The sequence below is a fragment of the Rhyacophila brunnea genome, unplaced genomic scaffold, assembly GCF_057557595.1.
Source record: "Rhyacophila brunnea isolate RB1 unplaced genomic scaffold, BYU_Rbru_1.0 scaffold_14, whole genome shotgun sequence".
NCBI classification, from domain to species: domain Eukaryota; kingdom Metazoa; phylum Arthropoda; class Insecta; order Trichoptera; family Rhyacophilidae; genus Rhyacophila; species Rhyacophila brunnea.
In genome coordinates, this window is record NW_028232796.1 from 20,728,020 (window position 1) to 20,788,967 (window position 60,948).

General features: G+C 34.8%; 3 protein-coding genes across 4 annotated transcripts; 1 reads left to right on the forward strand and 2 right to left on the reverse strand.

Moving 5' to 3' along the window:
* Positions 1–3,720: 3,720 nt before the first annotated feature.
* LOC147075699 (organic cation transporter protein-like) lies at positions 3,721–23,288 on the reverse strand. The gene is made up of 7 exons (XM_085942365.1): positions 23,282–23,288; positions 12,855–13,090; positions 11,712–11,891; positions 9,530–9,760; positions 7,921–8,303; positions 6,316–6,592; positions 3,721–3,990 (listed from the first exon to the last, which is right to left on the reverse strand). The coding sequence occupies exons 1-7, from the start codon at positions 23,286–23,288 to the stop codon at positions 3,721–3,723; spliced, it is 1,584 nt and encodes a 527-aa protein (XP_085798491.1).
* Positions 23,289–39,096: 15,808 nt separating this feature from the next.
* Positions 39,097–43,922, forward strand: LOC147075700 (uncharacterized). Its single transcript, XM_085942366.1, has 4 exons — positions 39,097–40,450; positions 40,567–41,533; positions 41,622–41,722; positions 43,842–43,922. Exons 1-4 carry the CDS (start codon positions 39,698–39,700, stop codon positions 43,920–43,922), a joined length of 1,902 nt encoding a protein of 633 aa, XP_085798492.1. The 5' UTR covers positions 39,097–39,697.
* A 3,803-nt stretch (positions 43,923–47,725) lies between these two features.
* On the reverse strand, positions 47,726–59,788 carry LOC147075701 (uncharacterized). Of its 2 annotated transcripts, none has more exons than XM_085942012.1 (6): positions 59,713–59,788; positions 59,523–59,586; positions 59,280–59,438; positions 51,886–52,040; positions 51,010–51,198; positions 47,726–50,722 (listed from the first exon to the last, which is right to left on the reverse strand). In XM_085942012.1, the coding sequence occupies exons 2-6, from the start codon at positions 59,560–59,562 to the stop codon at positions 49,784–49,786; spliced, it is 1,482 nt and encodes a 493-aa protein (XP_085798138.1). In that variant the 5' UTR covers positions 59,563–59,586; positions 59,713–59,788; the 3' UTR covers positions 47,726–49,783. The 2 variants fall into 2 exon arrangements, with proteins under 2 accessions (XP_085798138.1, XP_085798137.1); XM_085942011.1 differs by having other exon boundaries at positions 59,523–59,589.
* Between the last annotated feature and the right edge of the window lie 1,160 nt (positions 59,789–60,948).

Consider the following 60,948-nt stretch of genomic DNA (forward strand, 5'->3'; position numbering starts at 1 on the left):
GGTAGGTTAAGTAAAATTTTACTAAAATATTATTTTTAAGTGGCATTCTTATAAAATTAAATAAGTGGATATTTTATAATTGTCATATTTTTATATTTACTTAACATAGTTCACAACTAGGTGTTTCCAAGTAATAATGTCGGTTGTGGAAGATATGACTATTTTAACCTACATTTTAATAAGATCTCTGTCCGATGTGGGACATCCGACGTTTTTAATTGGACAAAACTTTATGCCTAATGTCATAAGTGGTACAACCGACTATTTTCACTGTACATCAACAATTCTGTTTTGTGTTAAGTGGTAGAACCGACAGTTTTAATGGGACTGGTGTTTTAAAATTATTGTAGTACCGACAATGTTCCTTGATTAAATTATTTTTTTATTAAAATGTTTAAGCTAGCTTCTGAGGGTTACGGGTAATATATATAAAATGGCTAATTTACATATTATTCTTCATTATTTTGTTTAGTATATCATTAAGAATGACTATTTTTATTTTTCAGCTAGTGAAAAATGTTTGAAGAATCCATGCCAAAATGCCAACTGAAGTGCTATGATTTTTTTTCTGAAGAGCAACGCTTACACATTTTTCACAAATTTTGGTCTCTAGACGTAAAATATACCGAGAAAATTCTGAAGCGTCGACAAAAAACTGAAGTCACCAAGCATGATCGTTGAAATACATTTGTTTATTATGTGCCTATTGAGGATAAGAAAAAGAAATATTTTGTAAGACTATGTTTCTGAATACTATTTCATCTGGAAAACGTACTATTATAAGCACTGCTTGGAAGAAATATGATGGAGATAATAATATTGAGCCTGATCAACGTGGAAAATACGACCATAAAAACCGTCATAGATAACGGTGGTGAAAAGCATATGCGATCACGTAAACTGTTTTCCTCTGGTAGAATCGCACTATATTCGAAAAGATTCTAAAAAACTGTAAGTGACTCTTGAATGTTCAATTTATATCGCGAGTGGTTTGATCTGAATAAATATTCTAACAAGTCACAAACCAAAGGGTAATACAGAAATATTGTAAATGAAAAGTTCAATATAGCATTTCACCGGCCAAAAAAAAATTGCCTTTGTCATGCATTTTCGATCAAAACCGGTCCAACAGACGAAGATAAAAAAAGACAGGGCAAACATTTAGCCCTTAGGAAGGCACATCGCACACTTAAAAATGAAGATAAAAACGAGGCTTTACAGAGTAAAAGTATTGTAATTGTTATATTTGACTTTCAAAAAGTACTAACGACTCTTCATGGGGAAGTATGACGTATTTTTTATTACAAACGAAAATTACCAACTTTGAATGTTACTGTGTATAATATGGCAATGAAAATCGGAACTTTTTATATGTGGCACGAAGGAGTTGCAAAACGGGGAGCAAATGAGGTTTCTAGTAAGTTGTCTGTACAATTTTATAAAAGAACCGCATTATTTATCGGTGTAAAAGAATTTAAATTTTGGTCCGACAATAATTGTGGTGGTCAAAATAGAAACCGCATCGTATTTACCCATTATATGCTTGCAGTCAAGAAGTTCAATGTCACCATTACTCATAGATTTATGGAAAAGGACCACACTCAGAATGAGAATGACAGCGTCCACTCAACCATTGAAAGAGCTAGTGATCGCAAAATGTTTGTATGTTCCTAAGAAGTGGTAGGTATTGCTTAATCCGTTGGACAAAAGCTGAAAGTGAACCATACATAGTAAAGAAAGTCATTACAATGATGTACCTATAGGATTTTAAATCATTACTCGCAGTGACGTCCCTAGATAAAATGCCGCCCCTAGGCAGCGCCAAAATGCCGCCCCATTTTTTATACAGTATTTTTATTATCCTTTCATTAGTCCAATATCTAAGAAATGTGTTGTACTTGTTTGAATACATTACTATATCAGGCTGTAATTATTCGCAAATCTGCACGTGTCGTTTCTAGTCACCAAGGATGTCGAAGGGGCAACGGAAGTATACTAGATATCGCGAACCCGACAAAACCAGTGAGCTAATTTTTTTAATGGAAAGGTGTTTTCGTTATTACTAAGTTTAAGTACTTAGCTATTTCTATATTATATTCCAAATGATTCTCCTCGAATTGCCGCCCTTCGAGTAACTGCCGCCCCCAAGCGACACTCAATCCGCCTACCCACACGGGACGTCACTGATTACTCGCAAACAAAAATTGGACAAAAAATACTTCGTGAATTTATGTAATTGACTCGTGTAACAGAACTAAAGGTAAATGCACAACAATGCGACACGATTGAGTATAAATATGATTTAAGTGAACCTGTAAAAGCTATAGTTGTGCTAAGATGTGCAACACGAAACACTTCACAAGCTTCCTTCAGATCAAATTCTCTTGAAAATCTGAAGGAAGCTTATGATGGCTCACTTCCTGTCAGTTACTATAAGTATGAAAATTTGCAAGATATGTGTAAGAGTAATCTTATTCCAGAAAAATATCACAACTTTTACATGGAGCTCGCCCATATTGAAAGATTCTTAAAAATACAAGCGGAGGATATCATTGATAGTAATAGTGACAAAAAACAAAGTTAACTATTACTAACTATAGTTTTTGGGGATTTTTAAGTTAAAAAAAATATTTAAATATATAGGAGTTTTATAAAGCTACAACAATGACCAGTTTTTATGATTATGAGGTATATTTTTTATGTTTACAATGTCAAATTTATGATTATGTTTTCTTTTTTGTAAGTAGCTACTTTTATATCTATCTGTGATTTCGATTTTATACATACATTCTTTAAATTAAGTACTTGGAATTGCTTTATTCGACAGATCCGACATAAAATTTTTATCAAATTCCAGTTAAAATAGTCGGAACTGACACATTCGACATATTAATTTTAACATAGTCCCATTAAAATTGTCATAACTGACACTTCTGACAAAATTACTTAATTTATTCCAGTTAAAAATGTCGCATGTGACTTTTCTCGAGTTTTTATAAGTAATTCTCAAAAATTGTAATATATATATTTGAACCACCTAAAAATAAGTGTTTTTGCCAAATTTGGTAACAATATTTCATAAATTGGCGATTTTACGGATATTTAACGGATAAAAATATCTTTGATTGCTCGTACTGAAAAGTAGCATTTTGCAGATCCGACTTTTTTAATTGGGACCGACGATATGATCCTATCAGGATCGGACATGGCCGGATATTGGAAATTTGGCACCTGCAGTAAGTAACTTGCAGAAGAACGATAACACATCGTCACTGTTCTGGCAGAAGACACTAATTCGAAAAAATTACATATTGAGTTAGTTATACCAAAATGTTCCTTATTTCAAACTTTACCGTCTGGAAACCTTCTTAATAAATAAACAGTCTTTATTTTAAAGTCATCCTTTTTACGATTACTTAATAAACTCACATGATAGACCATTTCAAACATTTTAAAAACTTCAAAGTCAAATAACTCAAAACTAGTATTCTTCAGTTAGTGTGTTCTGCCAGAACAGAGACGACATATTGTATTTATAGGTTTAGGAGTTTAAAATTTAGTGTCAGCATAGAAAACATGCTTTATAACAAAATGCCATCAAAATCCCAATTTTGGTCAAAAGTGCAGTTAGCTGGCTTGCAGATTAAGCAGTCGATATGGAATATCATTGTTATAAATAGCAAATTACACCATCTGGCTCTATCATTATGTACTTTGTACTCACTTATCGAAAAGTTCTGCTTCATCAATTGAGTCGAGTAGAGGACATCCTTTAGTCTCTGGTAGGGGGTACAGAAGAAGGGTCAGAAGTGCTGTTATTAGACTCAAAACTATAAGTGGTAGCGATGAGGAATGTGCTTCGAGGCTCACAATAAACGGAGCCACCATTGATCCGAGGCGTGAAAACATGGCCACTGCGCCAAAACCTGCATTTCTCACTACTGTTGGAAATAATTCACCCGTGTATAAATGCAGTACCGGAAGATAAATCTGTGAAAATAATGATAAATTAGCCAAACTATAGATCTACCATCGTAAATTGGCAGCCGGTCGAATTTGAAACTAAAATTGTCTATCGAGGATAAATTTGTCACAAATGCCATTTAATTTTACAACATGTTTCTCGAATTATGGATTGCGCTTGCGTTTATTTAGCTCTCATGGCGTCAAAATATCAAAATCACATTATATTTAGTGTTGATAAATAAAATATACCTACCTATTAAAAAAAGAGATCAACAAGTGAAAAAACCTTTTTCCTTAAATAAGGAATGTACCTAATACATAATTTTATATTTGATATAGTATTTTATAATCGAATGAGTGTTTGTTGCTAATTTAGGTAGGTACGCTATTTTTCTTGCTCGCAAGATTTTTATTGTTTGTACATTTGAAAACATAAAGAGCATTTTAGATTATTAATAAACGAATGTGACCTTTTAATATTTGACATTATTCGATAGCTACTTAGCACCAATTATTTGGTAAGTATTTAAAGTAAGCTATATTTTAATATAATCAACAACGAATTATGTCTCCATGAAGAAATTAATGTAGACATCCGAAAATAACTCCGGGCGATTGGGCGTTATGACAAATTTATTCCAGACTGAGTCAAATGTTTACATTTTGAAACGTCAGTGTGCAGGATTCGGGGTATATATTTTGTTTTTGAAAATACAGAAGAAATAAGTATAGTGCATAATGGCAAGTAGTTCTAAAACAGTTCGTGGAAATGTCAGAGACATCATTCTAAAAGTATGGCAATTCTGCGATGACGAAAAAGGACAAAACGAAATGATTATTTATATCGATAATGGAATACAACGGCAAGTCGCCATGACAGTTGTTCAGTGTTACCAAGTTGCATTTATATTACAACGCAAGTTATTTCTTATTTTTTTTAGTTTTGTTCAAAGTTATGATATAAATAAAAATTAATGTCGGATAGCAATATAAATGAATACTTACTTATTATTTGTGTATGTAAACGGATTTATAAAGAAATTTAGTGTATTAATTAAACTGACATTTACAAGTTTGAATTCCATAATATGACCTCGACTGGTTTTATTTTTACTGTAAATGGTCCTAAGAGTGACACAGAATCGGATGATAGTCTATCTGGAATTGAACCATTATAATAGTAGTTATATAATTTCTACATTGTTTGTGTAATTTATAGTTTGTTATCGTGTTTTATTTAAAATTCCATTGATTTTGATATTATTTTACTGTCTTTGGAGTGAATTTAATTTATTTTCGCCTTTTTTATTATATTTTTTCCATGACTAAAATATACACAATACTACTTTATATTTTACAATTTATGATTTTTCCAACTATGCATTTCTTCCTCATGGTTATAAAGAAAGTAACGCGTTTTTATTTTGATTGTGTTTATTTTTTATTTTAATATTTTTGTACATAAATCTACTACCAATAAAAATGTATAAATAACCATTTTTTTGTTAGTTATGGCAACATTCTCAATGTCATACTTGCGCCCTCGCTGAAATGCCAATTTATGATGGTAGATCTATAGAACTAAATTTAAAAAATATTAGAAATGGAAAAAAGTCAAATTCAATTAATAAATATATCTCTTCAGTTAGTTATTAATTTATACTGTTCGGCTTCTATATATCGACATCTACGTCATGGCGCTATTTGCGATTTTTAAGTATTGGGCCATGCGATTTTTGCATGCTGGCAATATTGCAACGGTTTTAGTTCCATAAAACGGCCACAGTGACGTGTACGTCCTCGATATAGAAGTCGAAGTCTAGTCATGTTTTATTTGTAAATGCGATAGGATGCTAAAATATGATATCATGATTATGAGAAAAGTAATAGGTACATTATAATAATTTTATTAGTTTTCAGAATTTTCTACATGGTTCTGTGTAGAGAGCTAGTTATCAGTAAAAATATACCAAGTTTCAAATGATCTGGGCAGGCTGAATTATATAAAAAGTATTACATTAATTCATGATTATAATATTACGATCAATTTGGTTGGTCGATATCGTTCCAGGAATTTTCTAGGTGGTTCCATGGACAATATTTCTGAAGGAGGCCATGAGTTTCAGAAGCAACCTTCGTCTGCCAAATATAGCTTTCTATGATTTCCCTACCAAAATTCATCAAGCACGTTTTAATTTATCGTACATGCCTTTTTCTACGCAACAGAATAGTTTACCAAACTCTTTATTTGTACAAAATATTAGTAGTCCAGGAGTCATATTCATATCTTCAATTTCGTTAATATGTTTAGGCTCCACATCTATAGAATACGGGTTTCTTTCATCTTACCGATAGTGAGAGTATTCCAAATCCAGCAAACAAAATTCGAGGCCAATCCTCAGGGTAATTTCCTTTAGGAAACGCAATTATACTCAAGAAACAAATGGCTGTCATCAATTCAAAGAGCATTATCGTGACTTTTCTTCCAAAATATTGTACTATTGGAATGCAAATAATGACCCCGGGGATAACTACGAGGCCTCCAATGATCACTGTAGCAAATATATTGCTCCCAATGTGTCCCATGTACTGAGAGAATGCAAAAAAGCATACACCTGAACCAAACCTGAAATGATTATCATGTTATATTATTAGAGATTCATTTTGAGCATTTCCATTGTATATACAATTTTCTAATTCTTTACCCTTACCATTAGACCAAATCAAAAGACCAATATTTTACTTTGTCAATATTATAAAAAAAAAAGATGACAATATGACATTTTAATAATAATAGTGAAGTATAATACCACTAGACTATTAATCGTCGCCTTAGGATTGGTTTGTCAAAAGCGACAATATGTAAAATATTCAGGAGACGAAAACATAATTCATTACCTTACATTATTCAATGCTTGAAGTTCTTTCATGTTTATTTATTTTACGTACTCAGAGCTGATATATTAATTTTTTTTTTTTAGAATTACTAATAACCATGTCCTTGCTTTTTCGTACAAGGTGGTTGTTAGTAATTTTGAACAATCACAAACACCCAGGCTTTGAGAAAAACACATAAATATTGTGTCCTCGGATCGAACCACCCAGAACTCTCGGGTGGAAGACCAGCGCCTTACGCACTGCACCACGAGAGCCGCTGATATATTATATTAGAATATATTAAAAGATTAATCCAGCGATATTCCTCATTTAATTCAGAAGAAAATGTATTTATTTAACAGCAGATACTGCACTTAATCATCGATCAGTCCGAATTGTGGAGATTAGACAATTCAAACCATATTCTTAAATGCTTCTTGTCATACACTACAGAGTTTCAAAAAAAGTTTAGCGATAACGTTACGGTTTCTATTCCCGACATCAAGACTTTTGTATCACTTTCTCTCGCTCAGCACCACTCCAACAATGACTAATTTTCTCTCAAAACTACCAAATTTCATACTAATGTGGTATGTATATAATACCTAATGAGAAGTTTCTCTTGTGCTAAATAATATATGCCGAGCGATAGTTTGTCAGCTTATAATTTCGTGGGCCCCAGATTCGAATCCCGGATTTGGCAAAATTCACATGTTGTTTTTCAATGTGTGTTTTTACCAGTGTTGCCATCTTTTTCTATGTAAATGTGTAAAAACTATAGTATTTTTGAACAAAACTATAATACTGGAATATTTTTAGTCTTAAACCCTTCAAAATTATATTATTTTTGGCATAAAATTATAGTATTTCACTTTTTCGCAGAATCCAATTTATAGTATGGTTGGCAACACTGGTTTGGATCTATATTCTAGAATATAGACTAATAGGTTGAGCAAGTGGCTAACATCAATTTTCTCGTAAAAATAAGCTCCCTGTGGAGGCCCATATTATGATTCTTTTAGTATCAAACATGGTGATGTAAATATTGTTATATAAATAATATAAAGTAATACAAACCATTCAATAGTTAAAATAATCGTTTTCATCCTTAAATTTTTCGACTTGAAAAACACTGTGAATCCAACCTTCTTTTCTACTTTTCGGGGACTATTGTCACGAATCAATTTTTCAGCGACAGACGGATCGGAACTGTTTGTTATCGAAACTTTTTCCAATAAGTCGATCGCTCTTTCATTCTGGCCAGTGGCTATGAGCCATCTGGGGGATTCCGGCACCAACCAATAGTAGGTCAAGTACAGCGAAGATAATATTGACAAAGAATATTGAAGGTGTCGCCAGTCTCGTAACCAAAATGATAATCCAGCCATTATGGAGTTACCGAGACCAAATGGTAATTGATAGAGGATTGGTGTTATTGTTCTCCACTTTCCGTCGACAATCTGAAATAAAACATTCATAATTAATATTAGCTACCTAGTGATAATGTCAATAGTCAGAATAATCAATTTCCTATTGTAGATAGTTAATATATTGAATTTTTGTTGTAACATAATAATTTTTTTATAAAGCCTAAGTGTTAAATCTGCTCAAATATACCCATTAGAAACATCCTAGAAAAAAATTTAGGGTGAGTGGGATTTGAACAGAATAAATTTTTGGCGCCATCTATGAATTAAATTTAATAATGAGATTATTAAGCCTTGATTAAAATAAATTAGGTACAAAGATGATAGACTTTATTCCTGCATTAGCATAATTTAAGAACATCCTCGGGCCGTCCATAAATGACATCACACGATTTTTGGTATTATTAAAGCCCCTCTCCCCTATTAATTGTCCCAAAGTCTTTTCCCCTTTGTCTAATTTACATTTTTAACTCTCCCTCTATTTCTGAAAAACCAATTTGTTGAAAATTATTAATTTCAGTGGAATGTTTCTGCAGAAAATTAAAAAATGAATGCATTATGTTGGTTTTCTGACATCCTTATCACCTTCATCACAAATCATTACAGCACCGGACATGTGCATGGATTTACTGGCATCAATAGTGTGTAAATTAAACTATCGCGATAATAACTGTTTACATGCAAAAAGTGCCTACTGTCCCGCCAATCCCATTCTTAAAGCCTAAGCGAGACACGTTGTTGTCATTGTGTGGTGCTATTTGTTAAACATCAAAATGTTCTGCGCGGTGTAGTTTATATTTTTTCCAGCAGGTTCGCCACTATTGTTTTACTGCGCAGGCGCAGATATCGCACGAATTCCAACTATCATGTGAAAATTTAGAAGCTGCTGAACGTGCATTTTCTTGTTATTGTCGCGATAACACATACTGTTAGCAGTAAATTCATGTACATGTAAACGGACTATAACATTGTATCCAAACCCCCCCACCCCTTTTTAGGGCATAACTTAGTATATAGGTAGTAGAAATTACCTGCAAGAACATTTGACTCGGTAGCTTAATAGAAATATGTTCAAATCTCCTCATTTCATGATTTTTTTTTATAATCTGACTAATTATAAATATGTATAGTTTTGAGCTATTATCACAAGTTATACGTTCTTAATTTTATGATTCAGTTTCAAACAGAATATAATTAAACACAATCTGTGGTTTCAATTTACGATTTATCTATTTATTTGAGACAGTAATTATTATTACCTCGATACACATCACAAAAGAAACTATGGCAATTCCTCCAGACGCCATTCCCAGTAGAATCCTGGTGAAGATAAAGGCAGAAAACCAAGGGACAGCAGCTGACGCGACCCCAGCAATCGCTTGCAGGGCGATTGCAAACATCAACGGCTTCTTTCTGCCATAGCGATCAGCCAGTAATCCAAATAACACATTTCCAACCAACACGCCGAACATTAGCGATACTTGGGCAATCTGAAATAATTCATACAATATAAAACTGTTGAAGAAAATCTTCTTTGTCACTTGTCATATTATATGAGTAGCTTCATATCAAAGTAGACCAAACTTCATCTACGAAATTCTACAAGAGAGGTGACTTTTCATTTCAAGTAGGTATATAGAAACAAAATAATATTATACTAACAAATTTGTAAAACAAATTTTTAACAAAAAATGTACAAAATCATAATATTTGATAAGTTTAAGGGGGAGAGGCACGCCAGCAGAGAACCTAGCGGAAAAATACGAAGCTTGCAATTTGAGATTTTTTTTGATAATTTACAATTTCAACTGTATTAATTAATTAATAAATATGTATCTGAGAACATTAAAAAGGTTTTTTATTTTTTTTTAAATTTAAAGATGAACTTGCAATTGTAAAAAAATGTGAATTCGTTGCAGGGTCACATCTTATTGTTTTATTATATTTTATGGCCATATTTATTATTAAAATTTAGTTTATTGAGTTTTAGATTTTTTGTCGTTTAGATTTTTGACTAATTCATCGTTTTAATATTTTTTATATTTATTTTAAAAAACATCGATTTTTATAAAAATATAAATGTGTATAACTTGAAATCCTTTAAGTATATTAATATCGAATCGAGCTTCAATATTGGGACCAGGCCTAAAATAAAATTTGATATGCTTAAATAAAAAGGATTAATTTCAGCTCTTTTCCACTCGCCGGGATTAGCTGTCCGTTTTCTAATATTCTCTGTCCATTTTAATATAATGTAGATAACACTTTCACAGGAAAAAAATAAATTAAAAACAGGTTATTTTCACAAAAACTGAAGTAGACCGGGATGTTTTGAACGCCGTTAGCTATGTCATGTAGGTGGCGGCCATGACACTTGTTAACAGTATCCAACTCTCTGATTGGTGAAAATGCATATGTCCGCTATCTTGGTAGGAACAAAGTCAAATGACCGTTTATGATACAATACTCCACTTTCAAAACCGAAAATCTATATGAAATGCCGTTTCTGATGTGTTAATGCTTCATAACTTTGCACTCCGGCTATAGAATGAAAATGATATCAGTGTAGTAAAAAGTGCAAAGTTATAAAACGTATTACGTACTTACTCTAGTTTCGATGAGTTGTTTTTTGTAAAGAAGATTATGTACATATAGTCTAAAATTATGTACCTATGTGTACTACATTAAACATTAAAAACATACATTTCGTTAAAAATAGCTTTTGGCCTTCTTTATAATAATATCTGGGTAGGTACTTATAATAAAAATCTTGTATAATTAATATGCAATTTGGATTAAGGGGTCGAGTTCAATTATAAGTACTCCGTGTATACGATAACTCTTGCACTTTAATACATTGCATACCTATTAAAGTCCCTATATTGCTGTGCTTTATACACAATATACTCATCATTCGATAAAAATAAAGCTGTGTTTTATACTTGTGCAAGTTATATAGAAATTGAGACATAACCAAGTGAAGTAAGCACATGACCGTGTTCGATCGTAATGGAGCATATAGGTATCCACAGCGTGGATGTTGTATTAAAAGATTTTTGTATTTTTGAGGAATGAATGTCCAGGTTCAAAATAATAAACATTGAAAAAATAACGATTTAATTAGTCAGGCCCAGTCAGTAACAGTTTTTCTTTGAATATTAAAAATAATTATTTTTATTTTTAATGCTTTTAATTAATTAAAACACTTGTGTAGATATATAACCATAAATGTATCTATAAGTTCGTAATATTATCAGAAAATTGATTTAAATTTCATTACTAACAGCATACTTCAATACTTTTTCCTAAATATCACCAAGTGCCTAATTCTTCTTTCATCTTGGACGATGTCTTTTCTTCAGTTGGAGCATATGGACACCAGGCGGCGGCTCCAATAATCCCTTTCGCATACTAAAATCCTATCTGAATGAAAATGCTTACCTCAACATAGTTTGCCTTTGAGCATACAAGATCCCACTCCGTTATAATGGTAGACGAAAACACACTTCGGTTATAAGAAAACTCATGGCATGTTATTATTGGTATGTTTGTGTCGTTGGTCTCTATCCTGGATAGAAATATCTTCGGGTCGTAGATTATACATGATGATGATTGATTCACCTGAAATAAGCATATTTATGTTAGGCGTGCATAGAGATTGTGATTGATAAATCTAGTCTCGAGAATTCCGGAGAAAGATCAATCTCGAATCTCGAGAAATTAATTTTACAAAATTTCGTGAATTCTCAATTCTCGAGAAATTGACACTAAGCCGGCTCGCACATCACAACTCGCTTCGTGTGCCTAACCGCCATAAATCAAAGCTTCCGAGAACGGGCAGGCGGTGTTACTTGATAAAACCTCGCACATCTGCCTAGCGATATCGACATTCGCCGCATCGTGGCTGCTCCGAACGCGGCGACAGTCTGGAAAGAAATGGCCGTTTGTGCAGCTGTGCGCTTGCGCGGAGTCGACTTTTTTTAGATACAACATGCAGGCTGTAGGAAATGCGACATGTTGCATCTGCGGATCGTCTCGCGTCGCAGTTGCACCGGCCAATCTGCGAAGCTCCATTTGATAACGTTTGTTTCTTGGTTTACGATGACGTCACATCGACGAATTCGTCGTAACACGCATGCGGCGAGTTCTGATGTGCGAGCCCACTAAGCATAGCTGCCGACCGCAATCGGAATTTTAAAAAACTAAGCGGAATTTCTCAAGAAAATTTGATCTCATGATAAAAAAGAAAGCCTCGACTTTCACGGTGAAAGGAATTTCTAAAATTTTCAAGTGGTAATTTTGTAATAATGTAAAATTCTCGAGAAATCAAAAAAGCAATCTCGAATTTTTGAGAGATAAAAAATTCGACAAATCACAAACTCTCTGTGCAGCATAAGTTTACTCATTACTACAAGAAAGTATCATTGTCTTCAAGCGTCAAATATCATAATTTCATTTATAATTTTTCGAGAAATGAGAATTTCGAAATTTCATAAAACAAAAATCTTGAGAAATGAGAATCATTCCCGATCAATCATTACAACCTCTAGACATACTCACTGGCTTTGCTATTCTTTCCCACACGTAGTCAGAATAATTTGTGAAGGCCATCGGTTTCCTACATGAAAATTGTGGCACTGGAGCGATAAATACGATTTCTAATTGAAACCAAGCAATGGGAAACTTTAAAAGCCCCATTAAGAGACTTATGCCGAGTTGCCATTTTCCAAAATCACCAATCACAGAACTTATGATGTCTTTTGTGGCTCCATTTTTGAAGTTCGCATTTTTATCAGATTCCAAAATTGTTAATTCCACCTCTGTAACAAGAATGATTATTAGTTGTGATCAGTAGACACGTCCTTCTACAGGCCTACTAGTTTTCTAGAATATAATTATTATCTAGTTTCTGAAACTCATGTTTCTGGAAGGATGAGTTAGTGAAGCTACAGAAAATGCGTAATGCTCAAAGATATTGAAGATTTTTTTCTATAGAGATGGACCCTACATAAATATTAAAATCAATCTTAACGGCCCACATGCTCAGCGTAGGTCAAAATGGAGTTTTTATGGTATTTTCAGAGCATAACCCTGGACATTCCTTAAACGTTGTAGATAATGTATTTATATACTTTTGAAGCCTTATTATCCTTTATATTTATTTTAAACATTTGATGACTGTATAAACTATTTTTATTACATAAAATAGTATTCTTTTAAACCTCTCGCTCTAATGTTTTAGAAATAGTCATATTTCAGTACATCCCTGTGCAATGGTGTTAAGATTTTTTAGATTTATTAATTTTTAAACGCATTTACAAAACCATTTATAAAATAATTAATGTTAACATTATATAGTGACATATTTACGATAAAAAATTATATTTTATAATCTTTGTGATCCCAAATTTGACAAGAATTAGCCATTTTATTATTTAAAAAATGGGCACGATTAACACATTTGAAGATAATTCTAAAGATACTGATTATAAGCTATGTTTTTAACCATTCAAATGTGATAAACATCCTACGAATAATGTTTGCTTTATAATAATTATTGACCTAAGAATAAGGTAGTATTTTTTTTGAAATACGCCATTTCTATTGGCATTTCCCAGTGGCTAAGCTACAACATACGGCCGTAACCATAAATTGACAAACGATAAATGAAGTAGGGAGTAAAATCATGTTAACGCGCGTGTTTAAACATGTACCTAACCGGAAAAAAAAATTAGATTATATATCAAATTAAAAAAATTATTTAAAGGAGAATTTTAAATTAGTCCCATAGGCTCTTTTTCTTCTTCATATAATTATTTTTACATATTTTCACAATACACGGCGATATATTTGTACAGTTTCTCCTAGTTTTTATTAAATTGAAAGCATAGTGCCGTTTGAGTGTGTCATCAGCGACTGGCGGATTGGAAGTGACTAACAGCGACCATGCTGGACATGTGCACCTAGTATGCTAAAACATTACTCAAATAATATCGGCTGCACTACCCGCTTGGTCTAGAGCAGTGTTTCCCAAAGTGTGGTACGCGTACCCCCTGGGGTACGGGAAGAGTTTGGTAGGGGTCCGCGCTGCACCGGGCTATGGCTGCGCCTGGTGCAACTAGCATTAATACAACACCTGCGACGGAGACACTATTTACGTTTGCGTCATTTATTTTCCACCAGCAAGTGACTTGGAGGTGTATAAGTGTTTTATTGGGAGTATGCTATCTAATATCAACTTAATTGGAGATAGAAAGATTATTGTAATGGGAGATTTTAATCTAAACTCAGCGCGTAGTGGTAAAAGAGTCAGCGATGATCTTGAATTTCTATGTTCTGTTTTTGGATTTTCTCAGCACAATGATGTCTCTAACTCTAGCAATGGATTTTTGGATAGGGTATTTAGCAATATCGACTTATCGCTTTCACGATACATGTCTCCTCTTGTACGCGAAGATGTGTATCATCCAACTTTAGTTTTTCTGCTCAGGTTTCGGTCGACTCGTCCGCTTCAGACTCCAATTGCCTCTTACAAAACCAACCAATTCGGCGGGTGGAGGTTTGAAGGCGGAAACTTCAAGCTACTTTACTCATTGATGAAAGGACTGGAGTGAGTTGCTCGAGATTTGCGATGTGACTGAGGCGGTACAATGTTTTTACAATATTGTGTATAATATTTTTGATCAATGTTTTTCGAGGAAGTTGCCATGTCGTGGTGAAAGGCGATACCCGAGGTGGTTTTCTCGGAAGATTATTGGGGACATTAAGGTCTAGCATAACTATCATACAGCATGGAAGGCTGGGCATGATCAGACTGACTATATCATGTTTAGCATCTATCGTTCGAAAGTGAGACAAGCTGTTCGACGGGCCTATCGAACATAATATATGGAAACGGTAGAAGATTCCATTCGCGAAAATCCTAAATTGTTTTGGAATTACGTAAACTCATTAAGAAGAGATGGTGGGTTTACCGATAGGATGAGTTGGAAGGGCGAAGAGGTGACTGGACATGAAGTATGCAGAAGCATTTGCTGGTCATTTCAAGTCTGTCTACGCAAGTAGTATTCCAAATCTGGATGTTGCCTCAACGTCAGGAAAACCGTCATGTGGTGCCCAATCCGTCGATATTTTTTCAATTAATGAGAGCGATGTACTTAAGTTTATTAAAAAACTAAAGAATATTCGTTCTTTGGGACCTGATTATGTTCCTACATTTTTTTAAAGGGTTGTATTGACTTTGTCAAAGGCCCGCTTTCATATATATTTAATCTCGCAATGGGGACAGATATCTTTCCGGAAACGTGGAAGATGTCGAAGGTTACTCCAATCCATAAGAGTGGTACAGAGTCATCCAATGGCGCACCCAGGATTTAATATTGGGGGGGGGCCAAGGAGGAGAAAGTAAATTAGTCCCATAGGCTCTTTTTCTTCTTCACAGCCTAATTTCTCGTTGTCTATTGCACTCAGTGTACCTACACCATGGTCCCCACATCCTAAAACGGGCCCTCAGGCTAGGATATTTGGCGGGCCCCCTACCTACCGCTAAGATTAAAGGCAGTGTGAAACACTACATTAACGTTTTTCAACTTGTGTTTTAGTTGAAATTAAGGGTACTTATACAGTGGATTATTGGCGATTTTCAATACATCCACATTAATAATGAAGCTACATAATAATCAAAAAATATATTGCACAATTATATAAGTAATTGAAAATGTTCATGGCTATGAAATATAATAGCGCCGCAGGCGACTTTTTTTACTATTAAAGCTAATTTATGATGTGTGTTTATCTCACTTATCTGGTCAACCCGACACGCCGGGCCCTCCACAGCCCGGGCCCCCAGGCTAGAGCCCTGTCAGCCCTCCCCAGCCATGACCTACACCACTCCGGAATTCGGGTGGACACCGAGAATTTTTTTGACAGTTCCATTAGGGATTGGGTTTCTAAAAAAACTTGACATTAGTGTTGTAGAAATTTAAATCTAAGAAATTGTTCTAAAAAGGGTGCTGGAGAATTACAAATCATTTTTTTGCCAGTGTTTTTATTTGTTTAAGCCCAAAGGTTTATTGGCTTTCAATTTCAATGGTTAAAATCATTCTGATAATTTTCATGTTTGGGTGGTGTCAAGGCCCCTTGCCCCCCCCCCCCCCCCCCTGGGTGCGCCACTTTAACCACCTCACTTCAGTGTGAAAAATCAAACATTCTTACTTAGCTTCCATAGAAAATAAATGCAAAGTTTTTTTTAATAATGCCTGTTTTTAAAGGTTGATAAAATTTGATGAAATTTACCATATTGGTCTATTACAGGTTTTAGCACTGCGGTAATAAAACTATAGATTCCCTGTGTAAATAAAACAGTGCGTAGATATAATGTTAGGGTTTCTTGTCTTTGCGAGGGTAACAAATCCTTTAAATGAGCCTAACATTGACGGATTCCATACAAATTCCTCCATGATATTTTAGATTTTTCTAAATATGAAGAAATAGAATCAAAAACATCTTGTCATGTCGTACGCTCGGTGAGTTCTTTGCAGCATAGATATTGATCCACTATTTTGTTTTCATTTAGGAAACGAAAACCTGTGAGGCCAACAGTAGACGCGTGCGATCGATTCGGCAACATCGAAATCACATTAGATCTTTCATCGGCTTTCATAATTTCATGAAGGACTTTTTCGGTTTTCGCTATTTCGCGGATTTTTCTGCTTTTATCATTATTTTCGCGGTGCACTTGCAACAAGCCAGCGGTGCACCGGTTAATAACCACTGGTCTAGAGCCACAATATTTATGCTGAATTCCACCGAAAAAAATGTTTTTTTTTTAATTTACACCACCACCGACTGTGGTGGGCATGGCCCCCACATCATGAATGTTTGGCGGGCCCCCTTACCCATCACCAGGGTTAAGGGGAATGTGATGTTCTACAGTAGTGTTCCCAAATGGTATTCCGTGGATTTATCTATATTGTTAAATAATTCCCTTGAATTCTTGATTTGTCGGACCTCATATCATATTATCGATCGTTATCATACTATGAACCACTGGTCGCGACCCCCTCCTGTGGTAGCCAAGTAGCATTCGACCCTTCGATATTGGATAAATAACCATTTTTATTTTTATAGAAACACTAAAAATAATTGTAATATAAAATGATACACGTGAATTATTATCATGTAGTTACGTATATCATATTTTCATCATACTTCATATTTTTTATGTTAATTTTGATGAAGTAGTATAGCGCCACATGCGATTTTTTTTATAATGTAACAAATTTCTGGTGTGTGTGTTATCTCACAATTAGACGAGCCGCCAAGCCGGGCCCTCTTAAGCCCGGGCCCCCAGGCTGTAGCCCTGTCAGCCCATGGTGGTGGGTGTAGTCGTACTTTTCGCCGAATTTTTATCGTCGATTTTGGGTTTTTTAATAGTGAAGTTCCAAAATATTATTTGAAAATGGAAAAAAAAAGTATTATTGCATTTAACTTATAGGTACACAAACCTACCCAACAGAACACAGCCTAATTTCTCGTTTATCGCACTTTTGTCTATTGCACTCGGTGTACACCACTCCGGAATTCGGGTGGACACTGATAATTTTTTGAAATTTCCATTAGAGATTGAGTTTCTAAAAAAACCCGACATTAGTGTTTCGAAATTTTTGTGTTAGAAATTAAAATCTAAGAAATTTTTCTAGAGGGTGCTGGAGAATTTAAAATCATTTTTTTGCCGTGTTTTTATTTGTCTAATCTATTGGCTTTCAATTTCAATATTTTTGGGGGGGGCCAAGGCCCCTTGCCCCCCCCCCCCCTGGGTGCGCCACTGGAGTCATCAATGGAGAATTACAGGCCGGTAGCTGTTCTCTCTGCACCAGCATAAGTTCTTGAGATGATCATGCACAACATGATTTCTCCAACAATTGAGTCATTTATAATAAATGAACAGCATGGATTTAGAGCAGGCCGATCAACGGAAACTAACCTGATGTTATTTACCGATTATGTGTCATCGGCACTGGATAGAGGCCACCAGGTTGACTGTTCTTACAATGACTTCTCGAAAGCATTTGACAAAGTCGATCATGACATCCTGATGGAAAAATTTATTGGATTGTCGGATCGATTTTTGAAGTTATTTTAGGAACCGTCAACAATACGTATCGTACGGCCTTTATCAGTCACAGTATTTTACACATTTTCTGGTGTCCCCCAGGGCTCAAACTTAGGGCCGTTGCTGTTCACGATTTTTATAAATGACATAGCATTGGTAATAAAAAATGCTATGTTTTTGTTGTTCGCTGATGACTTGAAACTCTTTTTGGAAGTTGTCACCTTGGACGATTGTCGACAGCTCCAACTTGATATAGATAATATATTAAATTGGGGCAGGCGTAACAAACTAGAATTCAATATTGATAAATGAAATCTTTTATCGTTTACCAGAGCCTCAAAAGTATTGTTTTTCCAATACTCGATGCATGGCAGAGTTCTGTCACGAATATCATCTGTAAGGGATCTTGGCATTACGTTTGAGAGGAAACTGACATTTATTAGCCATATAGTTACTATTTGTAACAAAGTGCTTAAAATGTTGGGCTTCGTCATGCGTACTTCCCGGGTCTTTTCAGATGTTACGGTATTAAAACTTTTATTTAATTCTTTAGTTCGAAGCAGACTTGAGAGTGTGTCTATTATTTGGGCACCGCATCAGTTGAAGTATGGCCTTATGGTGGAGAGGGTACAGAAGAAATTCTTGAGACTCCTTTACTTGAGGTTGTATGGATACTATCCGTGGCTTTATCCAACTGACTTTCTCTTAGGCATGCTTACATACTGCAGTCTGCAATTTATAATAAATCTTTATTTAACTACGTATTTTTTTCGACTTATACGAGGTATAAATGAGAACTCTGCCATTCTGGGCAGTGTTGACCTGTGTGTCCCTGATAACAATCTTAGAAATAAAGACCATCAGTTGTTTATTCTCCCAAGGTGCAGAACCAACCTGTCACTGGTAATGCCAATTGGGAGGGCGATAACTATGTTCAACGAAATTGCTTCGGATGTTGACATATTCCACCTACGTGAGAATGAGTTTAGGTGGATGTTGTTTTATAAATTCTTAAAATAGGGTCTGCTTAACTCATCCGGTGTACTTCCTTTACCTGTACCTATCTAATTTATCTACTGATATATCTCTTTTTTATGTAATACTGTTATATTTATATATCTTTGTTTCTAAATGTCATGTTGTGAACGTCTTAAACTTATAATTTGTAATGTCCACAATATGTTTAAAAAAAAATGAAATAAATTGAATCCCATTCGGAAGAAGAGCAATTGTTGGAATTATTAGCTTCAGACGGATTCTTGCAAAATAAATATAAGGAGTGTACTTAACTCATTAGTGGCACAGATGTCCATATGGACACAGAAATTTTGTAGTCGGTGTGACATGAATTTTTATTTGTTTTAAAAATTATTTCTTTACATTTTTTGACATCAGTAATATAACAGGATATTAATACTAAAAATAAAATTTGCAAATTATTGCCGAGTTCTGAGAAAACAGCCGTGTCCATATGGACACGCGTGACACTTATGTTATCATTTTTTTTTTGATTCTATGGTTTATTAGTAGAATTATTATAAAGTATGATAGTTTTCAATACACATTACACACAAGCTAATATTGCATTTTCTTCACTGCGTTCTGATTTCAGATGTTTCTTTTTCTTTTAAAAAAATCGGTCACAGCGTCGATTTTTCATATTTTTTTGAATAAAATAATTTAACCCATTAAATCGTATATCAGCTAGAACCATTGATTTTGATGTACATAGTTTTGAATATCCATCCTATCAAGATCCATCAGCGTTCTTGTTTTCCACATTTTTCCCGTAAAATTGATATTTTGTGCAGCTAGGTGTAATTCCGTGTAGAATCTCCAGTTGCAGTATAAAATATCTAAAATAAATAAATATTGGTCAATCTATGTTCTTGCATTCCTAGATTTCACTTGTGTATCTGCTTTTAATCGTCTATGATGTAAATTATCGATTGTTCCACCACCAGGATTTGGTCGGTGGTGAGATATATTATAATATTATATTCGTCGACATTATCATCATCACTAGCTTCATAAAGTGCATCCAATGCATTGTTTATCAACATTTCTCTTTCTTCAATCTTGGACATATCCTAGAAACTAAATAATTTGACAAAATGAGAATAATATATTTTATAAAAAATATAGTGATAACAAATCATAATTTAAATTTGTAGTGTTAAGTGGCACGCGTGTCCATATGGACACGCATTAATTGATTATGCAATAACACCACATAAACAAAAATACTTCCATTTCTAATTACATATAACATATAATGAAACTGCACACGTTTATAATGCATTCAATGACAGAAATATTATTCTTTGAAACAATATAATCAGAAAACCACGGTTACCTTTAACATAAGTCCATCTTTTTGTGATTATAAAATAAATGGCCACTTTGACACTTGATATTTATTTTATTATGTCAGCTAGATCATTCAAATGACGAACAATTGAAGCAGTGAACTTATTTCAACTGACTAACGTTTATAAACCAATTTTTTATTTTAAAATAACAATTAGGCAAAGTAAACTGTACTACAATAATTGCGTGTCCATATGGACACGGGCGACACTAACGTGAGCAATTGGGTCTGGCACTAAAGAGTTAAACATCATTTAGGTTGCAAATGCAACATATTGTGTATCCAGTTTTAACAGAGAAATTCCTGAAATACATCTTGCCTTTTCCAACTTCATATATATATGTGAAGTTGCTTTTTCAACATTAAATTTGTAGACATTAAGTCAAAAAACAGCCTTTTGGGTGTGGAACCGCATCTCAGATTAAAATTAATAACCAGGGAACCAAAAAACGATAATCTGTCGTTTCAACATAAACAATTTCATCCTTCTCATTGATTATAATGAATGTTATTTTTTATAATATAACTTTTATTTATATTTTATTATGAATGAATTTTATTTTTCGTTTATTATTATTTTGTTTATGTACTACAAAAGGAAAATGTAAATATATTTTGATTGTTATTAAAGTACTTATATGCATTTTTCTTTGACGAGGGGTACTCAGTATTACGAAAATTATAGAAGGAGTACACAGATGTCGAAAGTTTAGGGAACACTGGTCTAGAGAGCTACAATATGTACCTATGCCGAATTCCACCGAAAAAGTGTTCTTTTGATTTACACCACCACCGACTGCAGTGGGTGTAGTCGTTCTTTTCGCCGAATGTTTATCATCGATTTTTGGTTTTTTAATATTGAGGTTCCGAAATATTAATTGAAAATGGATAGAAAAAAGTATTATTGCATTTAACTTATACACAACCTACTCAACACAACACAGCCTAATATCTCGTTTATCGGTCTTTTGTCTATTGCACTCGGTGTACCTACACCATGGCCCCCACATCCTGAAACGGGCCCTCAGGCTAGGGTATTTGACTGGCCCCCTATCCACCGCTTAGATTAAAGGCAGTGTGAAACACTACATTAACGTTTTTCAAATTGTGTTTTAGTTCAAATTGAGGGTACTTATACAGTGAATTATTAGCGATTTTCAATACATCTACTTTAATAATGGAGCTATCGAGTATCGACACATAATAATCAGAAAATATATTGGACAATTATATAATTTAAAATGTGCATAGTCATGAAGTATAATAGCGCCGCAGGCGACTTTTTTCCCATTAAAGCTAATTTATGATGTGCGTTTATCTCACTTATCTGGTCAACCCGACACGCCGGGCCCCCCGCAGCCCGGGCCCCCAGGCCACCCCTCCCCAGCCATGACCTACACCACTCTGGAATTCGGGTGGACACCGAGAATTTTTTGACAGTTCATTAGGGAACGTGTTTCTAAAAAAAACCGACATTAGTGTTTCGAAATTTTTGTGTTAGAAATTAAAATCTAAGAATTTTTTCTTAAAAGGGTGCTAGAGAATAACAAATCATTTTTTTGCCGTGTTATTTGTCTAAGCCCAAGGTATAGTTTATTGGCTTTCAATTTCAATGTGTAAAATTATTCTGATGATTTTCATATTTTGGGGGGTGCCGAATCGATTTTATTGAACACAGTTATTGCCCTCCCAATTGGCATTACCAATGACAAGTTAGTTCTGCATCTTGGGCGAACAAACAATGGATTCACCTGATTTCTAAAATAATTTTATTAAGGACAAACAAGTCAATACTACCAACAATGGCAGCGTTTCTATTTACACAGCGTATCAGAAAAATATGTAGGAAGTAACTTAATATAGATCTCTAAACTTTAGACCACAGTATGTAAGTGTATCTAAGAGATAATATCCATTCATACACTCTCAAGTAAAGGAGTCATAAAAATATCATTGCACCCTCTTCACCATAATTCGGTACCTACTTCAACTGATGCGGGGTCCAGACAATCGTGTCCGTAAATTTGTACCTATGTTCGCCGTATTACACTTCACCGTGAAATGTTTATCGGAAATATATGGTCGTATATTAAAGACTTTCCAACCTCTTTGGTTGTAAAACACGGTTCTTGTCGTTTTACGGGAAAAAAGCGGAAACAAATTTTGAAAATAGCCGACAATATACTGGAATATTTGTCAGGTTAGGTTAGGTTAAGTTAGGTTTTCATTCTTGAAGGAACAGTATTGTCAGCAATGCTCCACGAACAACGCGTATTTTTTTCATCTCAGTGCTATAGAGATGACCGTATAATATACGGTCATATCTTTCCGATAAGAAAGCTCACTGCAAGCTGTGCTACGGTGAAATGTAATACGTACAATGTACATGTAACCCCAGACAATAGACCCACTGTAAAATATCTCAACACAGGGGCTCCGTTAATAAATCCACATAATGCATAATAATAATATTTTGCGGCACCTGCAATAAGTAATCGTAAAAATATATATAATTTAGGTACTTGCCTGTCATTTTGAGACGTTATCCTCTCCCGGTAAAATTACAAAAAATAATATTAAATTTATATTACTTAATTTGTTTTGTTAAGTTATTAACACACGTTGTACAGGCATCTAACTTACACTGTTTTAAAAAAAATGTTTCTTAGTTTGTTTACTACCACAATATATCAATTTGCGATAGTAGGCACATAATATGTTAATTTATTATTTGTTTATGTACCTATGTAATTAAGTTCATCAATTATTATTACCTATACCTACAATGTAAAATCAGGAAACGTTATATGGGTCACTCGCGGAACAAGTATTGCAAAAAGAGAGTAAACTACAATATGGACATACCCGTAGCGCGATTTAAAATAAGTGAGATCGTATGAAGAGAATAAGTTGGTATGCAGAAAAATGCACACAGCCTATAATATAGCAGAGGCTTTTCAAAGTGTGAGCCGCGGCGCCCTGGGCACCACGGGATTTCATACAATTTTAATAATTAATATCCCTTGCAAATTTAATTCAACGTTGCATGTTCACAATAATAGAATATTCTAAATGCTGCTATCTCGGTAACTGTTGTCTTTGGGCAATAACAAAGACCATTCGCTAATTAATTTTCACTCACATCAACGTATCCCACCCGTTTACTGAATGTATAATGAGCTAAGGAGATTAATTAGTGAATTTTATAAAAAAAAGTCTGTCATATACCTTAAGGTGACGCATCAGTGAAACGCCAAATATTTTTTAACTGTAGGCGCGATGAAATTTTGGACTCGCTCTCATTCAGTGAGAGAATGTCGAGCCAGAAACACGTCACTTTGCTGCGTGATGGCGACGGGCCAATTAATTCAAAAATCGTGTAAAGATGACTAAAAACGTTACCCATTTACTTTAAAAAGAAAACATGTCAATGAATATATTATTATTGTTACTAATAGAACAATAAACAGAACATAACATGGACGTATGTTGGATTTATATGACAAATAACATTTCGTTTGACAGGCGTCATTTGCACCCGCGACCCGCAATACGCGCATCGCCTAGCAACGATCTTTTTAGACCGTGCTTCAACTAATGCACGGCCTTAAGTAAAGGCTAGATTTTATTTTAAACTCTTCGGAGATTTTATGCTGAATTTCCCCAGCAAAGTTATTTTGACATGTGATATAAACATGTTTTTGATAAGTAGTGACATCCCGTGAGGGTAGGCAGGTCATGTATTGCTTAGGGGTGGCAAATAAAGGAACGAATACTATCATTACAATACTTAAAATCAGAGGCGTTTTTACACAAAGCGGACGATGCCGTCAATTTGTTAGTAAGTACTAAGTTTTTTCTTTCAGAAGGGAACCTCCATACCTGAAAGCACTTCAAACCTCCACGTTCCTTAAACCACCGCCGTTTCTGATTATTTATCGTAGAAATGCTCTAATCTTCAGTAGATTTTTCTTGTTCAAGATTTGTATTGCATTTATCTGCTTAAAATCTTTAAAATAGTAAAACAGGTAAATAATAAAACAATCTACTTAATATTTTTGCTTACAATTTGAGACTAAAAATTAAAGTGGACGGCATAGTTTGCCCCAGTGCTCGAAATAGAAAATCTTACGAACCGGAGCGCTGAATAATCATTCAAAAATATCAAATTATGTTAAATATTTTTCGGATATCATAAGGGCGATATGCCTAATAATCCGGATTTCATTTATACTTGAAGGGGCTCTGCGCTAACACACATTACCCCCCCCCCCCAATACAACATTAAAATGTAGTTTTTTTATTAAATGGGTACCTACTTATTTTTGCAAAATCACTTATTTTTCGTCAATTTTCTAAGAATTGGGCTCTTATCTTCAAAATTCTAGAAGCTCGTACATTTGTGTATTTCTTCGCTGCAAGGTTCATTTGTGATTTCAAATTATTTTTCAGGTTCCGGAGACCTACTAATTTAATGTAGTGGACCTGTAGCCCCTTTAGCTTTTTTTGTAAACACATCTGAAGTCCGAACAGCCTATATTATGTTATAGACCTTGTAGGACTAATCATTAATCCCACGAATCAGTTCTTACAACTTTAAAAACTACATACCTACATGCAATATTATTTCAATAACATGAAACGGAACGCAATTTTCAAAGAAGCCACGAGCCGGAACGGTATCTTTTAGAATTTCACGAACAGGAACGGCACTCCGGTGCGTTCCGGTCTATTTCGAGCTCTGGTTTGCCCAAGGGCGGCACTTTGATGATGGACGTCACTATTTAAATGCACTTATCTCTCACAGTAATAGGTAATCGGTCCAAGAACAAAAATATCCACATTGATTCACGAATCACTCAGGGCCGTGAATGGGACGATTCAGCTCCAGCTGAATTCAGCAGACTGATCAACTCTACCTAGCACTCTACTTCTCCAATCGATCACTCCTAGGCCTCACAAGTCTTTTTCAAGCCATTGTGCCATCGTCGTGATCTTCCCGCACTCCGTTTTGCTTCTGGACCAGTTTTGCCGATGATTTTAGGTAGATGCATACGATGTGTCACGCGACTGGTTTATCGCCGATGTTTGGTGAACATTATACAATTAGACTCAAGTCATCCATTCCACTTTTGGTATTTTAAGGCGTTGTGAAAAAAATTACACCATAGGGGCGTCGTGAAACGAAGAAGTTTTAAAACCACTGGCCTATAGTATCAACAATATTATAATAACATATAATGCAGTAGGTAGTACGTATAATATACCTCTGTATTTTCGTATTAAGCTTACGATATCCAGGTAGGTAAATTCTCATCGGTAGGTGTTTACTTACAATCTTACCAGTGGCGTGCTTGATCCATTAAAAGTATTAACAAATTCAAATGTAGATTATTTTTAACTGGTAGGTAATAAATAATTAATAATTATTCAAAAAAGGTTTTTTTTTATTATACGTGAATTGTGGTGATTTCGTAACTTTGCATTTTATAAGGTGGTGTATTAGCAGTAGGTACGTCCAATATCTTTTTCACCCTTCTTCGCTGACCCCAACTGCATATTCCGATATTGAGTGCTATCGTTCTGGTTTCCAGTGACTGTGCAGTGAAGTGAAGTGAAGTGCCAATGAGGAGGTGTACCTAGTTACGGATTGTTATGACCTGCTATAGCTTCAATGACACTGAGTTACTTTACAAGCTGTTTGTTGGCGAATTTAAAATCTGGCGAGTCAGATAGTGCGATTGTAATGATCACACACTAAACTTTCCAACCGTAATTTTTGGTACAATTTTGACATTACGTATTGAGTAGTTCGTTTTTTTAGCGGGAGGTCGCCACTATCGCTCTACTGCGCAGATGCATATCAGCCCACACGCCAGCGTGTAACGTGTAAAGCTTACCGGCTTTCAACTTTTCTCGGTAGATTGTTTACAATCTGCTTGTTAGCTTGTTCGATGATGACACTGGGCGAGTTTACAAGCAGATTGTAAATTCGCCAACAAGCAGCTCGTAAAGTAGCTCAATGCCATTGAGGCTTATGCCGTAGTGTGGTGCGTATGCCCTACCTGTAGAAACCCGGCTGTTGCTATATCTATGGGAATATCAGGGACCGTTTACGGCAATTATGCGCAATCTAGGGCTTCCAATTAACCGGAGGAAAAATACTACCCGGTTAGCGGTTATTTTGCGAATAACTAACCACGTAACCGGTTATAACCGTCGTATTTAAAAATGAATTTTCAAGTATTTTCGATATTATTTTTTGCACATTTTTTCTCTTTGTCTCTACAATTATTAGACGTGAATTTTAGCCACCTCCTGATAAATGAGAAATATATAAATATAACATAATATGTTATCCACTTGCTGGACATAGGACCTACTTAGTCCTAATTAGACCTAATTTAAAAAGGATCTTTCTTTAGCTACATACTTTTTCCGACTTTAATACGCGGCGTAAATGTGAACTCTTCCATTATTGGTGGTGTTGGCCTCTGTCTCTGATAATTACCTTAGGAATCGAGGGCATCCGTTCTTTGTTCTCCCAAGGTGCAGAACTAACCTGCCATTAGTGATGCCAATTGGGTGAACAATAACCATCTTTAATGAAATCACTTCGAATATTGATATACTCTACTTACGTGAGGTGAAATTAGGTGGACGTCGTTTTATCGATCGTTCACTTGTAAGTTTGTTTGATTGTTCTGTGGTAAGACAGTTGTTGGTTTTTTGTTACGACGTGACATTTTTGTAAAAGCTTTCACATGCTATTTTAGCTTGTCTCTTTAGTTCATGTGCTTAGGTACCGACTAATAATTAACTAATGGTTAACCGCGTGAAATTATCCAGTTTCCGGTTAGTTTAGAAACCCGCGGTTACCCGGTTTCGGTTATAACCGGTTTCGAAGCTCTAACGCAATCTTTCTTTTCACGCGGGTCAAATCAATAAAAGTCGACTTAACTTTCTTTTCCAAAAATAAAAAAAACACGACCGTTAACGGATTTCGTCTAGGAAAATATTTTTCTTTACAAAATTACTTTTATAACATTTCAAGAATAATTTGTGACCACTCAATTTTTTTACGTTTTAATTTCATTTAAAATTGTATTAAGTAATCAGGCTGCAGAAAATCATGACTGCCGTACAGGTGGAGAGACTTGTTGAAAAGGGAAACCAGGGAAAACAAAAAGGAAAGTGTGTTACTTTCGGGGTGTGGCTGTAAGATTCTCGAATGTGGATCAATATGAGATAAATTTAAGCACTTGTTGAAGAATATTATGTCATTTCCAATATTATTTACGTCTGAATCATAATATGCATTAAATCAGTGCTGCACAACCCGCGGTCCACAGGCTTCGGAAGAAATGACAAATAAGTGAATTGAATATGAAAAAGTTCTATGTTTGAAGTAAACAAATTATGCAGTAGCAAATGAATATAATGTGAATCGCCATTGACAGAAAACAATACAGGTAATACCTACCGAGTGATTGGAGTACCTATCTGATTTTTCAACACTAGCCCACTGCAACCCATAAATAATTAGAAAATGGATACCTACCTAACTTGGCTCTTCTGTCAAATATGTTGTGAACCATTGCATTAAAGTTGTGGCGTAAATGAAGCGCACATTCAATATTGGTAATATTTGAGGACATTCCAGAGGCTTTTTACTTTTTACGTTTAATGAGCTGACCACCATTAAAGTGTCCAACAGGTGTTAATTGGCCATTCGATATAATTATCATGTTATTTAAATGCGGTACTTAATTAAAAAGTAATTAAATGCTCCGCGGTCAACAATTTAAGACATAGGTAAACCAAAACTGCTCATTTTTTGGTACCCGTGTTTTTCTGGTAACTATGTACTGGACATGGCCTGTCCAGTTTCATGAAGATAGACAGTTTCGAATGCTGATACATGCGGTGTTACTCATCGTTATCCGCGGGTGACGGGTTCGTATATCCACCGCAAAATATTCGAGTCCGTTTGTAGCGGATATGACGACTGTAATTAATATTCCATCCACCTAGATAAATTAATTGTATTGTTTTCGTTCCTGGGGCATGCGCGCCTGAGAACCCTCCCATTGTATGCACACCTGCCTGCCACTGCTCACCAACGTCGAGCTGCACTTCTTGTCAGAAACTTTCTCGCAATAACAATATACTTATTTACTTTTTATCACCGAGAAAACTTTTTCTTCGCTATATCCATTTCCTCTTCTGGTGCATCATGCCACACGGAATTGTTACATCAGACGTATGCAGCAAGTAGGCACCAAAATTTACTTACAATAAATATTTTAATTACGTTTAGGGTGGCCAGACGTCCCGTAATGTCTAGTTTTTATATTTTGTTCCTCGGTCCCAATAAACAATTCTACATATTTATGTAAATATGTAAAATATATAATTAACGAGAATATTGGGTATTTTAAAATGTGTGGAAATGTACATAAATGTTGCATGTTTATACGACACAGACCGTAACACTGAATTGCGAATTACGATGGTAGTGCTAGTTACTGATTATCTTCGAATGCAATGCGGTAACCTGTTCGCAATAGAAAAAATATTTTCGGTTGCATATTTCGTTGAAATTATTACCATATTGTAGAAAATGATGATTGTTGCATATTTTAAATATGCAACAATAATCGGTTTCTACAAACGTTTTACCATATTGCATTCGAAGTATGAGCGATTACCAGCACCAGGCCTGGCTACTATACAGTGCAGTGTTCTTCAACCTTTTAACACCGGCGGCCCGGTGAACATATGAGAAATATTTCGCGGACCGGTATTAGCCAGAAATAATAACCATTATAGATAGAATTTTATTTATTAAATATTATGTTTTAAAATTACGACTTTTGGTTAGTGCGACATCTGCTTCTTTATAAGCAAATTTGATATAAGTACGTGGCTGCAGCATTGTTTCTGAGAGACGAACCGCTGCATTAACATCCATTCGATTTCTCTGTTTGGTTTTTATTACTGACATATGAAAAAATCGTTGCACATAGGAAGTTGAAAAAATTACCAATAATCTGATATTTATAACTCAGAGATGGATATTCTTTATCAAATGATATCCAAAATTGAGACAATGATTGCATTTTATGTCTGGACACCAGAGTGACATCAGAAATAACTCGATCAGCTTTTCTTTCGCACGAGTATCAAGCGCGCATGATTTAATAATCTTCCAAAAAGGGATTATGTTAGAGGTCCTCCTTTACGTAGGCCAGTGGTTTCCAAGCTTTATGTTACTACGCCTCCTTTTAAAAAAATCTAATCTTGGCGCTTTATAATTTTTGAGGCTTTCACGGTTGTTTTTTATCGTAGTAGATTTTTGGGTTTCCACCGTGTGTCCTTCTTCCTTCTTTACTCGACGTTTCGGGCTCGTTGCAGAGGCCATTATCAAGAGATGATATGTTTTATGATGAAAATGTAGTGTAGGTATGTGAATGTAAACGTTGATAATTCCGTTCTAGTGAATTGTATCCTTTCTCTAAGCAGTGCAGTTTCTGCTTTTCTGCAGACTCTATCTACTACGATAAAAAAACAACCGTGAAAGCCTCAAAAATTATATATTGAACCTTTATGGGAAGGAGGTTTACTTTTCAACACGTCGATTGGACACTCTTCGACAACGCAGGGAGCACCTTTTATGTACATTGGCCTTTCTAAAACGTTATCGAGTGGATCAAACAATACCATCATTTATTCACATCAAAACACATTTCTCATCAAAGAAAGCAAACAGGGTCTGCAGACAAGCGGAAGCTGCACTGCTTAGAGAAAGGATACAGTTCACTAGAACGGAATTAGCAACGTTCACATTCATATACATACACTACATTTTCATCATAAAACATATCATCTCTTGATAATGGCCTCTGCAACGAGCCCGAAACGTCGAGTAAAGAAGGAAGAAATACACACGGTGGAAACCCAAAAATCTACTACGATAATCTTGGCGCCCCCCCCCCTTTATTTCATTATATAATAGACAGTAGACACCTTTTGAAATAGTCAAAAATGTACCATTACAATAATAAAAAAATATTAAAATAAAAAAGGTTTTACTACTTATATTAAATTAATTTGTTTTTCATGCGATGAATAGTAGTCGATCCAAATTCATCATCGTTAATTGACAAATGGATTCTATCATGAACCCCACATCCTGAAGCGGGCCCCCAGGCCAGGATCTTTGGCGGGCCCACCTACCTATCGCTGAGGTTAAGGCAGCGCTCGAAATGGAAAAGTTTACGAACCGGAGCGCTCGACAATTTTCTGAAGATATTTACATAGCTATCAAATTTTATGTGTACTTTATAAAAATAAGTGTGTTAGATTTTTTGTAGTCTATCTAGCTCAAACGGTCAAATTATTCCATGAGACGGAGCGATAATTTTACCGAGTTCACGAACCGGAACGGCGCTCCGGTGCGCTCCAGTCTATTTCGAACCCTGGGTTAAGGGCAGTGTGATGCTCTAAAGTAGTGTTTCCTAAATTTTACAATGGAGTTATCATTTAAGTATATCAATTAATCATCATATTATAGGACTTTTTTATGTGGTTTATAACTAGCGGCCGTTTTATAAACTATGCATTTTCAAACTGCCAACCTGTGGCTATATCAATAATTGTGTTGAACTTTTCGCGCCTCCCTTTGCAACACTCCGCGCCTCCCAGTTTGGAAATCGCTGACATAGGCCTTAATTTTAAGTGAAATATTTATTAAAGTTTTCAGCTAATCCTTTTAAATGTTGGCTCATGGTGTTGGATATAACTTTCTGATTAATATCAGCAGCATTCAAAAATTCTTCCAGCATTCCATCTAATGCTAATTCCCCGAATCGTGTAGATAGCGATATCGGCAGCTGATAGCATGGTGAAAGCTTTCGCGGACCGGTAATAAATTCTTGCAGACCGGCGCAGGTCCGCGGACCACCGGTTGTAGAACACTGATACAGTGGACCTTGACAATATGGACGGAGAGTCTGTCGTTCTAACCTTCAATTAATTTCAATCAATAATCAATTAATTTGAACTAACCGTTCAAATCGCCAATTTCAACCAATTTCAACTCTTCAATCAATTTCCAAATTATTTCAAAATATATTTCCTGATCAGCGGAGGCTCCTCTAATACCATGCAAGTGCAACGCACTGCCTGCATTTTTGAAAACATCGCTCAACTTTTCATTGTTATTCATACGTGTATAGCAGTATTATTAACAATTCTCCGTTCATGAGCGCAAAGCGATTGCGTCCAAATAGATTTTCAGTTTGGACAGGATTACAATGAGGTCATTGTATACTGCTTAAACGGTGGCCGAATGTACCTGTAATGGCGTTTTGTGTAGAATTTTTTACACACTTTTAGATCGGCGCACGAAACGAAGGACTCTAGAAACAAAAACGCCAGTTTCTGTTTTATAACAATGTTGGGGAGTTAATTTTTAATATTTTTACAGTTAACATATTTAATGAATCGCCAACATTTTACGAAAATACAAACCTGCCGCGTTTATTTCTGAACCACTCAAATTCATTCAAAATTATAAAAAAACACATCAGCGGTTATTTATTTGGCTAACGCGCTAAAGCATTGTTCGCTCAGAGCGTAAGCCATAAACTGTGACATTTATATTTCTTTATTGATATTAAATCATTCTTGCTGTTCAAATCTTTTTTGAGAAATAGTATAAATAAACAAAGACATATTTAATTTACCTTCTAAGTCGGTAAGAGAACACGGTAGCCTAGAGGTAATCATGAAAAGACGCTTTACGACCTTACGTGGCTAGGACAAGTGCTCCGGATGCCGCCAAAAAGTGTGACACGTCGTACCCTTATGGCACAGCCTCAAGGGTTCCGTCGCCATGGCCGGCCCTCACTCACTCTGCAGCGGTGCCACAAAAGCGACCTACGTGATGCAGGTCTGACATGGCGGGAGGCGCAAGAGTTGGCGATGGACCAAGGGAAGTGGCGCGAACTTGTGCTTGCCCTATGCTCCAATGCTGGGTAGTGACAGGGTGAAAGAAGAAGATCTTCTCTTTATAGAAGGTAAACCATTGCGCACTACCAGAAAATGCTATTCTGAAGACCACCGGCCGCCACTGTTCCTGATATCAGAAATTGAAAAAAAATCAATCAAGACTAAAAACCTCAGCCATAATAAAATTGTTACTCAATCCATTTGTAAAATAAAATATTAATTAATGATTTGAAAGAAAGTAGATAGGTATGCTAGTATTTAGTAAAAGTTATTGGCTATAAACCAGTGGCGAAGGGTGGAAGTAGGCTGTTAAAATCCAACATAAATAGTGCACACTAAACTTTGTCAGTCAAACGTATTTGTGTTCATTGAACTAAGACTACAATTTGTAGATAGTGTTTGTTAGTTTTTTAAAAATCAATTAAACCCTGCCTAATCCAAGCAAAGTCAAAAAATATTCGTTTATCTATAAAATATCCAAAATTATGCCATTAAACCATATATCATTTTGGATATTTTATAGATAGAAGAATATGTTTTATCAATTATGGTTTGGTTAAGCAAGGCTTAATGGCTTTTAAAAATCTAACCAACACCATCCGTAATTTATGTTAATTCCATGGCCCCCACATCCTAAAACGGGCCCCCAGGCTAGGAACTTTGGCGGGGCCCCCTACCTATCGCTAATGATAAAGGCAGTGTGACGCTCCACAGTAGCGTTTTCCAAATGGTGTACGCGGTAAAATTATGTGTATATTTTTAGTGTTTTTTTTTAATACTTACATCCATTTGAAATATGGAATTGTCGAATATCGATACACAAATAAAAATTGTATCGTACAAACACATAATTTTATATAACATTATTGAAGGAAAATAGCGCTTTTTTACTATTAGAGAGAATTTGTGATGTGTATTTATATCACTTATCTGGTCGACTCGCCACGCCGGACCGCCATTCTAGAACCCTGCCAGCCCCCCTTTGTGGGGGGCCATGCTTAATTCAATGAAAACAATAAAGTATGACTGAAAAAGTGTGCATTATTTTTGTCAGATCGCCCATAGGCCATAGCATACAAAAACTATTATGGTTTGGTTAGGCAGGGTTTATTGATTTTAACCTAACTTAACCAGCGCAATAAATAAGTACATATGACTGACCAAGTTTAGTTTGCATTATTTATGTCGAATCTTAACAGCCTCTCCACCTCTCACCACTGCTTTCAACAGCAATGCTAGTTATCACGTTTAAAAAATGGTTCCCACTGAAAATATCCCATATTCACATTACACTCCCCAAATATATACATTATATTATCTACATGATACCCAGCGATGTCCGTGGGCATGACCCCCACATCCTGAAGCGGGCCTCCAGGCCAGGATCCTTGTAGGGGCCTTGGCCGTGGGTGTAGGCAGTAGGGATTGCAATACCGAATGAATATATCAATACCGGTATTTCTTATTGAATACCGGTATTCATCAAAACATATTGTAGAAAAAAAAATAAGTATTTATCAATAAATATAACTATTAAAATCTATTTACAACACTAATTATAGCAACCTAAGGTAGAGGTGAATTTAATATAAGGCGGTCAATAACACCAACCGCGCGGCTTGAGCGTTGGACTTTCACGCCGTGGGTCTCAGGTTCGAATCCTGGGTTATCAATTTGTGTGTGAGTCAGGGTATGGACCTAATAGGTTGAGCAAGTGGCTGATATCCATTTCTCGTAAAAAACAAAATCTGTTAATACAAACCTCTACTCTGTGGAGGCCCATATTATTATGATCCTATTAGGATCGGAAATGGTCGGGAAAAAAAAAATTATCCGTTAGAATTTGCTTTATATGGCTACCCATTGGCCGATATAAATAGTCAGTTTTATCAGTTATTTTTATTAAATTTTATTGTATATAATCTTTTAGTTAAAACTATTATTTTTGAGCACAAAAACTACACAAAACCGTCTTACTGAGTCTACCTACATTTATTTTATTATGTTGACTTTTATAAAATAAATGTGTACTTATAGATCATAATTTATTTATTTATAGATACTAATTTTTATAAATACTCTAAACTAAAGTTTAGTTTAAGACTAAAGTCCGGGTACAGGAAAATCTCTCTCTAATTCAATGTTTGTTGGATGTACTACCAACGTTGGATCAATAGTAATTATTGAATAATTGGAAATATTTGTCAAGAATGTTTTCTTTTTCAAAATATGTTAATTCATATATTTGAGGGATTTTGTTTTAGTATTATATTACTTTTTAAGTCAATATATTTGCATAGCAGCATAAAACTTATACTTACACTAAATTTAATATACAATAAAGTAGAGATAGTAGTAATGATAAAATAACATTAAATTCATTTTCGAAAAACATAAACGTGTATGCTTTCTTAATACAGGTATTTTGTATTTTTGAAACCGGTATTTCGGTATCGATAAATAATTGAATAGCGGTTTTGAAATAACGGTATTTCAATCCCTAGTAGGCAGGTCATGCATGTTGCATAAGCGCAGCACATTATAAAGGACGGTGAATGAAGGAACGAATAGAAATATTTTGAGAACAGTGGCAGTTTTCGGTAGTAGGCAGCTGTCACTTCGACATCTTAGTTTAAAAAATAATCGAAGCATAAAAAATCCGAACATAACTATTAGTGTATTGTAACACATACCTATTGAAATGGCAGTTTATAGCCGACAAAAATTTCTCAACAGTACCTACCTCCAAATCTATCAGCGCCACAAACCTCCATGTACCTAAAACCACCAATGTTTTAGAGTAGGTTTCATGGAAATACTCTAAATTCTCAGTGGATGGCGTGTATAAGAATTTAAAGATTTTTTGGGTATTTGTCAGTTTTAAGATAGATATAAATATAGGTACTGTTACATTCCTAAATGGTCTCCATTTGGGGATGTCTCTGTGAATCTGGAGAGGCCCAAATCGATACCAAATCGACAAATAGTAAGGGTTGATTGCGAAAATAATTAAATAATGTTGAATATTTGACCGGCAACATTGTCTGAATGCCGTTACAAAAAATGCGAACAGCAACGCCGCATTTGTACCGCTCGTAAGCGGCCGTTTGTTTTAGCGCGAGAGAAACATTTTTGACAGCAACGCAGTAAGCAGTGTTAACCTCGCTATCCGCCAAAATTAAATTGAAAAGAATTTGTATAAAAATGTAAACATTTAGAATATATTAACGTAAATATACCTTGCCGTTTTCACCACAATTCCGGTGTGTCATTTGTCCATCTCCACGTCCTGAATCCAGACGAAAATCTCTACAACGAAGCAAAGTGACAGCGTGTTTTCACTTTCGAAAATGGAGGGAAATGACAGTACCTATACAAAAATAAATAGGTAAAAACAAATTATCTGAAACAAAAATTGAAAGAGGGCAGCATTCAAACTCAGCTGAAGGGCAGCACTTTGCTTAGTGACTTCATTGGTGACAAACCTTTTATGCTTGATAGATTGATTTTCCCCAAAAAAATCTGTAGAATTATTGTAGTCGAGATCATTTTTTTTCCATTTCTTTCCAAATATTTATTCTCATTTAAGCAGTTTTCTCTCAAAAATATATATTTAGTCCAGAATACTTACAGGTCAAATGCTTTTTTGAAGTTATACATCTTTTGGCGCGTTTGGGAAATCACATAATTTATTTTTTTACACGAAAAGAAACACACTCGATTGGATTCGAACCACCGAACATCGGTTATTAGCTGAACGCACTCCCTTCACGCCACAGTATGATACTGCAATCGTGACGATTATACAGTATATTATAGTTTAGAATTGTTCCGTTGCCTAGGCAGTGAATTTATTATTGTCAGCCATTTGCAATTCCTTACGTAAACAATAAACGTCAAGAGTGACAGTTGGTACTTTACATTACAAAAAAAGCCCTGCTGTGGCAGTTATTTTTGTAATATATTTTTATGCCACACACCAGCCACCTAGCCAACAACAAAATGTCAAATCAATCAATCATCCTTCTCAGTTTTTGATGACAGTGTTGAAGATAAGTATCAAGTGCCGAATTTAGTTGATTCTGAATCTAAATGGAAGTATTTATTGATCACAATAGTTATTTTTTTCAATAATTGATTATTAGTCTAATAAATCGATTTTATTTAAATGTTGTTTAGGCATGCTTGGCTCTCAAAGGTTGCAGTACCTGTGACTAACTAAATTATTTATTTATTTGTGGAATCTTCACTGCTTCTGTGAATATTGTAGCCATTATGAGTTCTCCCCATGAACATCATGAACAATGTTAAAAGGTCACAAAAAACCCTGGAGAAAGAAATAAATAAACTAATATGTACATATGAAAACATGGATAAAAGATATTTGAAAAAGAGTTTCTCAAAAAGGAAACATAATAAGAGCAAAGATATGACGTATTTATCTCGCTAAGATAAAACAAGAGTCTTCTGCATTTCGGATTGAGCTGGAGATGAGATTGTCTGAAAAATGCACGCGCCTGCATAATATTGATGATTATTATCATTTTTTATATTATGATCAGGGATTATTGGATTTCTACTTTTGAGTAAGCCAAACCCAAACATGCCTATAATTTTCATTGTCAATTATCTTATCATAATACCTGACTTAATTTTTTTAATATAATTGTATTAGTAAAGTTTAATAATATATTATTATCTGCTAAATGAATAAAAAAAATAAGAAACATCTTAAACACAATATTTGATTTATTTACCCATAAACTTTAGAGTCCCATCATCTCATTTCAACATATTTGTTGTTGAGGCTGGTTTGGCTCTTTACCACTCAATTATAAACCGCAAACACAAAAATATATCTTTTCTATTAACCTTTTCGTCGCGCCAATGCGCGAGTGGAGAACTACAAGGTTCTAAGTGTTTGTCCTTGGAGAAACAAAAGTAACAATGAGGTAGCTTAGAACAGTGTTGCCAAGTCAAAATTTTTAATTTCAGTAAAATGTGTAAAAAAAATTCAGTAGATTCGACAAAATATCAGTAGATTTCTGTTTTAGGAAAAAAATTTTGCCGCGGGCCGCAGGTTCCCAATTTTTCATAGTCGGCTTGTTTTTTTTAGAAAAAATATTTCGTCGCGGGCCGCAGGTTCCCAGATTTTCATAGTCGGCTTGTTTTTTTTAGGAAAAATATTTCGCCGCGGGCCGCAGGTTCCCTATTTTTCATGGTCGGCTCGTTTTTTTAGGAGAAAAAATTTCGCCGCGGGCCGCAGATTCCCAAGTTTTCAAAAATGGCTAGTTTTTTCCCGGCTGGTGGGAATTTTGTGAAATGAAGAAATATCAGTAGATTTCAGAAAATATCAGTAGATTCAGTATATTGCCAAAAATATCAGTAGATCTACTGAAATTTCAGTAGACATGGCAATGCTGGCTTAGAATACTACTTCTTTGTTGGGTTTGTTTTTTCAAGGACGAACACTTAGAACCTTGTAGTATTAGGCTCACAAATGGTCGCCCCAATGTATATCATTTGTCGGCGGCGTGATTTTTACAAATCATAAATCTTATCATAACTCGTTAAAAACTGTCATTAAAAATCCGAGAAGCGGTTAAACCGATAAATATACATTCCTAATAATTTTACGACATCTAAAAATAAACAAATACAACTTAAATGAGGCGATAGAGCTTGAACAAACACGTCCCATAGTAAAAAAAACCATGCATAGGTACTGTCGTACTTCAAGTGGCATGGACACTTGCGCCGATGACAAGTTTATTAGGGCTATTTTACAGAGCACATAAAAAATATTACGAAATCACTTTATTTATTATTGAGGGGTTATTTCAAAACACTTGACATAAAATTTTATCGGACAAGAATTTAAAATTTAATAGTTTCATGGTAATCGTAAAAACAGGGCTGAGGGCACAAAGCTACATCACATTCTCGACACATAATATTTGTCATTTTTCTTTTTGTATTTTTAATGGTAGATTGGGAACATACCCGACACCGCCTAAATGCTTTGACTTTTTTCTCAGTTGCGGGAACTTGACGTCGCAAATGTTTTAAAAGTTCTGTTTTTAACATTCTTTTTGGATTATTACTGGAAGGTATATTTAATGATGTTGAAGGTTTTGAGGCACTACCATATTTTTCTATTAATTGACGAATTACTTTAATCTGAAAATCGGCCAAAGAAGTTTTTTTACCGGTTATGACTGTGTAAATAATACTTGCATTTAATAAAAATAAATCAATGATGTGGAAACCAACTTTTTTGTACCACTTAAGAGTCCGCTGAACAGCGGCAAGGTCATTTATACTTCAGTCGGAGCGTAACTCCAGCGTTGAAACCACGTCAGTTTAATTCAGTCTAACCTCAAAAACCTCTAGCCACCGGGGATTTATTTTAAGACGCGGAATAATTATTAATTATAATTCTCGATCGAATCAATAATTATTATTATTACCTTCAAACACAAAATATACGCGGCGATGTAACGCTGTCGCCGGCCGAAGGAATACAGGGCAGGGCTGACAAAATAATATCAACCTAATGGTTACGTTTTAAAGTTAATAATAGCTTACTGTATAGATCGAATAATAACATATTTCCAAGCGTCAAACGGCATACAACATTCATCTAAAATAATTATGAGAAGACTAGCTGCTAATTATGTTGTTATTTTTGTATTGTTCTTATTTTTTTGCTTATCAAAATATTTCACATATTATCTGATGATGTGTATTTTGAGTATATCGTAATATGTATCTTGTGTCATTAAAATTGCTAGTTAATATAACATGAAAATCTCTAAATCAAAATTAATTTCGTTATAGTTTTTAATTAAACCTGTGCAATTACATATTAGATTTAAACACTGTTGGACTGTGTGACTTTTATAATATCAGATAGCCTTACGCGAGATGGGCAAGATAAAAAATAAAACTGTAGGATTTCGGCAGAAGATTAAACAGAACTCAGAACCCTTCGCCGCTTGGCGGGCAGCAAGTACGTGTACAGCAGCGGCTGCATCGGGAAATCATTCAGCCGATCATGAAAATCAAATGGACAACCAAAGTAATATCAACTTAGATGGTAATTCTTGCTATGAAGTTAGCAACGGCAACAATTTAATAGAAAAACATATAAAACTGGACGGGCGGAGAATTGTGGACATCGATTTTTTCTTATCACAAATAAGAAACTTAGATGATCACAGCAAATTCGGGTGTAAATTTTCGGATATGAAGCAGCTTTCCGAAAAGAGAGAAGGATTGAGATCGTGCATTGTACTTAAATGTAAAATGTGCAATCTAACTTCTACGTTATGGACTGATCACGATCAAAAAATACACGGAAAGATTGATATAAATTTAGCAGCTGTGTCTGGTATTCTGACCACCGGTGGTGGATATTCTCAATTAGAAGAATTGTGTGCCAGCCAGAATATACCCTGTATGTCGAGCGCAACATACATAAAGCACGAAGTACATCTAGGTGAGGTACTTCTGAAATCGGCACTTGAAGAGATGAACGTGGCAGCCATGGAAGAAGCTCGATTAGCAAGAGAACTCGGTGAAGTTGATTTTGACGGTGTTCCTCTCATTACTGTCGCTGCTGATGGAAGTTGGGCAAAAAGATCATATCGCACAAAATACGATTCATTATCTGGAATAGTAAGTATAATTACTATGTATACCTATACTGTTTATATTCATTAAAAGACGCAAACATAGTGATAATGATATTACATTATTAAGCCAATAATCATTGTTGTAAATTTTAATTTTAGGCAGCAATTATCGGTTACCGAACTAGGAAAGTTTTATTCATAGGCGTTAAAAATAAGTTTTGTACAATATGCGAGAGAGCCAAAAATAATAATACCCCGCCAAAAATTCATACATGCTTCAAAAACTGGAGAAGAGAAGATTCGTCGTCAAGCATGGAAGCTGCTGTTATTTTAGAAGGTTTTCAAAGAAGTGAAGAGTTGTATGGTCTTCGATATAATAAACTAGTCGCTGATGGAGATAGTAGCGTGTACGCAAAAATTGTTAATACAAGACCCTACAAAAATACTCCGGTTGAAAAAATTGAATGCCGAAATCATTTATTCAGAAATTTTTGCAACAAACTACGAGATATCGCAAAAGACCCAAGAAACGGACCCGCCCATCTTAGGAAACAAATATCTTCGAATGTATTAAGAATGAGAGTAGGAATCGTTAAGGCTATCAAGCATCGCCAAGAAAATAATATTGATATGAATACAAAAATAAACAATTTGAGTTCGGATATATTGAATACTGTAAATCACATCTTCGGTGACCATACGCGTTGTGCCGAGTATTTTTGTAATGGTTCGAAATCCGAATCTATTATCGAAGAATTGCGGCGGACTGGTCTATATGATAAAGTATCATGCATAACAGGGATGTTGGCGAGACATAGCCGAAGCCTCATTCAAAACTTGCACAGTAATTCTGCGGAGAATTTTAACGCTATTGTGGCAAAACTTATAGGCGGGAAAAGGGTGAACTATTGCCAGAAAGGATCTTACCAAGCACGAACAATGGGAGCAGTAATATCTTACAATACAGCTGCAATACATTCAAAAATCCACAAAAAAATGTTCTTGAAAAGTCCCGGGATATTTACAAAAATGCTTGAAGCAAAAAAGAAAAGCAAAAATATTAGAGCACGTATTGTAAATAGATCATGCAAAAAAAAAATACTGCAACAACACCACACGGCAGATGGTGATTACGGAGCAAACGCCAATAAACCTGACCTGTCTGCTGACGACTACGATAGAGTCTCATTTATTTTTATTGAATCTATCATTAGAAAATCCAGAAGACATAGAAAAGGAAACCATACCTCAACAGATGTGTGAAAAGTGGAAGGAAGAACGGAGGAAGAGACTGACAGCTTCCAACTTTGGAAAGGTATGCCGAATGCGAGCAACTACGAAGTCAGCAAATTTAGTCAGAGCTATTCTGTACTCCGATATAAGAACAGTTGCTATAGAATATGGAAATGAAAATGAAAAAAAAGCACTGTCAATACTCGAAGAACAAAGCTCGATACGAATAACCCCGTGTGGTTTTTTTATTGATAAACAACATGCATTTCTTGGAGCATCACCTGATGGCTTAATAGGATCTGATGGGATTGTTGAAATAAAATGTCCATATGCATACTATACTCCGGAAGAAGCCATAGCTTTAAGGAAAGTCAAGTTTTTTAACAAAGACGGAAGCGTCAACAAAAACCACCCTTACTACTACCAGGCAAGTATCTCACGCAACCATGTATAATATTGAATTGTGAATTTATGTATTCACCAAAACTAACCCAGAGTAGAAAATTGTCAATTTCTACAATCCGGAACGCAATATAAACTTATTTACCAGGATAGCTGCTAACTATCAATTTAACCATTTTGACAAATTCCTTGATAACTTGGGTGGATATCGTAGCAAAAATACTATTGACATATCTACGGGTATATATTATAACCAAATTTAAATTGAACATGGGTTGATACTCAATTAATATTATAGTATCTTTATGATTTCGACAAAATAATACGACGGTCTATAATCCAAATCAATTACTTGAACACATTACATTTGCATGCATTTATAATGAAAAGGTCAGAGAACGTTTACTTTGTAAGATAACATCAAAATTTGTATATATCTAGATGAGGAATGACATTCATGAGTGAGTACGACGGAAAGCTTGGAAAATGTGTTTTTTTGTATTTGAAAATTTTATAATTGTGTATTATTTTATTACAGATTCAAGGTCAACTTCATATTACTAATAGAAAATACTGTTTGTTTACTATGTACACCGAGAAATTTCCATTTATAAAATCGGAAACGATTTTTACGGATGATGAGTTTTGGAATATGATGCAACCAAAACTGGAAAAATTCTATTATGGGTCTTTACTTCCTGAATTAGTTGACCCCAGAAAAAACAGGTCCATGCCACTACGTGAACCACAGTGGATATTAGATGCACAAAACTTAAATAAGCGTAAAAAAACTCCAGCCCAGCCAAAACGTCAAGATAACTTTTTGAATGGTCAACGTGCAGTGTGAGCATGTGAATATATTCTCATATGAAGTTTTATATTCACATCAGTGTCATTAGCAGCTGAATGCGATTAGTGCAGTTAAAAGTGAAAACGAAGAAACAAATCGAATAAGTTTAGTGATAATTTAAAGTAGATAAATTTAATACAATAGATTATATTTAAGGAAAATTCACGTGAAATCGAAAAATTACGATAAATAACAAATAGTATACAGCTCATTGGATGGTGAAGAATGGTAAGCAACAGTCTATATTACATTTTTCCGCCAAATTGCACACAATTAAAAACAACATAATAATAAATAAATTGCGACAGCCCTGGGCGTATGTATAAATAAAGATGTGATTGTCGGTGTTCTTTGCGATGACCGCCTAGCTTTGAATAAAAAAAATCCTTTGTGGTGACTGCACGTTATAATCATATTTGATATAAATTATTTCTTGCATTGGTTTTAATTGTTGTTCTTACCTACCTATTTTTCACTAGGATAAAAGTAATTTGTTTGTAAAAATGTCAGACTAAATTTAAACCAATCGGGTAAGTAATAAAAAGTCACTTTCTTTTTATAATAAACATACATCACTATCAAATCAAATTCAAATCAAATCAAATTTATTTATTTTACATATAATGAACATAACAAATTACGAATTCAAAACGTTCACGACATGACATAAAATAAGTGTTAATACATAATTTTTAGCTAACCGGCAACCGTGGAGTTTCCACTCTCGACACCCATTCTTTTATGAATGAGTGAAGTGGCCAGTTATCCGCCCTCAAAACAGTGTCCGTGACATCAGAAGGGATACCTACCTTGAAGGATGCGTAGTCCCCCCTTGATTTAATTTTCACGACTGTGAAATCAGCGGTACATAACTTATTTAAATAGGTTAAAACATCAGCCGTTGTTGTATCTCTGTGAAGCGGGCAGATGTGATACTGGTTCACAACAGTTTTCGCTCGTCCAGCGAGGTTTCCCCGAACCGCGACACGTCGCTTCCGTGCAACGGTGGCCCATCCATCAACAATCCTAGGCGTAGGTAAATCTTCAGCTGGTTTCGGTTGTGAGGCCTCGTGTGACGATGAGGAGTCCTCTTCTGGGGCGACTGCTGGGATAACCCCGAGTGCAGGATAATTTTCTATTTTTGTTTTAATTTTCGATTGCGACCGTGTCGTCCTCGCATAAGTTGGTGGCGGTGTCGATCTCGGTGCCGGCACAGGAGGCGAGAGCGAGAAGCAAACAGTGTCGTTCGCTCGCTCGTTCGCTAGTGCACGCGCTGCCGGTGTAGGCGATGTCGCTGGCAACGGTACGTCTACTACAATTGCACTGGGCTTAATTGCACTTTTAAATGACACTGATTTATTTTTATAAATTTGGTGATCAGTTAGAATTTTTTCAATTGATTCTACCTTTTTTAACAAACTGGCAATCATTTCAGACTGCTGTCTTATAACACACAACAAATCCACATTTTCCACGGTATTACCGATGTTTTTAGACATTGTAATGCAGTTTTATAAGTAAATTATTGAATTTAAACTTAGAGCGCAGACTTGCACGTCTTGTCTGAATAGCGGCATTTTACATTTTTTAAAATATGCATTAGAATTAAACAATATGTACCTATTTTTTATTATGTAAGAGGTCATACACATTAAAAATAAATACTATTCATTAATAATGTTTTTTCGATAGCACATGAAATAAAAATGTTGGTAGATATGTATTTCAACATCCTTCATATGTTTAGTTCTCGGACAATTTCAGGTTAAAAAGTTATTAATATATTATTAAGTTTATATCGTGGCTACCACATAATTGAAATTGACATATTGGTTGCAATACTTTTCCACCAAACTGCTGATAACAAATTGAATTTAGTAACATTTACGTATATTAGAAGATATTATTTTTTTGGTCACCCCATTCTTTCTCGACTTCGAACGTGTTTATGATTTAAATTTAATTTAGAGACCATTTACTTTTGACACAAGCATTGTCGGTAACCTTTGTATATTATTAGTAGACCAATAATTCCGGACCACATATAAAATAATCATATTTTCAATTCTCAAGGGCAATTCTGTAGAGCGTCCCCTTAATTGTTTTTCGCATGCACGACAGACTACTCAACATCATGTCAACTTTATCGACAGAGCCCATGTTTTTGTTGTAATCGACAACACACTTCGGTTTTATAATGGGTAGTCCCGTGGCTCTATTGGTTTTATGTGTGGGCACCATTGAGTCGTCGTGCATGGTAGTTATCATATGTACCTCCCTTTTGTCATGCCATTTCAACACAAGCAAAGGGTGTCGGTTTAAAGATTTTATTTCACCCTTTTTTAATTTTTGAATTTTCGGCATTTGCTTCCATGTACCTCCCTTTTGTCATGCCATTTCAACACAAGCAAAGGGTGTCGGTTTAAAGATTTTATTTCACCCTTTTTTAATTTTTGAATTTTCGGCATTTGCTTCCGATTGCTGCGAACTGTCCCGCAGGCATTTGTTTTTTGTTTAAACAAATGTTCAAATAATTCTGGGCTGCTGTACCAATTGTCGCAAAAAAGTTTATGGCCTTTACCAAAATAGTCCCTCATCAATGTGGTCACAACAGCCCCAGCACACCCAACTTTTCACTATCGGTAATTTCCGTTCCGTCGCCACAATAAATTATAAAATCTAAAATATATCCAGTTTCAACATCACAAATCACAAATAACTTAATCCCAAACCTATGTCTTTTTGAAGGTATAAACTGCTTAAATATAAGTCGTCCTTTAAATACTATAATACTTTCATCTATACAGAGGTTTTCATTCGGCAACATCGAGTCTTGTGAACAAATTTCTGCAGTGGTCGAGAAGTGTTCTAATTTTGTAAAGTCTATCGCCGGCAAGGGTTTCACTGTCAGAGTAGTGAAGCATTTGCAAAATTAGCTCATAACGATCTCTGACCATCGTTTGGCTAATAATTTTTGCATTTAACAAAGGGTCGGTACTCCAGTGTTCCTCTATTGTAAGACGGCGGTTTCTCGTCATCAATAGGGTAACAGCGTAAAATATGTACAATTCGCTTATGGAAGTATCATACCAGTTATGAATTCGCGCGTTAGGTGTGTGGACTTGTGTGTTGGTCAGATGATCGTGATAGCCGTTGGTAAAGTTCACTATTTTACCCATTATGTCTTCATTTAAAAAGTGTGTGAAAAACTCCATTTCACTTGAATTCTCATTCAAGCCTACACTTGGATTAACACCAGTGTTAAAACTGTCAAAGTCATACACAATTGGCACAAATGGTCCTGCGGTCCACGGTTGACGTAGAGCCTCTGGTGCTTCATGTCCAGAGGTGGAAATGGAAGCCTCTGGTGCTTCATGTCCAGAGGTGGAAATGGAAGCCTCTGGTGCTTCATGTCCAGAGGTGGAAGTGGAAGCCTCTGGTGCTTCATGTCCAGAGGTGGAAGTGGAAGCCTCTCCCACATTATGGTCAACATCAGAAGGGTCGTCAATATTGTGTGGTTCTGCCAGCCCTGTTTCTCCTTCATCATCAGTTTCCATTTCATAATAGGAATCCAAGTATTCAATGGATTCTTGGGCTTCCTCATCGGATACACTATCACGCGCAGACATTTTGATCGCAATGTACAAAAATTAACTTTAAATATTTCACTACACAATGTACCTACACGAACTTATTGTCACTATTACAAATGTATATAAAAATATATATGAAGAATCTGTGAACTCGAAATTATATTATTGAAATTTAAAATACTACTTAATCACATTTTACACTAATTTCAATGGGTAAAATGCATAAAATCTCCAATATTATGATTAAAATAATTACACTTAATCACAGAATCGCGTATTCAGTCATTTTATAAAAGCCGAAACTGAATGGTATCGATAACCGTACGAAACCAGACACACACTGTTGAAATACTATCACCGCACTATCCAAACAAAGCCGAAGTCGGAAATGACATCACGCGCCTGCGCATATTGCGCAACCAACTAGCGGAGATATTTGAATCGACAAAACTGATTATTTGTATTTTGAAGGAAGTTGATACGGGTTCGGGTCATTGCTATATTACGAACTGTTTCATAATGTTTGGATGACAGAAATCAACAGATCGCGAATGAAGAACTACAAGGTTCTATGTGTTTGTCCTTGATGAAACAAAAGTAACAATGTGGCAGCTTAGAATACTACTTCATGTTGGTTTTGTTTTCTCAAGGACGAATACTTAGAACCTTGTAGTGTTAGGCTCGCGAGATGTCAGTAGAATAATAATGAAGCAAGTTCGTAAAACAAATTTCGTCTCTGTTGCTTACCAAATAACGAAAATACAGCAGTAGAAACTTACTGTCACCTCTAGGCGACGCTCGCGGCTCACGTATACGGCGATCACCGGCATCTCTACATGACGCGCGCGAGGAATAGGTTAACCATGTCCCATCCTGATAAGATCATATTATGAGCCTCCCACAGAGTGAAGGTTTGTACACATTAATAACAAATTTTTGTTTTTTACGAGAAATTAATGTTGGCCACTTGTTCAACCTATTAGGTCCATACTTAAGACGCCAAACACAGATTGAAAAACAATGTTTGTGTTTACCAGACCCAGGATTCGAACCAGGGACTCACGAGTTGACGCGTATCTCACTGAACTGAAAAAAAATATTTTGATACTGAGAAACAGCATTAGGGATTTCGTATTATATATTTTTTGACAAGGATCGGTTTGTAAAGGATTGACTGTAATGTGGGGAGAGCAGGTGGAAAGATTGAGAGGAAACATCGGGCAGGAAAATAAAAGGCCAATTTACCTGTAAAAAAAAATATTTATTAGGTAAGTATCTGTCTTATTTTTTTTTTCATTACCTCTGTGTGGAGAGGCTACCATTACAAAATGAAAAATTACAAAAGAAGATTGCACATATTAAACTACAATTAACTTGTTAACATAGAGGATTTAATAATTTAACTGCGCCAATGACAAAACATTTATTTTTATTGATAATTTTATCTCAATTTATTAACTCACATCAAAAACAAAAGAAATTATTGGTGTATTCTGGTGTAGTGTAAAAGTTTGTGCAACACTTATCAAAAAACTAAACAAGAATGTAGTTAAATATATAAAGTCTGTTTATGTCTGTATTGTTGGGCAACTAAATGAAGAACATTTATGATATGTTATGCGATTGATGAACCTATTTGACATGCGTAATAATAAAATGGATAATGATTCCGCCCCCTATGTTATCATTATTGATACAATCCTCCCGGAAAAGTACTAGTTATAAACTAAGATTTTAATCTAGTTTTTTTTTATTGGGTTCGAATTATTGTATAAAAGCCATAAATGTCACGATGGAAAAAATAATTAATACCGAGAGAAATGAATCAAAGTCATTCTTAATGTCGATCACACTGAGAACTCCAACAGATTCAATCCTAAGTGGTAAATAAAAATAATGCCGTGACAAATTCAAAATAAACTATATCCACGGATGGATCCTAAATTAATAAACATTTTTTTTACACTTCTCATGGGATTTGTATATACATAGATTTAACAATATAGAAATCTGTTTGAAAATTTATACATCAACAAGTCGGTGGAATAACTATTCAGGGTAGTTTAATTTACATCAGTCCCTATTAATACTAACAACTAAATATTGGTCCCGTAGCATCGTAATAAGATTAATTTACAATTATATTAAATTAAATATGTAGTTGTAAGTACCAACCCTTCTTATATCCTAAAAAAATGGTTGTAAACCAGTGTTCCTCAACAATCCGTCGGAGATCTAAATTTATATGCCGGTGATATATTTTTAATTTTATAGGAAAAATGTAAAACAGAATGATCAATGGTGTTATATTATCCACCGAAGGTAGAACACCAAAAAACAAGTCATATATAAAACTTATATGACACCGACATACACAACAGTGATTCCAGTTTCCGCTGTTCTAGCCGTAGATAAATAAATCAAACAGTAATTATTACTGGTTTCGTATTCTTAAAAAAAATAAGATTATTCAAATTATTACGAAAGGCAAATGTATTATCACTATCACAAGGAGGCTTATCTCCCATAGCATTTGAGATGACTAATAATTTTGGAGGCAAATCTTGTAAGCATTTATTAACGAGTTAAATTTTAAATGACAAATCTGTCGATGACCATAAAGAATCGAGCAAGTGTCGACTATAAATATATTTATTAAAATCATAAGCATAAACTAGTTTGTGTTATCCTAAAAGTGAAAAATATTAACTGATTTTGACATCTAAAGCCGAAAGCAAATAATTATATTACAACTAAACACTAAACGAAAATATTTAATAAGTTAGCACCTGAAAATAAATAAGGGTAACTGTACAAGGCATAATAATTTTCCTGAGAAAAATCAGTTCTTACAACTTTATAACGGAAATAAATTAAAAAAAAAACTTTTACTAAAGATAATGTTGTACGTTTTTTTTTTCAATATCGAACTACAAGGCGCAATTTAATACTTTTGTCCAAGCCGTAAAAAAAATTTACATGTATCAAATTTTAACAACATATTTAGTGTGTTACCCTGCATTAAAAACAAAATATAATATGTAATGAAAGGGGTAATCCATGTAACAGTCAACAATAGATAGAACAAGCTCAATTCAGGTGATAACCCAGTCATATTATAAAACTTATGTTGGGAGTTTCCGAACATTCCTCGGTGCTAAATTTTCCATACCGTCGTTAACAACATGAAGAGCACCTTGGAAAAGTCTTCCACTCTCGACAATCGTCCACAACACGGCCGAATTATCAATCAGACGAGCGTCTGAGGGTTGACTTGACAGACGGATGCGCCTTCATTTCACATCACAAACGCTTTCAAGACATTGCTGACTTTGCAGTTGCAGATGGGACAACGTTTAGTTTTTATCCACACCTTGACAGAGCATTTGTAGCAACAGCAAATGTGAGCGATGCGGCCGTGCACGAAGACACCCGATTTAGGCTCCACAAGGCATGTAATGCACATGTCAGAGTCAGCCTGTTTGGTTAGGTTGATTGACTTTCGCTTGGGGCGGTTCAGGAGATCAGATTTGACAATATCGCACTCATCATCAGTAATATGTTTACGAGAGATCAAATCCATGTCATCTTTGCTGAACACGATCGAGGGGTCACTCAACGCCTTCGTGAGCGGCGGCTCCACGTCACATTCATAACTGGGGAACGCGGGTTGACTGAACGAAAGAGAATTTTCAACGGGTAACGCCTCCACGTTGAGGAGAGATTGCGCTTTGTAGTTATCCGATAAGACAATGTTATTGTTAAGATATTTCTTTATCACAGACAATTCGCTCGAATCTCGCTTCATTTTTTTTACGACTTTATCGCCGCCTTCACATTCAATCGAACGTTTTCGATTTTCTTTCTGCTCTAAAATTTCACCTGAGTCAGAATAATGTTTGGGTTTCATTTCAATATCACGCGTAGGCTTTAAATCTGTATCGAGGGCTAATGATTTTTCATTCCCCAGAGTGATGGTCGGCTGCTGAGAAATGGTGGTGTGTAATGAGAGATGTGTGATTAGACGGCTATCGGACTTAACAGAATGGGGCACTTGAATATTTTGAAAATCTAAATCGATGGCGGGGGATTCGATTACCTCAGACTTGGGTTCCCCCGTTACACTTCTCACCTCGGAAGGCCGCACGGGGCCAGACAGATGATTCCGCTTCTTGGCATTCTTTTTAAATTTTGGCCGCTTACGTTTCGGTCTAGGTGGAAAGAAGTCTTTTCGCACCTGTAAATAAAACAATATTATTTATTACTCACACAAAAACTTTAGTACTACCAGATTCATTTATGAAGCATTATTTATATTGAGAACAGAGAATTTCATGATTAGGTAATTTTCATTGCTATGGCAATGGTATGAAGACACAAGCCACAAACCAGGAGAAAGGGGGTAAAAAGATATACTAATGGAGAAAATAAAAGATGCTCATTTTCTAGTTTTTCTCGTCTGTTTTTTTGTTTGTTTGCTTAGACAAAATTATTCAATATGTGAATGAAGAACGTGTATAATACCTTGTAGCATTTCTCACAATAGCGGAACATGGGGTTGTTGTTGGGAGTTCGGCATTGCGCACATTTCCAGTAGTCAAATGGACTCAATTCGGAGTCTGTGGAAGTGGTCGACATGGAGTCTTCCGAATCAGCTGACGCAAAATCCACCTCGTTCAACATGGCGTGAATTACCGTTGTTGTAATTATTTCCTGCAAATTTCATACATCATTACACATAAAATTTGGAATAAGACAAATTCAATTTTACACGCTTCACATTAAGACTCCTCTAGATCAGAGTGGTGTGCCTGAAGTGTCTTTGAAGCCATATGTGACAAAGATAAGTACCGAGAAAAGTACAACTATGAACTATACGCATTGTACAATGATCCTTGCCTTTTGAAACGTAGAAATAGGATGACTCTAATGGGTCAGCCACACCTCAAAGAAGAAAAACACCCAACCACTCGTGAGGTTACTTTACAACAGTTCAGAAAAGACCAGCTGTGTCGATGAACATAGACTGTACAGTTGTGACTGTGTGGAAAGAGACAGCATCCCTGAGCCAGCTATGGAAATGGCGTGCGGCAAACGCGAGAGAAACCAAGAGCCACGGGTTGTAGTGCCATCGGAAAATAAATGAATGAATTTTGCATTTCGGAAACAAACCATCATAGGCGAAACTGTATTACTACAAAAACTATTAGAATACAGTCTTTTGAAGTGTGCACGTATGTATAATGTAGCCAATATAGAAAAAAATACTATTTAAGCCAGTGTTGTCTCACGTAGGACAACAAATTCAATTCTGAATTGAATATCGAAACAAAGAAAATGATTTAATAATAGTAATGTGTTTTTGTTGCATTAAGACATTCTGGGTGATTGAATACTAACATCACTACTGGAGCCACTGGAGCTGTTGCTGTCCACAAATTGGGGAGTCTTGTCATTGGGGAGATCGACGTCCGTGGAGACCACCTCGTATTCTATCACGGAAGCGGCGCTCTCATCGCTCGACCACTCCAAGTCGCTAGTGTCCCTAGCTAGATCTACAACATGACAATTGCCACAAGATTATTACCTAGCATGACACAACAGTCTTAAAAGGGAGCCATAGATAAGGGGCTCATTGGCTGACTACACAGAAATAGATATATTATGAAAGCAACAAGGGACCTCTTGAGACAATATAGTTATTCACTCGAATATCAAAGTAGACACTTGGTGAATATGACACAACAGTCTTAAAAGGGAGCCATAGATAAGGGGCTCATTGGCTGACTACACAGAAATAGATATATTATGAAAGCAACAAGGGACCTCTTGAGACAATATAGTTATTCACTCGAATATCAAAGTAGACACTTGGTGAATATATGAGTGAGTGCAGTGTATTCATACTGCATAATATATTTTCACTGGATGAATATCAAGTGACCTCTGCTTCTTGTAAATGTGTGGTGAATTCAATACATTGTCAAGAGACGCTATAAGGATATTGAATATACCAATGTTTATCTTAATCCTGCAATTCTATTGGGCGAAGGCTAGATTAGACTTGAATGATAAAAGAGGTTATTATGATAATCATTGGCATGTTCAATCTTGAAAAGGATATATTAAAATATACGAGTAGATATTACAAATCAATAAATTTGGGGTTCAGGAGTAAATAATAATCCAACAAGATATATACAAGCTACTTACTGATTTTTCAAAAAAAAAAAAAAAGTTTCATTATTCTTAAAAACCAAATTGGACGAAATTATATTTTTTTTTTTTTTTTGAGAATCAGTACCTTGTATCTCTGTTGAAATATTTGAACATTCATGTCGCTTAACATTATTTACTTCCGAGCCCCTCACATAATAAATAGGATAAATAATTATGACATTTCCATTTGAACAATCCCAAATATACTACCATATTATTTGAAAATTATGAACATATAGACACAATATTAACCATGTGCAAGTTCTATGGTTCTAAACAAAAATCTTGGCAAAATGCACATTGTGTATTTGATCCAGTGAAAGGATCCAATGGGTTGGGCAAAGGGTTAACCTCCACTCTATATAAAAAGTCCATTAACATGTACACTTCGCTGAACAGCCGCCCTACCCAAACGATTACATGAGTACATGTTGCATCGCCCAAAATTAATTCAAATAAAATTTTGCCATGTTAATTATTAAATCATAAAATAATTAGCACATCAAAGGGATCAATACAACCTTCATCCTGTGGAGGGGCCCATATGCCTGCTTAGGAGTGAACATATAATATTTTACTTAGTTAGGTAAGTATATTATAAATATGACGAGTTAATAATTCAAATTTGAGGTTGTCAAATAAAATTGTATATCCGTTATTAATTAGGTATATTACATACTTTAAAAGCATTAGTATATTATGAAAAAAAATAGGATAAATAAATATATTTTAAATGGTTAGGTAGTTGAAACAAAAAGAAATATTCAGACATTTTAGTGCTTCTCTGTATTATAAAAATGTAGGCAGAATTGCATTTTGATGAATTAAAATGAAAAAAGCGCAGAGAAGAACAGAAACATGACATTATCATTGAAAAAGTTACTGAAATTAAATGAGAATGTAATTCAACACATTCTTTGCAAAGCGTGCAGACAAACATTAAAAGATGATAAATAATATGTAATAAAACAAAAGTGAAAATTGCAAATGTGACTTGATCATTGCTGACGAAACATTGCATAAAATCTAAGTACCAATTAAAAAGAATATTCCCGTATCTGTCAGCATTTTGCAGACGAGTCTAAAAATATAAGTGGAATGCAATGAAGAAAACTCGTAAGACTGCTCAGGTCCATTAATATCACTGCTAATTGATTTGAAGAAATGTATTTGAGAATTTCACGAGGGGGACAGATATAAATGAACCAGAAATCAATACCTACCAAGCATTTCCTAATTAAATAAAACATACATAATAAATTTACAAACCTAAGTTTATTACATTTTTTATAATTTCTCATTTGGGGTACATCACTGTCACTTTTTTTTTTTTTGTATTGGGGTACCATTTTTTTCCATTAGGTAGATATATTTATATATCTAGGTACGATATTTTTTTTCCATTTTTCTTTTTTTTTTAATTTCTTTTGGATTATAATATTAAATTCAGTAGGCATTTTTTTTACTGAAATAATTATTGTAACGTGATGTGTTTTTTTTCAATCATGTTCACAATATTTCTTATCACTAACATAATGATACCATAATCGCCTAATCAGACACACATGCATAATTAAATAGACAGGTGGAGTGCCTGTGATATATTCATGCAAGCTGTGACATGAAAACAGGCATCGATTGCATGACCTCACAAGAACAGACATGTACAAGAGCTGAGATGACTAGTAAAATTTGTTGACTCACTTTCTCTTAGAACTGCAATAGGCAGAAAAAATATCCCCATAATAATATTTTGGATACCTACATACTTCTAAATAATTAATAAATTAAGTTTTATAAAATAGTTTAAAAAGATGTTTGCGTTCTTTGCGTGAGGTATGCAAGATAATAATTGTTTACTTATGAAGATTTACACAATAAAACAAATGCCAACTAGATCTCTAGACCACACTACTGATAATCATTTAATTTTATAAGAAAAACAGAAACCAAGGGACGTAACCGACATAACAATGCTAATAGAAAATCATAATTTAGCCACAACCACAATGTGTGGAACATGATAAAACCGGTCTCTCTATTACAAAGAGATTAGTGGGTATTTACAAAATAAGTTTATAATTAAACAGAATTGGATTTATGAAAGAAAAAAAAAGTGAAAAGTAATAATTATTAGTGGACATGAAAAATATAAGTTTACTAAGTACCAAAATGAAAAAGCAGGAAAGTTAGTACTTAATATATTACATCCCTTCGTTCCCACTAAGCCGTGGTCTTTTTCTGTATGATTATGAATAGCGAACAAAGAAATTAATATGATCGTATTCTATTGCAACACACTAAACAGTAACATTCTGTTGAACAAACAAATACTTATTGATCACTCTAGGTTAAATTATTTGTACGAGCGGAGGAGCCTAGGATGGGGTTTCATGACAACAAATCTCGAGCTGAAAAACCAATGTGGTATTTGCGATGTTGAAAATATCCATTAATTATTTCAGATGGACAATCGCTAAATGTACAGATTGCTTATCACAATAATTACGTGGAATTTTGTGGAAAGACCAGATGCTTACTTATAATAAATAGATAAAAATGGGAAACATTACAAAAATTCCAAATTAGATTTTTTTTTAAAAATTAGGCATCACAAACAAAAAAACATTGATAATGACCATACTATTATGTGTTTGAGTGAATGACTTCTTGTCAATTTGCACAACTAATATTTGAGTGATGGGTCCATTATAAGTATCATACAAAAATGGATGAGTCACTCTTCAAGTTGAAACCCGTTCCAACGTGTATTTGCAATTTTTAGAACTGCAACCAATACAACACACTATTGAAATCAAAAAGTTTCAACTAAACTAGAGGCATCCACATTATTTTTTTGTATTACAGCACTGAGATGATCCCAAAACATTTTAGTGCAGTTAGAATAAATTGGTAACCATAGAAAAATACTCCGTACATTGGTGTATTGAAAAATAGGGGCATTTATGAGGTTTAAATATTCAATATAATGATGGAATATTGTATAAAAAAAACTTGTTTTTATCCCAGTGCAGTCCTGGCAAATGAATCTCACAACAGAGAATGATAAGACTATAGTAAAATTTATTAACCAGCACTATCATAATATATTTACGCTGTCTCTATAAAACAAGGTGTTCTTCAACTCTTTGGTTAAAATAGGACATTATGAAGCTAGATCTATCAATTTCTACCCTACCGATGCATTTGTACAGATAAAACTTATATTCTAATAATAATAGCCGAGCAAGCTAAATTTGTTTTAATTGGAACAACGAATCACACAGATGACAGACTGAAAAGAGAAATTTTAGAATAATATTTTACTTGGCTACAAGTATACATTGACTTTGAAGCGGTGCCTGGAGGAATTGATTTATTACAGAGCTGAGGGAAACCAAAACACAGAATACTTGACTCCTGTTATTAACCATTTTCTGCCGAAACGACAAAAAACAACAAACGCCTAAACGACAAGATAAACAGTGAACAGACGACTGGAGAGGTATTTTGATTTGAGAGTGGAACAATTCAAAAAATTGGTCTGCTCCGAATCGCTGGATAAATGTTTTTCAAAATAAAAACAAAAAAAACTGATGCAGATTAACATCCTGCATCTTTGCTCCGCCATGCGTAAATATGGGCTGAGTCTTGTGAGGTTAGCAAGTAGATTCGCATGTATAGGTAGACGTCACGCAATTTCCATTATGCGATATCACGCATCGGGAATTTATAGCAATATGACCTTTATTGTAATGGCGTTAGTGCAGTGTTTCAAATGTCAATGTTCATTTGAGCGAACCCGTTCGAACCGAACCATTCGGCAGACCCAACAAAAAGCATCAGGAATTTATAGCAATATCACCTTTATTGTAATGGCGTTAGAACAGATTATGCCATTCGGCAGACCCAACAATAAAGTGAGTGTCATTTTTTTTTCCAGATGATTCGTCCATATTAATGTCATTGGTTGCAAGCAAGTAACTAGTCAATTAAATAATAAAAAAAATAGAGCTATTCATGAATCTATGTGTTTTGACAAATGAGTAAAAAAATATTTTTAAAAAATTCCGGTCTGTCATATTGTCAAAACATAAAGCTGAAAGGCAATAAAACCAAATAACTATGTCAATATTTGTTCACTTCATCTTCCGGTTCCCTTCAGCTTTTAATTGTTTTTTACAACTAAGTAGTTTTGCGCACGCCTTAGATTGAATGTGTTGGACACACTCCGTCAAATGTCTACACTAACGTATACGTCAAATAGTTTTCAATTCAAAATTTTAGTATTTTTGGCATTTTTCACGGATTGGTAACACCCAGAAATCACATTGAAAAGAAATCCAATGTTTGCGGAACTACGTGCAATAGCACCTTCATCGTGAAAATCAGCTATCTTGAAACTGATCTGAGTCAAGCCAATGACCACTCTACGCATGCCCTACGATGCATTCCTCGAACGATCAAAAAAAATCATGAGTATACTATACATAGCTCATGAATACCAACTCAAACATCTTTGCGTCAAGGATTTTGAATGATTACTGGGTAAAGAATGTCACAGACCAATACATATCGGCTTACTGAGAAGATTAAACTTCTGCGACGGTCTTGCATCTTGGTTTGAATTATCATATTTATGACTGCATATTAAATATGACATAATTATGTGCAAAAAAATTGAAAACCTCATTCTAGAGATAGAACCTAAATGTACGAAATTGAAGCAAAAAAAGGATCACTTGTCAACATATGAAATTAGCTACAGGTGACTTCGCATTACAGGTCCATTTACAACTTGACATTACTGCCATGACATTTATTTCCCAAATTGCAGAGCGTACAAAAAGACAATCTGTCATGATGATTAAATAAGGAGCCGGTTATACTAAAATTCGACATTATTATTTAGATGAAAAATCCTGCAAAATTTATGTAAAACTATTTATAACTGCAATCAAGTAATCACGATGCAGAATAAGAAAATCAGAATGGCAACTGAGCAATGGTTATATTTGAGTTTACCAACTTAACTATGCTTCACCTACTTACTAAATAATTTCAAACATCAGAAGAGAAATAATGTACCTATAAGTTTCCTATTTATAGTCAAAATTCTTTGTATGTGTGCATTTTTGGGCCGAATATCATTCAAAACAAACTTTTCTCTGAAAATCATTATTATTGATATACCTAATTGGTCTGCAATCATCTTTTGAGTACCTATTTATTGTAAGAATAGTCATTCTATGACCTATACATTCATCAACTAAATTGAAACAGGTGTGATGTTAGATGCGAATTTCGCTGTGCGTAGTTTTTGGCGGCAATTATTTTCCAAATGTTTCAGATTGGTCTGTGGAAGATTAGTATGTACCATCAAACCAATTTAAACAAAATCAAGTTTATGTCATTATGAAATTAGTGGTTTGAATCATTGCTGTTATTAAGAATTCAATTTAGGTCATGGAATCAAACCTATGTTTACTCAGACTTTTAATACACAATAACTACATTAATTTAAATATTTTTATTATTACCACGTACCACTACTAAAATATAAATAATTGAATACTGTCACATGACAAATAAGCTACCTGGAAATGTTAAAAATAATAATTGAGTTTAAAACATAAACATAGGAATGCGTCGATGACATTGAGCTACTTTACAAGCTGATGTTGGGGAGTTTAAAAGCGGGCGAGTCAGCTAGTGCGATTGTGATGAAGACACAAAACTTTCCAATCGCTCAGAAGCCAACGAACTAGTGAGTTGAAACTATCATTTTTGGTACTATTTTGACAGGACGTATAGAGTAGTTAGTTTTTTTACTGGGAGGTCGCCACTATCGCTTTACTGCGCAGATGCATATCAACCCACACGCCAGCGTGTAGTGTGTAAAGTAGCCCGGCTTTCAACTTTTCTCAGTAAAATGTTTACAATCTGATTGTTAACTAGTTTGATGACACTGAGCGAGTTTAAAAGCAGACTGTAAATTTGCTGGCTTGTAGCTTAAAAAGTACCTAGATCAATGTCATCGAGCCATAGTCAATAAATTGCAATCAATTTAGATTACTTCAAAAAGCCTGTTTTTAATTGCACGAGATCAAAAGTTATTTTGTTCATCCAATAATCAAGCATTTGATTTTCTGTATATTTATAAAACTTATTCGATAGTCCAGAACTTTTTGCAGACAATAAAGCCTTAATTATTACAGATATACGTATAGGTAACATTTTGATCAGTCCACATTATAGCAAAGTTTTAGTTAAAATTAAGATATTTAGCAAGCGAGAATTTACGTACAATGAAACCCCATTAAGTCCACAAAAAAACCGTTGAAGATGACCCAATCCATCAGATGAGAATGTCAATTGTAGAGTTTCAGCTTATTTTCTAACCTTGTTAGTATTTTTAAACGAAAGCACACAGTTCAAATATTAAAACAAAAACAACACTTTTACACACGACTAAAATTTGGGGAGGCGAAATAAACGGGAAGTGAAATTTCATTTTGATGGGGGGTCACAGGGCAACTGTGAACAATCCATGAGTCCATCCATAGTTTTCCTACCGGTTTCTTTTCCCTGTATACTGAGGGCGGTATCGGAGCCATCGTCAGATTCGCAGGACGATTCGCTTTCCAAGACGTAGTGGTTCCAGGAACCCCGCTTCTTGTTTAGGTGTTGGAGTTCGTTATTGCGCGCGCGGGTACGTCGCCAATCCAAGTAGTCTGCAAAGCAAATTGTACTCTTCAAACAACTGCACCGTTAACACAATACGTAAAACTAATAAATATCACTGGATATAAACTCACTGTTAGATGAACTGGGTGTAGCGACATCGTATCCGCTCATCTTTTGTATACACAACGATGGCCGCTGCTAGATAGGAAAAGATAGAAATTTTATTATTACAGTCACTGCATACGGTTCGAAATTAAAATACTACACACTGAAGATGTAGAGTACTTATATACGAAAATATGACACTATTCGTATATTTACCCGTATGTTTTCCAGGCAAATCTGCTGCCGGATCGAGTCGGAACGTGCTTGATTATAAGTTTATTTTTATGATTGTAAAAATTCCATAGCGTTTAGAAAGAGACAGAGCTATCCAGGCAGGAAATTTCCTTCTCGTTCACGATGTGTTCGTGTTGGAACTTGCAAAATGGCGTCATTAATTTGACCATTGAACTAAATGCACTTTGCCATAAGTAAAAAATAAATTATAATGTAATTTTACGATCAGTACACACTGGCTAACGGAAATATTCAGAAAAATGAGTGGGACCTTTGAACTCGATAATTACACTCTCATTAATTCAATGTTCAATACTAGGTAGGTACGATTCAATATGTACACAAAAATAATAGTAGGTACGTAGTTTAGGTAGGTACCTACGTAGGTACATTACATTAGAAGATAGGTACCTATACATAAAATATAGTATTCAATAAGAGCTACCTAGGTATTATGTGATACCTATATTATGATCATGCACAAATTTAATGTTTCGAATGGAAGAGCTTGGCATCAAAGGACTTTCAGCTAGCTATAAGAAACGATTTCTTCAATTACACTATGGACTGATATCATTAAGAAAGTGTCTGAAATTAATACTGGCTGAAGCATGGCTCCAGATGGAAGGAGATTGTAGGCAACGTCAATTATTTCAGTAATTACCATCCACACTAATTAATAGGGAAAAGATGTGAAGAGATGACCAAAAGGGTATTTTTCTTCAATAAAATACAGTCCAAGTCAAACTTTGATCTCCACAATTCTCATCCTTCTTTTCCAAAGGTCACTTCTATCGACAAGACAAGTTCTCCTGCCCCGACATTGTTTTCTGCATCGGAGTCTTCCAGCACTCAAAATGGAAAAGTGCTCGATAATTCTACGAAAATATTTACATAGACAAATGAATATATAAATACTTACATAGTTTTCTAATTTGTATGGGTATTTTGTAACAAACAAGACAAGTGTCTTAGATTCTTTGTTTTAAATCGTCGCTGTAGGATAGGTTTGTCGAATCGACCAAATGTCAAATAATGTTCAGGAGACGAAAAACAAATTTCATTATCCTATATTTAAATACATGGAGGTATTTGAATTGTTGTTTTTGCAGCACATGAATGCTGTATTCATTGCAAAGCAATTTAAAGAAAAGGATGGCTCTGGTCCATTTAGATGATAACAGTATAAACCACTTAATTCATTGATAACACCTTTTG

What these genes read in the sequence shown, in the direction of transcription:
- LOC147075701 (XM_085942012.1), bottom strand. Translation starts at nt 59,562, where the DNA reads ATGAGCGGATACGATGTCGCTACACCCAGTTCATCTAACA. An exon ending in CCAGTGGCTCCAGTAGTGAT is followed by an intron (nt 51,199 to 51,885) that starts GTTAGTATTCAA and finishes TGAAATTTGCAG; the next exon opens with GAAATAATTACAACAACGGT. An exon ending in ATTGTGAGAAATGCTACAAG is followed by an intron (nt 50,723 to 51,009) that starts GTATTATACACG and finishes TTTTATTTACAG; the next exon opens with GTGCGAAAAGACTTCTTTCC.
- LOC147075700 (XM_085942366.1), top strand. Translation starts at nt 39,698, where the DNA reads ATGGGCAAGATAAAAAATAAAACTGTAGGATTTCGGCAGAAGATTAAA. An exon ending in ACAACACCACACGGCAGATG is followed by an intron (nt 41,534 to 41,621) that starts GTGATTACGGAG and finishes ATCTATCATTAG; the next exon opens with AAAATCCAGAAGACATAGAA. An exon ending in CAGCTTCCAACTTTGGAAAG is followed by an intron (nt 41,723 to 43,841) that starts GTATGCCGAATG and finishes GGTTCACAACAG; the next exon opens with TTTTCGCTCGTCCAGCGAGG.
- LOC147075699 (XM_085942365.1), bottom strand. An exon ending in CAAAGGCAAACTATGTTGAG is followed by an intron (nt 9,761 to 11,711) that starts GTAAGCATTTTC and finishes GAATTATTTCAG; the next exon opens with ATTGCCCAAGTATCGCTAAT. An exon ending in CTTTTGTGATGTGTATCGAG is followed by an intron (nt 8,304 to 9,529) that starts GTAATAATAATT and finishes GTTTTATTTCAG; the next exon opens with ATTGTCGACGGAAAGTGGAG.